This window comes from Oncorhynchus tshawytscha, linkage group LG33 (genome assembly GCF_018296145.1).
Source record: "Oncorhynchus tshawytscha isolate Ot180627B linkage group LG33, Otsh_v2.0, whole genome shotgun sequence".
Lineage (NCBI taxonomy): Eukaryota > Metazoa > Chordata > Actinopteri > Salmoniformes > Salmonidae > Oncorhynchus > Oncorhynchus tshawytscha.
Genome location: NC_056461.1, coordinates 26032669 through 26104757, shown reverse-complemented (window position 1 = coordinate 26104757; position 72089 = coordinate 26032669). Strand labels below are relative to the sequence as shown.

Here is a 72089-nt window from a genome sequence, read left to right as displayed (position 1 = left end):
TATTCTTGATGACAGATTAGTGCTACTGACAGAATACCTATCCATCATGCCATTACTGTGGTTTCAGGCGAGTCATATTTGAGGGGTGGACTACAAAACCTGCCCAAAACCTACCCACAAGGACAGCCCTTATTCCCTGAGCAGCCTACCAGTGAAGAAACCAGAGGTAGTATTCTGGAGGGAATTCTACAGAAGAATGCAAGAGAAAACAGACAGGGAATAAATTGAATCCCATACAGTGCGCAACATGTTCAAATAAATCCCATTTTCTTTGAAATTCAAATGAGCCGATAGTCTTCCAGCCAATAACTAAGACGTGTAGTAATCAAAACCAACTGAACTGCCGTTGGACTGCACTCGGATTGTAGTCCTTTCACACATGTTTTGCCTTTGAAACAGATCATGTATTGCAGTGAACGGCAGGACAGCGAGCCCAAGTCGCCGGCATGAAAGGAAAACAACACCATTGTCACGGAAACCCAGTCGGTGGGAATCGTAATGTGGCTTATATAGCAAGGATTGCTACATTGCCCTCTGCCGAACGGGAAGGCACGTCCCTGTGTTTTGACCTACCAAAGCCCCATCAGATGTCCAGACCGTACATTCCGATGGCCTCACGGCCGCCATCCCATTTCTGACACCAATGTAGTGAACAAAGTGGAAGGGAAGTGAACCTGGGTTGTTAACGTGAAAGGAAAACACCCTGCGCATCGCGCCATTAGAGTTAATCCACTTGGTGGAAACTGTAACGTGGTAGCTCGTATATATTTTTTCCCGCAATAAACTGACCAGGAAAACTTCAACTCTCATATCTCTAAACCCAGTGCAGTTTCACTTAAACACATAACTCCCCCTAAATTGACTAGCAAATTGCCCTGGGCCTCCAGCCCTCTCCCCCCTCCCCTTTTGACCTTCACCCTTACTGCGGTCCCAAACATCCCATATTGATTCTGATAACTATCTGTTTACTCCTCGTAGGCCTCCACTCCCTCCCAGCTGCAGGAGAGGAGCATTGTTTGCCCCGAGGCAATCAGCGGGGCCCAGCTTGTTCCAGACTTTGATCATCGTTCAGTCAGAGGATTAACATATGCACGCTCTCTTCCTCCAGTTTGTCACTGTGCCTGATCATAAATCTATGGGCTCCCCTCTTTCCCTCCAATATGAGATGAGCCCCATGAATCAATGGCCGTAGTTTACGTCTCTTGCTCAACATAGATCCTAATGGTGGATGAATGTCTGTAGGTAAAACTGTGTTCATTCCAACTCCATGACTGATTCAGTATGCCGCCTCTCATCCACATGCATGCCAGGTAGTAGAAAATCAAATCACGGATATGAATATTATCAAAATGTATATGGGGGACGATGAGAGAGAACAATCTGAAATGATTTCTGAGAACACAGCGTACATTCAAAACAGACAAAGCAAAAAGCGAATTAAGTCAATGATTTTCTAAGTGTTCAAGCTGGCTAAAATGGGACTACTATAAAAGACACTGCAGTGCAGGGGTGCATCTGGCTCTCTGTCATGCCAGCCCTAGCTGTGAAGTAAGTGTACTAATTGCAATGATATGGGCCTGCTACAGTCTCCACTGTTTGTCTGCACTAGCTAGAGGAACTAATTTAAGGGCTGGGGAAGAGCTGAGAATGCAGCCTGATAGGCTGAATGGCTGTGGAAGTGGGACACGGTGCCCTAACGGGGCGGGAGGGGGGGGTTCTCCATTGGCCACTTGTGCTGTTGAGCTGGTATACCTACACTCCCAACTAACTGAGCCAATATCACCATGCTTATTATGACCTAATTAGACATTAGCTAATGTGCCTATATGCCCATCATCCTGCCCTAAATACCATAAATTATCTCATGGTCAACCTTTTGGTTATCATGTGAAAAGGCAGTCTCTATAGTCATGGGCAGATTGGCCATCTGGCATTTCGGTCAAATGTGTTAGAAATACCAGGGCCAATTTCCGGTCCCAGTCCGCCCCCGTCTATAGGTCATAACACAATTAACCATGGCTATTGATTCACATGAGCACCACTTCCATTGAGCCTTGCAATGGAGCCTCAAAAAATGCAATGAAATAAGAATTTCCAGGTAGCTGAGCTGCATGCAGTGAATGAAAACACAGTAACGACACGAGCCAAGGTTTGGCTGCAGATTCCAGGTTACAAGCAGCCCAAACTGTACGAGCTCTCATCCTCATCAACCTGCAGGTCTGAACTGAGCAATGAGCAGAGCGACCTGCAAGGTGTTGGAGCCCAGGCCCTAATAAACCTGGAGCGCAGCTTGCCGTAAGGATACATCTTTTCCTGTCATGGAAAAACCAATCCACCCGCCCCGACAGTGATACCATCAGCCGTGCTCTGGGCGGCGTGACACAGGGATGACCCGCTGTTTCCTGCGTGAGGCCGGCTCTACAGACTGATGAGCACAAACATCAAACAGGCCGTGACAGACCTCCCAGCGACGTCTCTCCACTGCCCTGTCTCATGCGCTCCCCTTTTATTTGGGGTTGATGTAGGAGGACGGATCGTCAAATATCGATCATGGTGTGCTCCGTAAAATTCTCTCTGCAGGTTTGAGAGGGGATTATAGATCCAGGCCCAGCTGATGCAGACAGTGGTGTGTGTGTGTGTCTCTCTCAGATGCTGCTACCCAATATGTTCCAATCATCCAGACACAGACACCCCAAAGAGAATGACTAGAGGGAAAGATATCTAAAATAGGCCATGGAAATACTGAGAATAATGCATATGAAATCCAATCATAAAAATTATAATGATTTGGAGCCATCCCTCCAACCATCCTCCTTTCCCTTGCCTGCCTTCTGTTGAAGAGGCTCCAGAATTCCCCATAAGATGCAGCTAGATTCCAACTGTTTGCAATAGGAATGGGCTGTTATTAATTAAGGTTGTGGGTAGAGTTTTTGACAGGGGCTCCAGAGTGCAAAGCGGTGTGATTCTTGGCGCTGACCTAGCCCAGCGGGGGTACTCGCTGCATCTTTGAGGAGGGGGGAAGATAGAGGGTGGCAGAAAGGAGAGAGGCAAAGTCGTGGGGGCTGGCTCCATGCCGGCAACCAGGCCTGCCACGTCTGTGTTCCTGCTTTGAAGTGTCACCTTGAGAGAAGAGCCGATGGCCGGGAAGCAGGGAGGGCGGGAGCCGTGGAAAGGAGTGGCACTGTTGGCATTGCTAGACACGGCGTTTTAATATTACATGGGCTCCCGTCCATCTCTCTACACACACAGAAAATTCCTTCTGCTTGATTTAGTTTGAAAGTAGATCTTTGGGGTTTTTCTCCTCGCCGTGCTGTGGCTCAACACCTGTGCTGGTTCTGTGTCCACCCTGGCCTGAACAAATGTCAAGCTCTCAAAACGGAATATATTTAGTAAGGCATAATATCATTCAGCATAACACCAAATGGTCAATAATGTATGACTAGGTACTTATATTCTGATCAATTTGATGTACAGTATTTCTACAAGAAAGTAGGCTTGAACCAAACATGTAATTATTTAACCAGGAAGGGCTCATTGAGATTTAAAATCTCTTTTTCAAGAGCATCCTGGCCAAGATAGGCAGCACCAAGTCTTTACAAAAATTACAGACAAACAACATGAAAAACTACAAGTAATCTAGTAAAAACCATAGAATTCACAAGAGTAAAACAAAATCAAAAACAGCTAATTAAAAACATTGACAGGTCAGGGAATCAGTCTCAAGATCATTCATCAGTGATTTAAAAATACCAATCGGGACAAGTTCTTCCAGTTTAAAAGTATTTTGTAAAAGGCATTCCAAGACGATGGCGCAGAGCACATAAAAGCCCTTTTACCAAATTCAGTTTGGACATTTGGAACAGTCAGCAGGATAAAGTCCAGCGAACGAAGAGAGTACCCACCACATTTCTGAACAATAAAAATGCCAAAATAAAAGGTAGTAAATCCAAAATGGCTTTGTAAATAAAAGTATACCAGTGACTGTGCCTATGAATTACTAGAGAAGGCCAGCCAACCCTGGTATACAAAGTGCAGTGGTGCGTAAGGGATTTGCAGTTTAAAATAAATCTCAACAGTGCCATGGTAAAGGGTGTCAATTGATCTCAAACACTGAGCGGAAGCATTCATATATAAAATATCCCCATAGTCTAGTAAAGGCATAAATGTAGCTGGTACTAGCCTCCTTCTGGCTTCAACAGAAAAACAGGCCTTATTCCTAAAATAAAATCCCAATTTCAGCTTCAATTTATTTGTTATTTATTCGCATTTTAAAAGAGAGGCCATCATCAATTAAAATTCCAAGATATTTGTATGAGGTTACAACCTCAATCTCCTTGCCCTGACAGGTAGTAATAGGTGAAAGGTTCAGAGGTCTATTTCTTGCTTTAGAAAACACCATTTGTTTAGTTTTGTCAGTATTGAGGATAAGCTTCAATTGACACAAGGTATGTTGAACAGTATAAAAAGCAGTTTGCAAGTTCTGGGAAGCTTTTTAAGTAAGAGCACAACAGTAAATAACAGTATCATCAGCATAAAAATGAAGTTGCGAATTTTGGACATTTTTGTCTAAATCATTTATATAAATAGTGAATAAGAGAGGACCAGGTACAGAGCTTTGGGGCACACCATTAAAGACAGACAATTTAACAGACATAAGCCCATCAAATTGAGTGCACTGAGTTCTATCAGACAGAGAGTTAGCAAACCATGCAACTGCATGCTCTGAAAGACCTACACTCGACAATCTCTGCCTTAGTATAGCATGATCAACTGTATCAAAAGCCTTAGAGAGATCAATAAAGAGTGAGACACAGTGCTGTTTTTTGTCAAGGGCTTCAGTGATATCATTTACAACCTTCATGGCTGCTGTAATTGTGCTATGGTTCTTCCTGAAGCCCAATTGGTACATTAATAAAATAGAGTGAGTAAATAAAAACTAATTTAGCTGTTCACTCACAAGGGTTTCAAGTATTTTCACCAGGGGTGACAGCTTTGAGATTGGCCTATAATTATTTAAAAGAGTTGGATCTCCCCCTTTTAAAAGTGGTAGGACAAATGCTGATTTCCAGATCTTTGGAATTTCATTACATTCCAGGGTTAGATTGAACAGATATGTAAGTGGTTCAGCTATGAAATCAGCTGCCAGATTTAAAAGCAGGGATCCAAAAGATCAAGACCTGCAGGCTTTCTCTGATCTAAGGATTTCAGGGCGTTATGTACCACCTGCACCGAGAATGGCAAAAGCTAAAAGTTTGACCAGCTCTCACTGGTTCATCCACACAGGGTTGTACAGAGACAGAGGACACTGAATCAAACAACCTACCAGAAGATACAAAGTGCTCATTGAAACAATTCAGTTTTGTCATATACAGCAACAGAGTCCTTCAAAACACATGACGGTAATTCAGTAACATTACTGTTACCAGATATAGACTTAATAGCCTTCCAAAACATTCTAGGGTCTGTAACGATTGTCGTCGGGAGAAGGAGAAGAGGACCAGGTGCAGCGTGGTAAGTATTCATAATACATTTGATAAATACGAATACTTGAACAAAAAACAACAACACGACAAATGAACAGTTCTGCAAGGTGCAATACACACAAAACAGAAAACAACTACCCACAACCCATAGTGGGAAAACAGGCTGCATAAGAAATCAGAGACAACGATTGACAGCTGCCTCTGATTGGGAACCATACCAGGCCAAACACATAGAAATCTAACACACAGAACAAAACATAGAATGCCCACCCCAACTCACGCCCTGACCAAACTAACACTAGAGACATAAAAATAGGAACTAAGGTCAGGACGTGACAGGGTCATTCAGGTTATCAGTGGTAACATACATAAAATATTCAGACTTGGCCTTGGTCAAAAATAAGCCAATCAGCATCAGAACATGATTTCCTTGCTTTAGCCCAGGCTAGATTACGGTTGTGAATAATACAAGACAGCTCAGAAGAAAACCATGGATTAACCCGCCCTTTAACCCTGAACCTGCGGAATGGGGCATGTTTGTTTACTATTTGGAAAAACCATCATGAAAGAATTTCCAGGCAGTTTCCACATCAGGGATAAACTCAATCTGCTCCAGTCAAAATAAAACAAATCATGAAAGAAAGCCTGCTCATTAAAACACTTCAAATTTCTCTTAATAAAACGTGGGTTTGTTTTAGAACCTTAGTATTTCCAACAGCAACAACAACACAATGGTCACTTAAATTATTACAAAAAACACCAAATGCAGAATATTTATGTGGAACATTTGTCAATATCAAATAAATCAGGGTAGATTGATCTGGGCATTTAAGATTTGGGTGAGTGGGTGAGTTAATCAACTGGGTAAGATTACAAAACATTTGATAGAATTACAAAACATTTTTAAATCATCAGACAGCCAATCACAGTTATAGAGAGCAGAGGGGGGTCTGTAACAGCCAATCACAGTTATAGAGAGGCCCTTTGAAACCTCAGTATTCAAAACAAGAAATTCCAACTGTTTACAAATAGTTCCAGACTTTTCCACACTTACAGGGAATCTAGTTTTTATATATATATCCACACCCCCACCTTTCTTAACTCGATCAGTGCGATAAATATTGTAACGACTTATACAAATATCCTTATCAAAAACAGACTTGCTGAGCCAGGTTTCAGAAAACACAATTACATCAGCATCAGTTGATTTAGGCCAAATCATAACCCCATCAATTTTTTGACAATAGGCTGCGTACATTTAACTGAAAAATACCAAAACCAGATCTTGATTTAAAATCAGAGGGGGTTTGGAGGCATTGCATATCAGGGCCAGGGTTAGGTTGCACGTTACCTGATATCAACAAAAGAAGAATAACTAGGCACATCTGTTTAATAACCTTGCACGGCTTCTCTTTTTTAAGAGACCTACTGCAAGTGAATTCTAGAAGTGAGTTTCCAGACAATACAAAACATTCATTTGAAACCATTAGACTTTGGTAGTGACACATTCGTACTGTTCACATCATGCCACAAATACATCGGCACTTGGACGAGTGGACCGAGTGAAAAAGAGCTATCTGTTGGTCACAGATACCTTAAAAAAAGGTAGGGGCGTTGATAAAAAAAACAGTCAGTATCTGGTGTGACCAAGCAGCAAGACATCTCCTTCTCATAGAGTTGATCAGGCTGTTGATTGTGGCATGTGGAATGTGGTAATAATCCTCTTCAATGGCTGTATGAAGTTACTGAATATTGGCAGGAACTTGAAGACGCTGTCAGACACGTTGATCCAGAGCATCCCAAACATGCTCAAAGGGTGACATGTCTGGTGAGTATGCAGGCCATGGAAGAACTGGGACATTTTCAGCTTCCATGAATTGTGTACAGATCCTTGCGACGTGGGGTCATGCATTATCATGCTGAAACATGAGGTGATGGCGGCAAATTAATAGCACGACAATGGGCCTCAGGATTTCGTCACGGTATCTCTGTGACATTGAAATTGCCATCGATAAAATGCAATTGTGTTCGTTGTCCGTAGCTTATGCCTGCCCATACCATAACCCCACCGCCACCATGGGGCACTCTGTTCACAACGTTGACAACAGCAAACCGCTCAACCACACAACGCCGCACACGTAGTCTGCGATTGTGAGGCCGGTCAGACCTAATACCAAATACTCTAAAACGACGTTGGAGGCGGCTTATGGTAGATAAATTAACATTCAATTATCTGGCAAAAGCTTTGGTGGACAGTCAGTATGCAGTCAGCATACCAATTGCACATTCCCTCAAAACTTGAGACATTTGTGGCATTGTGTTGTGTAACAAAACTGCACATTTTAGAGTGGCCTTTAATTGTACCCAGCACAAAGTGCACCTGTGTAGTGATCATGCTGTTTAATCAGCTTCTTCATATGCTACATCTGTCGGGTGAATGGATTATCTTGGCAAAGTAAAAATGCTCACTAACAGGGATGTAAACCAATTTCTGCACAAAATTTGAGAGAAATAAGCTTTTTGTGCGTTTATAAAATGTATTTTATTTCAGCTCATGAAACATGGGACCAACACTTTACATGTTGCATTTATATTTTTGTTCAGTGTACTTATTAGTTGGAGATAACTTGAATTAAGGGGTGTACACTCCATTTGATAGTACTGCTATCATAAACTAAATCTATTTCAGTGAAGCTAATTGCTAAGCTAATGTTACTCACTTGCCCATATAATTGCTTTTTTAATGAAAAGTCAGTATCATTAGGGGAAAAACACATTCTATCAAAATCTTTTAGCAATCTTCCCATGTCCCTCCCTCCTGCCAAGACTCAGTGTTGTAGAGCACACCAGAATATCAAGCACTGTGTCAGTCATTTCACTGGCAGTGTGCTACGAGAGAATGAAGAGAGCTTCTCGGGTATGAGGGAAGTGTAACAGAGAATGAGGAAGGAGGTGTTTTGAAGTGAGGAAATAAAATAAAAAATCTTTCTACCCACTTTAAAAACCGTCCCAGTTCACAAATAGCAGTTTTAACTCCCCTGATTAGCTCTGACATCTGCAGCCTTTCATCTTTTCCTCCATCTTGTTTTTTAAAATCACATTAACCCAAACGGGCATCCTTTAATGGCCTCTTTTTTAGGAAAGCTGAAAGAGGAAAGATAATTAAAATAATTAAACCATAGGGATTGGCCTGTGCATGCTCCTCTTCTCTCTCTCTTTCTCTTTTCTTTTCTTCTCTCCTTTTTTAAGTTTTGAATCTGCTTTGCTTACTGATTCGAGAGAGAGAGAGAAAGAGAAAGAGAGAGTGAGACTCACCACCCTCATTTAATTGCATTAACTCTCCTCTCAGAGGTCCAATTTTTTCATCCAAAAACAGCAACCAATATAGTCTGATGTGGAGGTGCATGTCAGCTGTCTAAATGTGATAGTGGGGGAAGGACACATGTTCTAAACAGACTTTATAGTGCATATTTATTTAGTCTATTTTAGGGTGTTTTGCATAAGACCTCGTATTAAAAAAAGGAACAAGTATATTCTTTAATGATTATTTATTCATGGACTTTTAAGCTTTTAATGAGGACAAATGAAGCCGTTTTCCACAGTGTCAGTATGTAGTATGCTTACCAAAAATGTTCTTGTTTTGCATTTTTCATCCAGTGTGTGACCATGTGGAATAAACACAAACATTTAAATAGAACTAGGCTTTTGAAAGGGAGACTTAGATAATCATGATTTTTAACTTGATCCTGCATAAATTCCTTATCTTAAATATTTCTCCTATAAATTCTTATCAAATTCAAATCATGATACTTAACAGCTGCACAGTATTTTCTGCCTCTAAATTAGATTTCAATTCATGTAGATTATTGCAATAATTTAAGGGAACATCTTGAATGAATAAAAACTTTGAGTTTGATGTCCAGTGCAATGGACAGAAAGAACTATTTCAAACTCATTATAATAGTATAGAACGTTGTCAAGTGCCTATAGACTTTCAAACAAAGTCTTACTTGAGGAAAACCTTCTTCTGGGCAACTTCAAAGAGCATTTCCTGGTCATTAAATATGTCATTATGATATTATTAGGAAAAGGAGGACATTAAGTATTGAAAAGTTTCAAACTTTACTGGCCACATGAATGTAACAGATGCTCCAGTTCATTGGAAAGTGTGGATATTATTCAGGAGATAGTTGCTGTAAAAGAGAGAGATGTGTTCGCCTGTATAAAAAAAAAAATGTCTTCTCACTAATTGGTCTTTTGACCAATCAGATCAGCTCTGAAAAAGATCTGATATGAAAAAATACCAACTAGTGGAAAAAATATCAGAATTGGGCTTCCCGTGTAAATGCAACTACGTCTGCTTGATATTTTATACATAAATATCTCCTGTTGCTTAAACTAGCACCCCTGTATTAACCTATTTAGAAACATCTGTAATGTAGTGTATTAATTGAGGTTTGGAAATTAAGGGTGGCAGGTAGCCTAGCGGTTAAGTGCGTTGGGTCAGAAACCGAAAGGTCGCTGGTTACAATCCCCGAGCTGACTAGGGGGAAAAACTGATGATGTACCCATGAGCAAGACACTTAACCCTAATTGCTTTTGAAAGTCATTCTGGATAAGAGTGTCTGCTAAATGACTAAAATGTAACTGTGTAAGAATCAATGTAGCAAAGTAATACTCTGCATTTACAGGTGTATTTCTGAAAATTGTTATGAAATAATTCAAACTTTACTATTTTTGTTTCTCAAAAAAAATATTATCCACAGGGCTTTACTGTTGGTAAGAGATAGACATTCTCCTTAGAGCCCAATTCTAACTTGAACTTTTCCTCATTCAGATCATTTTCACAGGGCTTCATTTCAAGTTGGCAAAAAGAGAAGAAACCCTTTGCTGGAAATACTTTAGATTTTATATTAAAATGTTCATGGAATCTATGAGAACATTGAGGAGCAATTTCACATTTGCACTGACATCGAATTTCTCAAGAAATGTTAAATCACAAATTGCCAAGGATTCCCTCTGTGCCCAATTATCCTGCATCAATTTCCCTGACCCCGTGGAGGACTGGTGAATTAATCATACCATCTTTTTTTTACTCACTCATGAAATACATAGGCACATGTTTGATAAACTAATCATACTTGCTCAGTTATACCCACAATGATTCCTTTCCTTTCACAGACTGATATAGAACCAAGTAGTATTAACCCAGGGAACTAAGCTTTGTCGACGACACACACACACACACAATATCGGCATAAATCGGTCACTATTCATTTTATGGTTTTGCCCAATATATTCATATATGGATTAGAAATGTACTAAATAAAAAGAGTTTCAGGTAATAGGAAGGAGAGGAATTTAGAATTATTTGATGCTTAGGTAATAGTCAGAATGGGCAGACTACACTGAACAAAGATATAAACGCAACAACATGTTGTTCCCATGTTTCATGAGCTGAAATAAAAGATCCCAGAAATGTTCCACATGCACAAAAGCTTATTTCTCTTACATTTTGTGAACAAATTTGTTTACATCCCTGTTATTGAACATTTATACTTTGCCAAGATAATCCATCCACCTGTCAAGTGTGGCATATGAAGAAGCTGATTAAAAAGCATGATCACTACACAGGTGCACCTTGTGCTGGGTACAATTAAAGGCCACTCTAAATGTGCATTTTTGTTACACAACACCATAGATGTCTCAAGTTGAGGGAGTGGGCAATTGGCATGCTGACTGCACGAATGTCCACCAGAGCTGTTGCCAGATAATTGAATGTTAATTCATCTACCATAAGCTGCCTCCAACGTCATTTTAGAGAATTTGGCAGTACTTCCAAACGGCCTCACAACCGCAGACCACGTGTACAGCTTCGTGTGTTCGAGCGGTTTGCTTATGTCAAAGTTGTGAACAGAGTGCCGCATGGTGGCGGTAGGGTTATTGTATGGGCAGGCATAAGCTACGCACAACAAACACAATTGTGTTTTATCAATGGCAATTTGAATGCACAAAAATACCGTGATGAGACCCTGACACTCATTTTTTTTAAAGATATCTGTGCCCAACAAATGCATATCTGTATTCCCAGTCATTTGAAGTCAATAGATTAGGGCCTAATAAATGTATTTCAATTGACTGATTTCTCAAATAAACTGTAACCCAGTAAAAAAATATTTGAAAAGTTGCATGTTGCATTTATATTTTTGATCAGTATATTTCAGCAAGGTTGAAGTGTTATGATTGAGCTAGTTTGATACATGACTATTACATTCTATGCTGTCTTTTTGTACCACTAACCATTTCATATAGTTGAGTAATAATGCAACAGATGACATAATCACACACATCTATATATATATATATATATATATATATATATACACACACACACACACACACACAGATAGTGAGGGAAAAAAGTATTTGATCCACTGCTGATTTTGTACATTTGCCTACTGACCAAGAAATGATCAGTCTATAAAATTAATGGTAGGTTTATTTGAACAGACAGAATAACAAAAGAAAAATGTCAAAAATGTTATAAACTGATTTGCATTTTAATGAGGGAAATAAGTATTTGACCCCTCTGCAACATATGACTTAGTACTTGGTGGCAAAACCCTTGTTGGCAATCAGAGGTCAGACGTTTCTCGTAGTTGGCCACCAGGTTTACACACATCTCAGGAGGGATTTTGTCCCACTCCTCTTTTGCAGATCTTCTCCAAGTCATTAAGGTTTCGAGGCTGACGTTTGGCAACTCGAACCTTCAGCTCCCTCCACAGATTTTCTATGGGATTAAGGTCTGGAGACTGGCTAGGCCACTCCAGGACCTTAATGTGCTTCTTCTTGAGCCACTCCTTTGTTGCCTTGGCCTTGTGTTTGGGGTCATTGTCATGCTGGAATACCCATCCACGACCCATTTTCAATGCCCTGGCTGAGGGAAGGAGGTTCTCACCCAAGATTTGACGGTACATGGCCCCGTCCATTGTCCCTTTGATGCGGTGAAGTTGTCCTGTCCCCTTAGCAGAAAAACACCCCCAAAGCATAATAATGTTTCCACCTCCATGTTTGACGGTGGGGATGATGTTCTTGGGGTCATAGGCAGCATTCCTCCTCCATATGTGCTTTCTTGAGCAAGGGGACCTTGCGGGCGCTGCAGGATTTCAGTCCTTCACGGCGCAGTGTGTTACCAAATGTTTTCTTGGTGACTATAATCCCAGCTCACTTGAGATCATTGACAAGATCCTCCCGTGTAGTTCTGGGCTGATTCCTCACCATTCTCATGATCATTGCAACTCCACGAAGTGAGATCTTGCATGGAGCCCCAGGCCAAAGGAGATTGACAGTTCTTTTGCGTTTTTCATTTGCGAATGGATTTGTGAATCGCTGTTGTCACCTTCTCACCAAGCTGCTTGGCGATGGTCTTGTAGCCCATTCCAGCCTTGTGTAGGTCTACAATCTTGTCCCTGACATCCTTGGAGAGCTCTTTGGTCTTGGCCACGGTGGAGATTTTGGAATTTGATTGCTTCTGTGGACAGGTTTCTTTTATACTGGTAACAAACTGAGATTAGGCCCATTCCCTTTAAGAGTGTGCTCGTATCTCAGCTCGTTACCTGTATAAAATACACCTGGGGGCCAGAAATCTTTCTGATTGAGAGGGGGTCAAATATTTATTTCCCTCATTAAAATGCAAATCAAACATTTTTGACATGTGTTTTTCTGGATTTTTTGTTATTCTGTCTCTCACTGTTACAATAAACCTACCATTAAAATGATAGACTGATCATTTCTTTGTCAGTGGGCAAACGTACAAAAATTAGCAGGGGATCCAATACTTTTTTTCGCCTCACTCATTATATATATATATAAATATACATATTAGTATTTACACAAATACATCCGGTAGCTCCCACTGACAGTATTTGACATTAACAATAATTGTCTATGGACTTGTTCGCTCCAATCTACCAGACTGGTTTACCTGTTGATTGAACCACTGCAGGAAAAGGCTGAGTATTTAGAACAACAGTGCTCTCTGGTGGGGAATGACAGAAAATTGTTTAGGGGTCAGTTTGAGCCTTGAAGTAGAGTTGTGTGACTATAGAAAATCAAATGAAAAACATTCAGAGGATCTGTAGTGCAAAACATTGAAGACGATTTTTATTGTTCACAGTTAAACGCAAGCAACTGCTTTTAAGAACTTTGTTTTTTCAAAATCTCCAGCTCCAAAAGGAATCCCAGGTCAAGCTTTCCATTCAGTTCACGCTTGATTGTACCTTCTATATTGGGTTTGTTGTAGCCCCTACTACTATACTGTTGGCATTAAAGTGGATTGTTGAACATGCTTTAGATAGCAAGGCAGAGTGAATAACAGCTGAAGTTCACAGTGGACAACAGGATTTATGACCATTTAAAACACATGGAAGAACCCAAAAGAAAGAGGCAATTCTAACTGTCATTGGTCTGTAGGACCAACAAGAATCAATTGGCAGAGACTTGTTTTTTTCTTTTCAGACTCACTGTAGCTATGACAAGAGGATGACACATGCAAACCTTTTAATACAGCAATCAGCCCTTTTGAGAGACACCCAGATACCGAACTAGAATAGGAGCACTTGGTGAGGTCAATGAGTAATTTTGAAATGGTTGTATTCTATATCTGGTAAATGTTTGGCACTGTCTTTCTGTACACTTTCGGTTAGTGAACTCAAACAGAAAATACTGCTGCACACAGGTTGATGTACTGCAAATTATTTGTCAGAATTAACATAACAAGTCTGATTTAAAGTCAGGATAAGTGGTTATCAGCAGCAACATTAGTTGCAGAAAGTTACAAGTACTTTAAGTATCATATTTGTCACTACTTATAAAAAAAAAAAACATTTCTAAATGATTGCAACATGACTTAAACATACACTTGCATGCACTCTCCCTCTTCAAACACATACTAAAGGTCATTTCTGTCAGGAACATAATGAAACCAGCATGGAAAAAAAGCAATCCTCCTCCTATATTTTATCTACAATGAAACAGTCAAACTCCCACGTTCCTTCCCAAGCATAGCAGAGGAGTTGGACTCATTGACAACAATCTCATACTTGGCACAGCTACTCCCCAAGCCTTGAGGATCACACCACCCCAACCCACCTCCTTCACACATCATCAGTACTGGTGCTCAAGACAATAGCCAACCAAAACCAGGCTTTCATAACCATCCCTTTCTCACACTCTACAAGACTAACACATACGAATGAAAAGGCCCTCTCATACTTTTCTTAGTGTTTTATACTCGTCTAACTTGTTTTGAACCCAATATGGTGTATTCTTATAACTTCAAACAACAAATTTGGAACTAGGGTCTCTATTTATATGAAATTGTTTCTGGAAAAAATAACTCCCAGCTGTCTAAGTATATAAAATGCCTAAGTATAACTGCAGTCAGACCAGATAGATAATGTGGTCTCTGCTGGTAGATTGTAAAATGATCTTATTTAAACCTTCATTCCCATCTTTACATCTGGGATTAAATCAATCAGTGGTTCAAATCCTGTTGTCCACTTGAGGGAATGGGATAACACTGAATTTAACAGAGCTCTGTCTTCAACTCTTACGGTTCTACTGCTTGTAGCTCTTGCTCCAGACAACCTCTTCTCTCGCAGTTTGGTGTCTCTAACTGTGCTCTTATTGCGTTTCGTTGTAGTCCATGATCCTAAATTGCTGTTGCTGTCTGGGTTGTGCTTCGCTGGCCACTGCCACTGCCCCTCCCCTTGCTCCTCCCATTTCCCTCGTAGGACTCTCCTGCTTGATAGCCCTTTGCCTGGTTTCAGGTGGGTGCTCCTTGGCAGGCACAGTGAGAGGGGCCCCTACTATAGAGGCAGGGACAAGGGTAGGGGTTGGGACAGGGGCAGAGACAGGACATGTCAGAGCATTCCCCAGTGGGGGAAATAAGGGCTCCACACACAGCTCAGTCTTCAGGCCCTGTGAAAGGCCGGCCAGGTGGGGGGGCTCCTCGTCACACTGGCTTTCGCTCTTGTTCCGGAATAGCTCCCGCGCCCTCATGCCCAGGAAGCTGTTGGCGCTGGGGTAGGAGCCAACGGTGAGGGGGACGGCGTCAGGGGGCAGCAGGGTGGCGGCCAGGGGGGCATGGGGACAGGAAAAAGAGGGCTCCACAAGGAGAGGCGGGGGGATGTCCTGGGTGCTGCTGGCAGAGTTGACAGGGGGAGCTTTAGGTGGGTTGTTCGCCTTTGGTTGCCCTGGCAATAAAGTGCTGCCGTTGCCCCGTGGGGACTGATATGGTCTGCTGTCATCAGACCAGTCATTGGTCCCCAATGTGACAGGTCCATCTGGTTCCATGATACTGCCATTACCATAGCGACAGAGGAAAACATGGAGGGTGATTACTTTAATATACATTTGGCTTCCAATGGCACAAATACACATTTCTGCATGTGAATTCACAGCAATAAAATAAGAAAATGTAACTAACAGTTTGACAGCCATCTTACCAAGAGTCTATAGGAGGACCAGGATCGGTACTGCTGCCCCCTGCTGCTGAGGGTGTGGCAAGACAGGCATGACCCTCCATCTCTAGTCTGCTATAGAGGTGCAGCAGCTCCGTTTGCAGGAGCTGCGTCGCTCTCCTCTGGGCCTGGTACCTGCTCTCTGACGCCTGCAGCTCGCCCCTGCACAGACCGATGGATATGTTCATATCACACACTTACTTACAGAGACAAGCTGCTATGCTAACACACACATTTGTACAGAAAAACACAATCCAACTGCTTTGATGCAAATAAGTCTGAGGCCTTTTCCACCTCTAAACCCAGAGCGCACATACTTGGCCTGGCCCTTGACATCCTCCAGGAACTTCTTCTGCTCCACGATGAGGTGTTCCTTCTTGGTGAGCTGAGTCTCCAGCTCGCCCACTCTCTGCTGCGCTGCCTCCAGCTTCTGGCCCTGCTGCAGCAGGCTCTGCCTCAGCCGCTCAACCTCCTTCCCCCAGGACGCCTGCACCATCTGGGCCTCCTGCAGGGATAGAGAGATGGTGGTGGCGACAGGGGACTGTAAACTAGTTTGGTATCTATAAGTTGTTGGTCTTTTCCAAATACATACGTATGGGAACAGGCCTCAGACAACTTTTACTACAATGGAACACAATATGGAAGACAGGTATTCTCTCATGGTGGTTACAGAAAGAGAAATCCATAGCAACTTTTCACTGATTCAGATTCGACACATGCTCTACTATCGAGTCGGTTATTCCCCCCCCGTCGGTGGCCCTTGGCCCCCCCCCTACCTTGGTGTTGTCTGATCCCGTGTGCTGCTGCTGCAGTACATCCAGCTTGTGGGCCTCCCCCAGGAGCAGCAGCTGTTTGTTCAGGAAACTCATCTGCTGCTGGGTGCTCTCACTGGTGCTCAGCTGAAGAACACACATAACCAATCAGAAGGGAGACAAACCCCACAAAGCCCTCTGTTTGGTTGATTTATGGAAACAAAAACACCAAGCTTCTTAGTCCTTTAATCGATGCACATAAAGACTGATACTTTACAGAGCAGAGCAAGTAGAGCTAGGTGAAGTGCCTCACCTTGATGGTCATCTGGTTGAGAAGGTGCCCTGTGTGACACACCTTGTTGTTGGCCCTCTGTAGATCTGCCTCCAGGTCGTTCATCTTCTTCTGATACTCATTCAACAGACTCTGGAGAGGATATTCCAGAGCAGAGATAATTCAACACAGTGCATGGAGGACTTGATATACGGTATTCTGTGTGTGTAAATGTGGTCATGCGTCTACCTGCAGTTCCTGGTTCTTGGTGTAGTAGTCGTCCCGGCCCTGTTGTAGCTGGCGGACCTGGCTGTGTAGTCTGGTGACCACGGTCTCTCGGTCATCCCACAGCTGTCTGCAGCGCTGTTGCTCCACCTGCAGACTCTCCTTCAGAGTCACCACGTCCACACTCTGCAGGTTCAACTGGTCCTTCTGCAGGCAGACACACAAAACAGGGAGCCAGGATGACACACCACTCACTGTTTCTGAAGTAATCTACAATGTCATATGATTTAATAAAACAGGTTTTTTCTCTCCACCATATGCAACACAGAGGAAAACCTACAATACTCTACTGAACCCTCACATGCATGAGTGAGTATAACCAAGTCGGCGAGTGAAAATGGGTCAAGAGCAGGCGCCTGCTTCTTTCGGATTCTTTGAATGATAACCGCTTTGGCAGTCAGGGAGGTTGGAATCTCCAAACAGATTTGCGCTGGTTCTGAGAAGCTACGGGACAAATCCAGGGAAGGGAGGAGCGTTCATTACCATGGCGTTGTTCTGCTCTTCCAGTGCAGTGGCGTTGATGACGCGGCGCAGTAGACGTCGGTTGCGGACGGCGTGCTGCTCCCTCTTGTAGCGCTCGTACAGCAGCTGGCTGTGCAGCAGGAGCAGCTGGCTACGCAACGTGTGCAGCTCGTCCAGCGGAGCAGAGCCTGGGGCAGGGAGGACAGGCACACAGAGGGTTAATGACCAGGAAAATGGTGTGGTCATAGATAGATAAATCAGGATAATAGACTATTTACACAGAGTGTACCAAACATTACGAACACTTCATATTGAGTTGCTCGATTGTATTTCTGAACTTATTTCTGATTATTCCTACTCACAGTTCCATCTCTCCCTCTACTGCTATTATGGGCTAAAAGATCTTGGACATTGATTATTCATCATCTTTTATTAAAGCTGTATGACTAGTGCACTCTATGTAGTCAAACTAACAGAGGAAAGAGGGGACTGAGTAGGTGTACATAAAATAAACTGTCAGATAACATTATTTTAATTTTACACCGAAGCCTCAGTCATTCCGGGAGCTCTTGGTGGAGTCGACTTCACAATCACTTATACATTACTTCTATAAGTTGTATAACCAGGGGATCTTATTCAATTCCAATATTTGGCAAGCGGAGAGGGAGTTTTGGCCCAGACAAGGCTGTTATACAGTGATCAGCAGCTGGAGATGGTTAAGACAGAGCCCCTTGTATCCATCCAGAGAGGATCGGATTCTCATATAGCATCTAGGATCATGTGAACTCTGCTTGTCTTTATTATTGCTATTCTACCTCCAAGGTACTTAATGAGTCCAGGTTTTTTCCAGGATCCAGGAAAAGGGGCTTAGCTGGATGCCATGTTTTTGGAATATTTTATACAAAAATTCTCCATGACTGTCCAGCTTTTACTTTGGTGATTATTAGTTCTCAAAGATGATAGTAGAGAAGAAAAAACATGTCCATATCCTTCATACATACTTTATATCAGGTTTTAGTTGTTTAAGTTTACTGAAAGCATTTCCATCCCGAAAAAGTATAATAAAAATGTTTCAGAAGCCAAGGATTTCAATGGCAGAAAAGTGTGAGCATATTGTCAAATGCCCTCTGTTTCTGCATGATGTAGGAAAACTACATTGTAGTCATTGTATGGTAAACACATCATGAGGCCTAAATAGCCTGAAAGCTTTCAGAGATCCCCTGTTGCACTAGCTAGTCCAGTGTTCCTGCAGTGCTCTGGTGCTGGTTCTATACCTCCAAAATGTGTCCAGTCAGCTGACTTGCTTGGCAAAGGTAATCTGTAAGAGAAAAAAAACAAAACAGGGGCAGCTCAACAGGGGCAGCATTGGGACAGTACATCAGACCCCATATAAAAAGACCCGAATGGTAGATCCCAGCCTTCTCGACCCATCTGGGCTTGGACACACTTGTGTGTGTGTGTGTGTGTGTAGGCCCTCTGTCCCAGTGAATTACATCCCTCAAACAGGGCATGGTCAGCCAATCATCTTTGGGGAAGATACTAAAAAGAGGTGGGGGGGGGACGTGCAAAGCCAGATAGTTCTGCACAGAACGCCAACTCTGCTGACACGGTCTCTGCTGTTGTATTATTGGTTTAGGAGCGAGGACTGTGTGTGTGTGTGTGTGTGTGTGTGTGTGTGTGTGTGTGTGTGTGTGTAGGAGGGGAGTGGAGTGTGTCAGACAAAGCATGTAGTTCTCCACTGAGCATTTCCTGTGGGCTAGGGCAGTGGACTGGAAAGAACCCAGCGAGGTTCACATCACATACACTCAGTCTTCCCCTTGCGTCCAACACATACAGCACACAGAAACCCCATGTTCTTGGACTAGGTACTAAGACAACCCATTAATGGTTTTGATAGACTGATTGGCATAAAGTTGATCAGACAGTTGTGACCGGATAGATAATAAAAGCTGGGCCCCTCACCTCTTGAGCACCTTGTCGTGGGTGTCGCTTCCCTGCTGAACAAGGTGATCTAGCACCTCCAGGGGGGAAGCAGTCACCATCCCCTCGCCCTCCTCCTCCCTGTCCTCCAGTCCCTCCTGCTGCTGGCACATCCTCTCCAGGGCAGCTCTGCCCCGGGCTTCCGACGTCCTCCTCCCAACGAAGAGGGATGCAGCCCGGGGCAGAGCCAGGTCAAATAGGGCCTCGTAGGGCAGGGAGGGGTTCTTCATTGGGCGGCTTGGCGAGAAAAGGCCACTGAACTTGGCCACCTCGTCCTCCAGGGCAGAGAGGCTCTGGTGGAGAGGGTGTTGGATGGGGCTGAAAGGACACACGGGTTCAATAGACCAGGACTGGTCCAGGGCCGAGCCCCTGCTACTATCCCCACCTCCACCAATAGCCCCCTGGGCATTCTCCAGTGCATTGTCTGAGGTTGACACAGCATTGTGGGGGTCCTGGGGCAGCACGGGGCCGCCCAGTGGGGGGTTGGGCAGAGGCTTCTCCTGGGTACCTGTCAGGGTCTCGGTGGTGCGGTAGAACGGGGAGTCAAAGACCCTCAGGCCGGCCAAGTCCCGCATGTCCTCTGTGATTTTCAGGAGCTCCTCTGAGATGACAGCTGGTGAGTTTTTGGAGAAGTAAAACGGGAGACATGAGGCTTGTAGTGGAACAGGCTTTTGAGTCATTGGTGACTATTTCTATGAAATGTACACACACAAAAGTATATGGACACAGCTTCAAATTAGTAGATTCGGCTAGTTCAGCCACACCCGTTACTGACAGGTGTATAAAATCAAGCACACAGGCACGCAATCTCCATAGACCAACATTGGCAATAGAATGGCCTCACTGAAGAGCTTAGTGACTTTCAACATGACACCGTCATAGGATGCCACCTTTCCAACAGGTCAGTTCGTCAAATGTCTGCCCTGCTAGAGCTGCCCCGGTCAACTGTAAGTGCCGTTATTGTGAAGTGGAAACATCTAGAGGCAACAACGGCTCAGCCGCAAATTTGTTGGCCACACAAGCTCACAGAATGGGACCGCCGAGTGCGGAAGCGTGTAAAAATTGTCTGTCCTTGGTTGCAACACACACACCAAGTTCTAAACGGCATCTGGAAGCAACATCAACACAAGAACTGTTCGTTGGGAGCTTCATGAAATGGGTTTCCATGGCCGAGCAGCTGCATACAAGCCTAAGATAACCATGTGCAATGCCAAGCGTCAGCTGGAGTGGTGTAAAGCTTGGACTCTGGAGCAGTGAAAACACGATCTCTGGAGTGTTGAATAACAGTTCACCATCTGGCAGTCCAACAGACGAATCTGGGTTTGGCAGATGCCAGGAGAACGCAACCTTCCCCAATGCATAGTGCCAACTGTCAAGTTTGGTGGAGGAGGAATAATGGTCTGGGGCTGTTTTTCCAGGCCCCTTAGTTCCGTAAAGAAGAATCGTAGCGCTACAGCACACAATGACATTCTAGAAGATTGGACTCTGGAGCAACTTGGCAACTTTCCATATCAATGCCCATGATTTTGGAATGAGATGGCCGACGAGCAGTGTCCACATACTTTTGGTCATGTAGTGTATATGGTTCACTCTCATTCAACTGAAATGTTATGTCAACCTCATTTAGACCAGCTCACTCCCATTCTCAATCCTTGTACTCACTCTCTTCCCTCTCCTTCTCTGTCCTCTGCTGAAGCTCCTGCTCCTTCATAAAGACTGACAGCGTCTTGGAAACGGTCTCACCACCACCATCTAGTATGCAAAAGACAGCCAATAAACATTGTTTTATGTAAAACAGAGAACATGGACTGACAATGTTTAAAAACCAAGGACTTTGCAAAAAGCATACAAATTGTAATATCCATTTCCACATATTTTCATGACGACTGACCTCTGTTGATGACTTCTCCCCCCTTTTCAGGATCTCTGATTGGTTCCTGCCTCACCAGGCTGGGTTTAGCTGCTTCTACAGGGTGACTATCCTGAAAATGAACAGTTGTGTTATTCAGAAGTTTTTATTTAACAAGGAAGTCCTCCCAAGTTCTCTACTTACTACACTACAAAAGGCCAGAATGCCCATTGTGGGAATTGATGTCATACTGTACCTTCTGTGGTGGACTGGTGGTGTTGGAGAGCAGGGGAGCAGGGATAGGGAAATCAGAGGGGGTGTGGGGCGGGGAGGATGTGGCAGGAGTGCTGGAGGCAGGCGTGCCTTTGCCACCTGCTGACAGAACCCAGCAATTAGAAGAAAATACCAACCAAAATGTCATGTAGGATTAACACTAGAACTGTTAAAGCAGTCATTTTCACTGCGCATATATATATATATTTTTTTTAACAGCCATTTTTTAAGTTCCCCTCCATCCTGGACTTTTCCTGAATAAGTCTACATACGGTCAGTGTTAGAATATTAATATTAAAGTTAGAACCAGTTTTAGGAGGGCATGCAATTTTTATTAAATGGTTTTCCCACGTTGACCCTCCCAAAAAAAAAGTTACAAATAAAAATAGGGCCTGCTCAGCTCCTTGTTCCAACAGTTGAAAGTGTCCAGCTGATAGTCGCCCCGTTAACGGCCTCGAAACTGAACAGAAACTATAACGAAAATAATTTCACACATAACAGATGAAAAATATTAAGTCAAGTATGATGGGGGAGAATGGGTGAGTTGATGAGAGAGAGAAAGTGAACAATGCCTAATTATGTAATCACCAATTGTGAATGAAGAACAGGGCGGGCCATTCTATTGTATTGATCCATTGAAATTACACGGAACAAAAATAAAAACGCAACATGTTACAATAAAGACTTCTGAGTTGCAGTTCATATGAAAGGAAATCAGTCAATTGACAAATTCATTGGGCCCTAATCTATGGATTTCACATGAACAAGAAACACAGATATGCATATAAAAAAAAACATATGCATATGTTGTTTTTTTAAAAGTAGGGGCGTAAAAATCAGAAAACCAGTCAGTATTTGGTGTGACCACCATTTGCCTCATGCAGCATGACACATCTCCTTCGCAGAGTTGATCAGGCGGTTGATTGTGGCCTGTGGAATGTTGTCCCACTCCTCTTCAAATAGCTGTGCGAAGTTGCTGGATATTGGAGGGAACAGGAACACGCTGTCGTACACGTCGATCCAGAGCATCCCAAACATGGTCAATGGGTGACATGTCTGGTGAGTATGCCAGGCCATGCAATAACTAACATTTTCAGCTTCCAGGAATTCTATACAGATCCTTGAAATGGGGTTATGCATTATCATGCTGAAACATATGGCGGCAGATGAATGACACAACAATGGGCCTCAGGATCTTGTCACGTGCATTGATTTTTATGCATTTGTTGTCCGTAGCTTATGCCTGCCCAGATCACAACCTCACCATGGGGCACTCGGTTCACAACGTTGACATCAGCAAACCGCTGGCCCACATGATGCCATTCACGCTGCCACAGTTGATAACCGGGATTCATCTGTGAAGAGCATACTTCACCCACGTGCCACCGAAGGTGAGCCTTGGCCCACTGAAGTTGGTTGTGATGCCGAACTGCAGTCAGGTAAAGACCCGGTTAGGATGACGAGCACGCAGATGAGCTTCCCTGAGACGGTTTCTGACAGTTTGTACAGAAATTCTTTGATTGGGCAAACAGTTTCCTCAGCTGTCCTGGTGGCTGGTCTCAGACGATCCACAGGTGAAGAAAGCCGGATGTGAAGGTCCTGGGCTGGCATGGTTATATGTGGCCTGCGCTTGTGAGGCCGGTTGGATATACTTCCAAATTCTCTAAAACAACATTGGGAGGCAGCTTATGGTAAAGAAATTAATATTCAAATCCTTTGGACCGTGCATTTTGGTGTATTTTATTTATAAAAAAATAAGTGCTACCGTGTTCCAACACATATGCTTTCAAGTTGTAACAAAACACAGTCCACAGAAATGTTTTATTGAACACCTGATTAAAACTGTTTAGTTTTTACATAATCCTACTGTATTACTTGAAAAAAAAAAAAAAAAAAAAAAATCTATCAAATCTATTTAAAGCACACATGTGGTAATATAGCCTTGTAGACCATTTAAATCAGTTTAATAGAGAAACTGGTTCCACAACACATTTTTGAAGTGTAAAGAGACATTTCTGGTATCAAATCTGACATTCCCAAGCCACTTCGAGGTAGTGTGGGACACTTCTTCACCACATTACCCCCGCTGACTGGTACAGTGTAAAGGCAATTGCTTTCCAATGCCAGTCTATTTCTATGGTGCAGACACGCATAAAGTGTGAAGGTGGCTAATTTAAGAGTACTGTCTAACAAAACAGAGGGTGTTATTTAATGGAAGCCTCTCCAACATAATCCAGGTAGAGTCTGGAATTCCCCAGGGCAGCTGTCTAGGCCCCTTACTTTTTTCAAACTTAACTAAATACATACCACTGGCATTGAGTAAATCCAGTGTGTCTACGTATGTAGATTACTACACAGCGAGTGAAATCACTGGAACACTTAAGAGCTGCAGTTAGTTTTAGAATGAGTGGCAAGGAATAAGTTAAACCTAAATATAAAAAAAATAAAAGCATTGTATTTGGGACCAATCATTCACTAAACCACAACAATCTTGTAATAAATCATTTGGAAATTGAGCAAGATGAGGTGACTGAACCACTTGGAGTAACCCTGGATTGTGTACTGTCATGGTCAAAACATGTTGATACAACAGTACCTCACCAGATGGTGAGAAGTCTGTCCATATAAAGCCCTGCTCTGCCTTTTTAACGAGGCAGGACCAACAGGCTCTAGTTGTCACACCTGAACTACTGTTCAGTCGTGTGGTCAGGTGCCACAAAGAGGGACCTCGGAATATTACAATTGGCTCAGAACAGGGCAGCATGGCTGGCCCTTAAATGTACACGAAAAGCTAACAATAATATACATTTAAAATCTCTCATGGCTCAACGTGGCAGAGGGATTAACTTCATCACTACTTGTTTTTGTAAGAAGTGTTGACATGCTGAATGCACTGAGGTGTCTGTATAAACTACTAGCACACAGCCATGCATACCCCACAAGACATGCCACCAGAGGTCTCTTCATAATCCCCAAGTCCAGAACAGACTATGGGAGGCACACAGTACTACATAGAGCCATGACTACATGGAACTCTATTCCACATCAGGTAACTGATGCAAGCAGTAGAATTTGATTTTTTTTTAAACATAAAAATATACCTTGTGGAAAAGCGGGGACTGTGGACACACACGGATGTCGTATTGTAAATATGTGATCGTGAAGTATTTCATTTTACCTTTAACTAGATAAGAACAAATTCTTATTTTCAATGACGGCCTAGGAACAGTGGGTTAACTGCGTTGTTCAGGGGCAGAAAGACAGATTTTTACCTCGTCAGCTCTGGGATTCGATCTTGCAACCTTTCGGTTACTAGTCCAATGCTCTAACCACTAGGCTACCTGCCACCCTATAGTAGTGGCCTGAGGGAACACATTAAATGTATTGGGTAAAGTGTTATGAAATGTCGTAATATTTTAAACTTTATAACTGCCTTAACGTTGCAGGATCCCAGGAAGAGTAGGTGCTGCCATGGCAGGAACTAATGGGGATCCTTAATAAACCCCAGGAAGAGTAGGTGCTGCCATGGCAGGAACTAATGGGGATCCATAATAAAACCCAGGAAGAGTAGGTGCTGCCTTGGCAGAAACTAATGGGGATCCTTAATCAATACAAAGTGTAAACAGAAAAGACAGATCGTATGTCATAGTATAAAGCTGTAAAGACGCATGTTGGGATAATTTTCTACAGCATATCATACAAATCAATATTGTTTATTCAATCTATATCAATCCCACAACACTTAATTCAGTCAAGGGAACCATTAGTTATCGACCTGATAAAGATGAGCAAAATAAATAAAAATAAATACTGAGCTATTTTGTATGCAAAAAAAAGGGGGGGGGGAAATTATATTTTATGCTAACACAACTGCTCAGAGAAATATTTTGTAGTCAAAATTATTGGCACCCCTGTTTTCAACACACCCTGCGAGGGTAAGGACAGACCTTTTCTCAAATCTTTTATGAGATTGGAGAACACATTGGGAGGGATATTAGACTATTGGTCCTGCAGGGGCCCTTGTTAAGGTCAACAGCATCATGAACTTTACCAAGTAGCCAAAAAGCTGGTTGCCTCTGCCAGGAAGATGGACACTTGGCTGCAAGTGAATCTTTCAACAACACAATCATCCCAAGCACTAATCAAAATCCAAAGAAATGGGTAATTGTCCATAAAAATAAAAATTTTGCAATGGCCATCTCAGTCTCCGGACTTGACCCCATTGTAAACCTGTGGTTTGAATTGAAGAGGGCAGTCCATAAGAACAGATGAAGGATATCAAGGATCTGGAAAGATTCTGTATGGAGGAATGGTCTAAGATCCCTCCCAATGTGTTCTCATATCTAATAAAACATTTATCGCAAGGGGAGGGTGTTAGTTTACTGAAAGCAGGAGAGGCAATCATTTCAACCCATATATTTTGTATTACTTGTTAAACAAAAAGTGCATACAAAATAGGTCATTATTTGTATTATTTATTTTAGTATTTTTTGCTCCTCTTCATCAAGGGTACAAACAATAATGGACCTGACTATGTTGTAATAGTTGAATGATCCCTTGTCACCTGATGTGCTGTGGACACGGGGGCCTGGGAGGTGAGAGGCACTATGGGAGAGCTCTTGGTTGGGTGACATGCCCCTAGAGGAAGGGGGAGTGGCCATGCCACACTGGGAGGAAGGGCTCCAAAGTTCCTTTACCCCACAGGTGGAGTCAGGTTCAGAGCTAGAGTTCTATAGGAAGACATTCACAATGTTACAGGTTAAGTGATAATTACACATAATTATACTGAAATGTTTGATAAGGACAGATGTAGTATACTATAAAATTGTATCTGTAAATTAGGTTAGTGTTTTCCAGGATCTCAGTTTCCTACCGACGAATCCTCAGACAGACCCAGAGGGCTGAACACCAGAACCCCTTGCGTGGGTGGCTCACAAAGAGAGGGACAGACAGTGTTGCCAGGGCAACCAGCTCCTGTGACAGACCATAGTAGAGTGGCAGGGCGGGGACATGTTTTCTGCTTTCTAAGGCCTGACACCACCGCCCGCGCCAATGATTCAAAGCCCCACCCACCCACCCTGAAGCACTCCCTCCCACCACTCCTCTCTGAAATAAAGGGGGCGATTCATAGGCCCGGAGAGGGGGGTGCAGTGGAATCAGGGACAATCGACTAACCAGCATCTGACACAGCCAATATATCAAGTGTAAACAAACTCGGCAAACCAAGAAGTGAATTAGAGAAGAAGCAGCAGATAGCAATGGCTACCCACTCAGGCTGACAGTCTCCAACAAATCCTGTTTCCATCTAGGGACTAATCTGGACACAATTACTATAGGTCAGTGCAGTGAAATGTTGTGCAACATAAATGCTGTGTGACTGTGTTACCTGACTTCTGGAGGTCTGGGGGCTGCGATACAAGGACTGTGCCCCTGGGAGAGGGGCCAGGGACAGGGGAGGTGGCAGTGGCTGGCGGGGGGTAGAGAAAGGGGTTGAAGAGGAGCTTCCTGTGGGGAGGAGAGGAAAATAATCAAATCAGTCTGACTCACTGACTACCATATCCATGTGTTAAATCTTCCATTCATTCACCATTATTATCAACAACACCATCACCTCATGACAAGTCATAATTACACTCCAACTAACGCGTCTGGAAGCCAAACAACATTAGACACATTTCAGATGATTAATAGTCTGAGCATTCACGTGACTCAGAAAAACAGAACACATTTTAGACATGAACAATGAACAGTGAGAGCACCAATCAAACTTATGACATTCCTATCCACCAATGGGAGGTGAGGGAGGGGGGTTCTCACCGTAGCTGTTGTGGAAGTCTGTGTAGGGGCTGGAGATGGACTCTTGTGGCCGAAGCTCCGGGTGGGGGTAGAAGTTCCCGGGCATGGTCGCATAGCCCTCCTCACACGACGCCTCCTTGGGGTCCAGAGACACTTTGGCACACTCTATAACGATGTCATGAATCTCAAACTTTTTCCACCTGCAGAGGTCCAGCATGGTCAATCACATTGAGGAAAACTATGTAATAATATTAATCTCTAATTTGTCAGCAGATAAGCTCTTTTCTTGGTTGACAGAATATGGTGCAAAAACAAGTGAGTGAAGCTGGAGAGCTGTGATTGACTGACCTGGTGGGATCAAGCTCATGGTCTTTAGTTCCAGTCACTAGTTCTGGATGTATACGGACATGTTCCAGCATTGGCTACAAAAAAAATACATAAAAAAAAAAAATATTGGGGAAAGCACAAAGGATCAGATCAATTTCTAAGGGTAGAACATCTTCCTGAAGCCAAAATCAATAGAATAAAAATCTAAATTAAATATTGCTCAAAATCTCAACTCTTTCACCTTCACCACTTCCTCAAAGGTGTCCACGTTCTCCTTCATGTTGTAGTGGGAGCGCAGGTAGGACACAAAGTTGCAGGGGTACATGCCGTAGAGACGGTGGAAGAGCGAGTAGATACTGGCGTGTAGGTGGATGAGATACACCTCGGAGATGTGCCCTGGGGGAAGCAAGAGTAACATGATGTCAGGTCAGAGGCAGTGTGAACAAAAACAGTCCATCTAAAACCATGCCTGGCTCTCAACCATTTCCAATATTTTTATGGTCTTCTATCTTAATAAAATAGCTCCTCTGAGTCTTTTCTCAGGGATTACCTGGGTTCTTCAGGTTCCAGGAAGCTAGGCGACCAAAGATGTCAAAGAACTCATACAGGTGTTGTTTGCCAGCGTGGGGGATCATGGGGAGCAGAGTGATCAACACCAGGACTCCAGTTATGAGGACCACCACGTCTAAATCAGTCTGTACAGAACGGGAAGAAAAACATTCAACATTAGCATACATATGAAAGATGTCCAGGACACTCGATTTAATAAGCTTGTGCTTCCAAGTATATATATTTTTTTTAAACAAAAGCTTTCTATATAGGAGACCTCTGTGCCCAATGGCCCATCTTTCCCTCTTACCTTGAGGCATTTAAGCAGTGAGAGAAGCAGCGGGTAGCGGGAGATCTTGTGGATCCAGGACGGCTGCTTGCGGACCACATGGCCTAGCAGGGTGAGGGTAGGCAGCCGGCAGGCCTGTTTGGTCATACACTCGTTCATCTTGTCCAGTAGGTGCTGTGGTGGGTAAATTAAAAACATTGAGCTATAAGACAATCATATGTATTCATTGTTTCACAATGCATGAGTTTAAGTTATTGAATTAACATCTGATGAAAAATGGGGTTACAGTCTCTTGCAATATAAGGTGATGGTGGGGTTTGGCAGATCTCACCTTATCATGTGGCTCTCTGACTGAGGAGAGAATATGAATGGCCTGGGCCGAATTAGTCTCCAGGAAGTAGTCCACCAGTCCATTCAGCAGCATGGCCCCTCGCTCTGCAGAGAGGAGGGAATAATTAACATAGTCCCAACATCCACATTATGGCTGCATAATTGAAATGACCAGAGCCCTCTAATACAATCAGAGTACAGGATAAAAGGTTGACTGACCAAGTCAGACTGACCAAAACAACTTATTAAAAAGCCAAGTTCTCACCAGTGCTGAGATGCTCATTGATAAGGCCTTTAATCTCCTCCAGTTGGTGGATGTCAGAGGACTCCAGGAGAGGGAGGAGGTCCCCTACGTTGGGCTGCTCTCTCGCCATGGTGACAGTGGTGGAGGGGGAGGTGGTGGTAGGAGGGGGTGTCTCTCACAGTGTCCTGCCTGGAGGGCTCCCTGAGCCTCCGGCCAATACAGTCTCCAGGCACCACTACAGGACAGGGCAAGCAACAGGACAGGGTTAAACCTGACTCAACACAAGTCAGAGAACTTCAGTGATATGGAGGTTATTAGATACAACTTCACACTGCCGGGATTCTAGAAAAGCATCAATTGTATTAACATATGATTATGACCCTTGTAAAGCCTAATCTAAAAAAAGTCACAGCGCACAGACAAAACTAAGGAAAATAGCAATGTTATTAATGACACCTACTGTAGCTAGATACATAATGGTATTATTAGGCTTGTTACAATGAATCTCCTAATTGCTAAGGGTATATACATAAAAGATAAGGCCACTGATAGGTACAGTGTGCTTTTGATATTGCCATGAGAAATCTAGCACAATAGTTTCAAAGCAGTGAAACACTGACAAATTCTAATAAATTTCTCGGACCCCACTTGGCCCAACGGAACAGACAAAAACACAATCTTAGTCATCTCTGTGCCCACAACTTAAACAACCATGCTTAATACAAGAGTCAGAGAAAATAATCTCCTCTCCAGCTAACAGCGGTTTGTCATAATATTCTGAGCGTTCACAGAATCGCTCTCCGTCTCAGTGACTCAACCTTTCAAAGGAAAGAGGCCAAAGGAGGCATCCAAATCTCCAGCTGACAAGTGGGCATAAATAATTATGATAGGAAGGTCAATATCACCCAGATGTCAATCACCCATGGTCCCTGGTGGGTAGGACAGTTGGGCCAGTAAGGTTGCTGGATCAAATCCCCAAGCTGACAAGGTACAAATCTGTCATTCTGCCCCTGAGCAAGGCAGTTAACCCACTGTTCCCCGGGCGCTGAAGATGTGGATGTCAATTAAGGCAGCCACCGCACCTAATATTTAGAGGGGTTGGGTTAAATGCGGAAGACACAATTCAGTTGTACAAATGACTAGGTATCCCCTTCTTCCTATTTGTGGGAGAAAAACAGCAAGCATGTTATTGTTTTCTTAAATCCTAATCCCATTCCAATGCCTAGCCTATTTCTGACACTCCATCTTGAAACTAGGCTACTCCGTTTGAATCTTTATGGTGTCAGTGTGTGGCCCTGCTGAGATGAAAGGTTGACAGGCAGGCACAACTGTTAGCCTATAGACTACTCTGTTACTGAGGCTCTCCCCCACTAGTCTCCCAAGGTATCAATTAGCTCCTTGGTCTTAGCATTGGTCTAGGGTTTTAATATTTGTTTTACTTTATTTAACTAGGCAAGTCAATTAAGAACAAATTATTATTTATGTTGGCCTACACCGGCCAACTGTGCACCGCCCTATGGGACTCCCAATCACAGCCGGTTGTGATAAAGCCTGGATTTGAACCAGGGTGTCTGTAGTGACGCCTCTAGCACGGAGATGCAGTGCCTTAGACCACTGCGCCACACGGGAGCCTAACGGGTGTGTTGAATTGAATTAGGGTGTTTTCAGTCAGTGGCACAACCAGGAACAACCCTCGGAGTGACCTCAAGCAGCAGCAGCTCTGGAGAACACAAAGAGCCTTTATGCAGCCCCATGCACTTCCATGTAAACACTGGAAATTACATTTGGCTGTGTGCAAGCCGTTAAGCACCACCCTCATTCTCTCACAAATCATTTCACAAACAAAATCCATTTGAAGCCTTAGGCTAGATCTATGGACTCAACTGGACTAGGATTTTATAATAATTCTGTTATTGATCCCTAGTCCTAACCACAATCTGCAACAATGGACCTGATTTTTTAAAATTTCACCTTTATTTACCCAGGTGGGAGAGTTGAGAACAAGTTCTCATTTACAACTGCGACCTGGCCAAGATAAAGCAAAGCAGTGTGACAAAAACAACAGAGTTACACATGGAATAAACAAACGTACAGTCAATAACACAATAGAAAAACCTCTATACAGTGTTTGCAAATGAAGTAAGGAGGTAAAGCAATAAATAGGCCATAGTGGCAAAGTAATTACAATTTACACTGGAGTAATATGTGCAGATGAGGATGTGCAAGTAGATATACTGGTGTGCAAAAGAGCAGAAAAACTAAAACAAATATGGGGATGAGGTAGGTAGTTGGTTGAATGGGCTATTTACAGATTCGCTGCAGCTGTACACAGCCATCGTTAAGCTGCTCAGGTCGCAGTGGTGGGTGGTATATGGGGCTTTGGTGACAAAATGGATGGCACAGTGATAGCCTACATCCAATTTGCTGAGTAGAGTGTTGGAGGCTATTTTGTAAATGACGTCGCCGAAGTCAAGGATCGGTAGAATAGTCAGTTTTACGAGGGTGTGTTTGGCAGCATGAGTGAAGGAGGCTTTGTTGCGGAATAGGAAGCCGATTCTGTTTAATTTTGGATAGGACATGCTTAATGTGAGTCTGGAAGGAGAGTTTACCGTCTAACCAGTCACCTAGGTATTTGTCCACATATTCTAAGTCAGAACCGTCCAGAGTAGTGATGCTAGTCGGGCGGGTGCAGGCAGTGATCGGTTGAAGAGGATGCATTTCATTTTACTAGCATTTAAGAGCAGTTGGAGGCCCTCGGAAGGAATGTTGAATGGCATTGTAGCTCGTTTGGAGGTTTGTTAACAGTGTCCAAAGAAGGGCCAGATGTATATAGACTAGATGTCGACCGATTATGATTTTTCAACGCCGACACCGATTATTGGAGGACCAAAAAAGCCGATACCGATTAATCGGCCAATGTTTTTTTATTTGTAATAATGACATTTACAACAATACTGAATGAACACTTAATTTTAACTTAATATAATACATCAATAACATCAATTTAGCCTCAAATAAATAATGGTTTAAATAATGCAAAAACAAAGTGTTGGAGAAGAAATTAAAAGTGCAATATGTGCTATGTAAGAAAGCTAATGTTTCAGTTTCTTGCTCAGAACATATGAAAGCTGGTGGTTCCTTTTAACATGAGTCTTCAATATTCCCAGGTAAGAAGTTTTAGGTTGTAGTTATTATAGGACTACTTCCCTCTATACCATTTGTATTTCATTAACCTTTGACTATTGGATGTTCTTATAGGCACTTTAGTATTGCCAGTGTAACAGTATAGCTTCCATCCCTCTCCTCGCTCTTCCCTGGGCTCGAACCAGGAACACAACAGCCACCCTCGAAGCAGCGTTACTCATGCAGAGCAAGGGGAACAACAACTCCAAGTCTAAGAGCGAGTGACGTTTGAAATGCTATTAGCGTGCACCACGGTAACTAGCTAGCCATTTCACATCGGTTACACCAGCCTCATCTCGGGAGTTGATAGGCTTGAAGTCATAAGCAGCGCAATGCTTGACGCACAACGAAGAGCTGCTGGCAAAATGCACAAAAGTGCTGTTTGAGTGAATGCTTACGAGCCTGTGGCTGCCTACCACCGCTCAGTCAGATACTTGTATGCTCAGTCAGATTATATGCAATGCAGGACACGCTAGATAAACTAGTAATATCGTCAACCATGTGTAGTTAACTAGTGATTATGATTGATTTTTATAAGATAAGTTTAATGCTAGCTAGCAACTTACCTTGGCTTACTGCATTCGCGTAACAGGCAGTCTCCTTGTGGAGTGCAACAAGAGGCAGGTGGTTATAGCATTGGACTAGTTAACTGTAAGGTTACAAGATTGGATCCCCCGAGCTGACAAGGTGAAAATCTATCGTTCTGCCCCTGAACGAGGCAGTTAGCCCACCGTTCCGAGGCAGTCATTGAAAACAAGAATGTGTTCTTAACTGATTTGCCTAGTTAAATAATGATTAAATAAGTGTAAAAAAAACAAACCGGCCAAATCGGTGTCCAAAAATACAGATTTCCGATTGTTATGAACACTTCAGCACCTAATTAATAGGCCATTTCGATTAAATCGGTCAACCTCGAATACAGAATGGTGTCGTCTGCGTAGAGGTGGATCAAGGAATCACCCGCAGCAAGAGCGACATCATTGATGTATACAGAGAAGAGTCGGCCTGAGAATTGAACCCTGTGGCACCCCCATAGAGACTGCCAGAGGTCCAGACAACAGGCCCATCGATTTGACACACTGAACTCTATTTGAGAAGTAGTTAGTGAACCAGACGAGGCAGTCATTAGAGAAACCACGGTTGTTGAGTCTGCCAATAAGAATACGGGGATTGACCGAGTCGAAAGCCTTGGCCAGGTCGATGAAGACGGCTGCACAGTACTATCTTTCATCGATGGCAGTCATGATATCGGGTAGGACCTTGAGAGTGGCTGAGGTGCACCCGTGAAGATCAAAAACTGGATTTGCATAGCAGAGAAGGTACAGTGGGATTTGAAATGATCAATGATCTGTTCACTTGGCTTTCGAAGAATTCAGAAAAGGCAGGGCAGAGGGGGATGACTGCGGCCGCTTTCCAATCTTGAGGAGTCTCAGACGATACGAAAGAAAGGATGAACAGACTAGTAATAGGAGTTGCAACAATGGCAGCGGATAATTTTAGGAAGAGAGGGTCCAGGTTGTCTAGCCCAGCTGATTTGTACGGGTCCAGGCTTTGCAGCTTTCTTAGAACATCAGCTGTCTGGATTTGGGTGAAGGAGAAGCAGGGGGGGCTTGGGCCAGTTTATGCAGGGGGTGGAATTTAAAGTGTCCCAAAACTTTTTGTAATTAGTGCTGCAGGATGCAAATTTCTGTTTGAAAAAGCTAGCCTTTGCTTTCTTAACTGACTGTGTATATTGGTTCCTGACTTCCCTGAAAATTTGCATTGCGCAGGAACTATTCGATGCTTGTGCTCAGGAAGGAGGATAATGAGTTAGTCTATTGCACTAAATAGCCAACTGCAAAGGAACACCCTATCTAGCCTAGTAATGCAACTTGTATCATAATTTAGTGTATAGTAGCTACATTCCAAATACACTGATATTCCTTTTTATTTACGGTTGCATATGATGAATTACCTATGGCCATCTAGTTATACAACAGAATATGCCTACAAGTAGGAATGTGCTGTAATATCAAATGCAATGAGATATAACGTTAGCTAGCTAAATTAGTACCTATGACGCCTACGCCCCAAGCTTTTCTCAAAATGTGATACTGAAAGCAGCTGCAAGATTGCAAGAAGTTGCAGCTGAATACAACAAATATATCTAGCTAGGGAACGTTACATCATTCACCTGTAACGGGCCATGTAAAAATCAATCTGCAGTCAAAAGCAAACTAGCCAAGAATTCTCAACTACAGTATCGAGGAGTTAAGTATTATTGGCTAAACGCTAGCTAGTTGCGTCGCCAGCAAGCAGACTACTGTAGCTAGCTAACGTTATCTGGAATGACCACTTACTGTCGTAAACAACTTAGGGGGAACAATGGGCAGGGCTCGGTTTATTGTATCCGAGTATCTTACATTAGTTCATCTTGGCAAGCTGAAAACTATTTCAACAGATGCATGGTCATGAAAGTAGCTAACTAGCTACGACTCAAACCATTATTGTCATCGTCTACAGAAATAGAATTAACGTTAGCTGACAATCCAAAAAAAGTCATTATAAACAGCTACGGCGAAGGGAAACAAAACATGCATTTGACAGTCATGAAAGAACATCAGAAACACATAATACCCACGCCTTATATTAATGACATTTTAACATCTGAAATTCACCATTATATATTTAAGTACCTCAATACATGGAGCTGTTTACCTGTCAGAGTCGCTGCACTCCACAGGGCGCCGCCATCTTGAACACCTCACAGCCCCTTCCTCTGCAAGCAGCCTCCGCTGACTCGCACGCAAAGTAATCCCTGAGACATTCAGTCTCTGTAGTTGCACACTGCCTAGTCTATTTATCTAAATAACGCTACAGCTACGCTTATTCAAATTGTTCAATTCTGCTGTAATCATATTTTAGTGCACCAAACGACTAATTTCCTCACTCTACGAGAAATGAAGCATTGTTTTTCTCAGGTGGAGGGATGAGTTTATATGTAATGCGTTTTCGCGTGACTCAGGTAGTGAGCGCATGCGCTCAACAGAATGGACACATTAGGCGTTATCTGTAGCACTATATTGAATAACTCCAATATCATATCCCATACTCACCTCACAAATTGAAATCTGCAACACAGAAATATTTTCTAAATGTTAGCTGATGGTGTTATTAGCCTACATAGGCATATTTATACAGATCAAACATTACCCAACATAAACCAAGCATTCCACTCAAAGCAGTTTTAACTACTTTTTGGGGCCCATTATTAGGATTTCCTTGACTACAGTTACTACAGATATGATTAAGAAAGACTTGTGAACATCAATCTAATTCAGGAGTTCCCAACCTATTTCACACAGGGTCCCCTATTTCACAACCAAAAAAATAGCTGGAAAGAGAGAAGACATGGTTTTATGTTCAACTAGGCAAGTCAGTTAAGAACAAATTCTTATTTACAATGACAGCCTACCAGGGAACAGTAGGTTACTGCCTTGTTCAGGGGGAAAAGGGCAGATTTTTATCTTGTCAGCTCTGGGATTCAATCCAGGAACCTTTTGGTTACTGGCACAACGCTCTAACCACTAGGCTACCTGCCGCCCGTAAACCATGCCTCCCTTCTTTCTATTAGCTTTTTATAGACACTTCATTTTATTAACTAAATTGTGTCCTGAAAAGTGCAAAGTAGGCAAGGGATAAAATACACAGTCCTGTTTACCTATTAGAGTTTCTGCAGTCCACACGTGTTATGGAACGAACAATGGCATTATGAGATGACAGGTAGCCTAGCAGTTAGAGCGTTGGGCCAGTGATCGAAAGGGCGCTAGTTTGCAATATCTTAGCCGACAAGGTGAAAAATCTTTTGAGCTGCTCTTGGCCCTTTGAGCAACGCACTTAATCCAAATTGCTTCAGGTAGACTCTGGCTTTGACCCCACTGGGATATGTATAATACATATATGTGTGATGTAGGAAAAACTTAAGCAACCACAAACATTTTGGCTTGTAACTGTTGGGCAAATAACCAAAAGGTTGCTGGTTCAAAACCTGGTGCTGACAAGATGAAAAAAATATGTCACTGTGCCCTTGAGCAAGGCATTAAACCCCAATTGCTCCAGGGGTGGTGGACAATGGGGACCCTGGCTGTGACCCCACTCTCTTTTGGTATCTCTGGGGGAGTTGGGATATGCAAGAAAGACATTATCCACTACACAATTATGTGTAACAAGACAAATGTAAGCACCCCCCAAATTATTATCATCATTTTAGGTACATTTCTATTGTGGGGCCGTAATTGGATGACTTTTATTCTGATTACTTTTATTTTGATAGCGGATGCTGTTGAACCGGGACTGACCACAGGCACAACAGTCTCTTGCCCTGACTCCCTGCATTTTACACACATGCACTCCGTCACATAAGCACGAACACACACACACCACATGAATGCTGCAACTGGACACCTATTTATTTTACAACACTATGTCTATTTAATATTGCACAATCTATTACACAATTCCCTGGCACGTGTAAATATCTTACTTCAATTTGTTTGAGTGCCTTCTTGTATTATATTTGAGCTAATTTTAATCCTATTTCTATCCATTGAGCTTTAATTTTTTGTACTCTTTTATTCACTTAATTAGTCTACTATTCTACTGTTGTTGCATTGTCAAGAGGTAAAGATGCAAGTAAGCATTTCGTTGCACTGTGTATTCTACATATATCATATATGATTAATAATCAATCTTGAACTTGAACTGTTGCTTTGGCTATACAATCGCAGGGGTTGCTGGGATAGCCCTTCAGTCTAGAGTTTGGTGCCATAGCTCTGCTGATTTTATTTCTCCTTATATTTAATTTGTCCCCTGAAGTTGAGTGGTTGCTCTAATCAAACCATGATCTATATCGGAGTGCCTGCATTCGGAGTGCATTTACCCTGCCTGGGCTTATATCGGGTGGCAGCTGGCTGTTCTTTCAAGAATGAAAGCTAACAAACTATCACCACTGGTGATCTAGACGCTAGACTAGAGTCTTGTGAAGACCCTATAGAGTTAGATAGAGGACTTTAGATGAATAAAACCTATTCTGGCATGAACGGTCGCCATTGAGGGCTTCAAGAATTTTAAAGTAGTCAAGTGGGTGGGACTTCCTTTGGGTTAAGGCAGGATCACATGATTCCATCCGGGTCATTAGGAGGGATCAGCCAATTAATTATACTAGTCAGCAAACACTAGGCACTCTTTTAGTTTATTTGCCAAATCAGAAGTAGTAGAAAATTGACTAATTCGACAAGGAGATTCCCTCAATGGCGCTCCCCGTACGCTCACAGACGCCATAGTGGGACAAAAACAAACATGATATCTGTGTAATTCTCTGTGAGGCTCCTGCATGAGAAAAATGTATTGACCAGAAACTGCCACGTGATGTCGCAAGTGTGCCTCTGCACTTCATTGCGGTGTGAGTTCATGCACTTAAATACTCGTCTTGGCAAGATTCAGTATATTAGTGTCGTTTACAAAGATTACATCCATTGTTTTACTGTTATTGTAACACAAAATAACTTCATTGTATTTGTTTTATTCAAAATAATATTTTCATTATTTTCAACGCACTGATCCATTAAGATACATATTTATGACAGTTTGGATAGAGTAGACCTACTGTCTGACAAAAGTTATGAGAAACAAATCTAAGCTGTCAGTAACTGATGGACAGGTACACAAAATACAGTCCAGTGCAAACAAGACTGTGTAAACATGAATAATCGGAGACTGGTTTGGTGTGTGTATCTATGGAGGAGCTGGTGTCTAGTTTTGCTTATTTAAATCTTAAATCACCCAAGACAATGTATTGGCAATTTTATTTACACAACACAGAGAATGTAACGACTACTGTAAATCTTGTAAATCAAATATTGCAAGTTGTAGGCTAATGTGTTAAACTTTTGGATTGGATTTATTTTTATTTCTCTAATCGATTTTAATAGCTGTAAAGTATTCTGTAATTGGTGAAATTACCTTTGTTCCTTCCAATTTGAAAACCATTATATGCCAAACAAAATATAATCACGTGGGAGACATGATGTTCAATAATTATTTAAATTTATTTGTTAACTGTTTGAAACTTAAAATCGTTTGTAACAGTTTGAGGAGCTGTGTCTACGTTCATATATGTTTTTCTACGCAAATTTCCACCTGTGAGTTGGCGCTCTCATTGGTTGAAACCACAGTCAGATTCCACCACAACACTAGCTGATTGAAAATCAGGGAGGGGAGCAAAAGAAAAGAGCAAAAAGTGCGATGTCTTACAGTGGTTTGGATTCTGAGTTTTGCGAAAGGATTTTAGGAAATATTTACAGTATATATACAGTAATACGACCACTATCCTACCTAGCCTACTTGTTATGAACTAACGGTAAGTGCAGCAAGTGCATATTATTATAACGATTTTTTTCCTGTCGCATAATTTATGTAAATGTGTATTGATAATTCGAAAAAATAAAATTACGATAGATTAATTTAGGTTATAAATAAATGAATGCATTTTACAATTAGCCTATCCAAGTCAGTAATGTAATATTATTATTTTAAACATCACAAGCCTATCTATCATATGCTTTTATTTCAGTCTTTTACAGCGTTATTTCATGATAAGCATACATACATAAATAGGTAACTCAAATACTGATTGATCATTCTGTTGTATTGGATTTGACAGCATATTTATTTGTGGCATATTCTGGGAATTAGTTGGTATGGCTTGGTTATTTTAAATGTACAATTCATGTAGGACTACAGTTTATTTAGCCTACATTTAAAACATTCGTGTCAGCATAAAGTCAAACAACCTACCTAAACATATAATAATTTATTTAGCCCATTGTTTCCCTCGCTCAAACTCGCTCTTTCAAAATGTTTATATCAGCCCACCTAAAAATGTTGAAAGTTCAGACTCGTAAACTGCATTATAACATGTTAGGCCTAGGCCTTCATAATACCTCAAATATTTGGAGTTGCCTATAAGCATTTGCCATAATTATTTTTTCCAACAGCGTTGTCATGCCACGATCCTTTTTGGTGAAAAACAAGAGGTGCACATCTTACAATGTGCACCAATCTCACGAAGATGAAGCCGAACCGAGGGACCCGGCATTTACAGGTTAGTTAGAATGCCAAGATTATCATGGAGACACATCAATACCTTTACACGTGTATTATGAGAAGTGTATAATGATTTGCTAGTTATTTCATGCATTGCCACAGTTTATAATTCATCAATTGACAATGACAAGTTTACATTTCCTTTACTCACATGTGCATCACAGACGTCAGTATTTTTTTTAAGTATCTGCACCACTATAGGCTATTGCAAAAAAATGAAAAACAAATTACATTTATTTGACTTGAGGAAAGTGAATCCATAATTATGAGTTGCAGCATGCAGTGGGACTTTTATAACTCTGTTTCATTAACATCATCATAGAAAATACATCAAATTGAGGACAGAGGCAACACCTGTTGAACTATTTATTAGACGAAGTATCGTCCAAAGCAAGGGAAATATGCTCCGACTTTTATTGAATGGTCGGATTTGTCAATGCGTTCACAATTCGCTGAATTCTTTGAATTCATTGGAATTCGCCTATTGAAACTGAGCGGTTAGGGCTGGTTTCACGGATATGCAAAATATACATTTTTCTGAAGAATAGCCGTCAGAGTTTGCACTGTACATGTAACTGCCAAAATAAAGGAAACACAACATACAGCGTTTTAACAGTGCGTTGGGCCACCACGAACCGCCAGAACAGCTTCAATGCGCCTTGGCATAGATTGTACACGTGTCTGGATCTCTATTGGAGGGATGCGACACCATTCTTTCACGAGAAATACCATCATTTTGTGTTTTGTTTGTTGGTCTGTCTCAGGCGCCACTTCAGAATCTCCCATGGTGTTCCATTAGCTTGAGATCTGGCAACACACACACACACTTTAAACACTTTGAGACCCCTGTTTCAAAGTCACTTGCCGTGTCGGAATACCCATACTAGTGTACTATACTGAAGAAAAATATAAACGCAACATTTTCAAATGTTTTACTGAGTTACAGTTCATATAAGGAAATCAGTTCATTGAAATACATTTATTAGGCCCTAGTCTATGGATTTCACATGACTGGGCAGGGGTGTGGGCCTGGGAGGGCATAGGCCCATCCACTTGACAGCCGGGCCCACCCACTGGGGAGCCAGGCCCCACCAATCAGAATGGGACCAACACTTTACATGCTGCATTTATATTTTAGTTCAGTGTACATACTTAAACTGCATACTCATTTCGGAGTTTGATCTAATTTAATTCACTTGTCTTTTCCAACTCAACAGTTTCACAACAGCTGATAATCAGATAAATTGATGCACTGTACCAAAGTGAACGAATGGCGGGAGTCAACGCAATCGTGCATTAGATGATGCATTGGGAATACTATTTTCTAAATTTCGCACACTATAAAATTATTTTATTTTGCATACTATTTAGTATGCTAGTATGGTTATTAGGACATGGCCACTGAGATGTCTTCTTCTAGCCATGATTGCCAACATAATGGGAAACTGGGAATTTTTATACATGAACCTAAGCATAATGGGAAACTGCGTATTTGTATACATGAACCTAAGCATAATGGGATGTTTTAATTGCTCAATTAACTCCGGAACCACAGCCACATCTGTGTGGAAGAACCTGCTTTTAATATACCTTCTATCCATCATTTACTCAAGTGTTTCCTTTATTTTCGCAGTTACCTGTACATTTATGTACATTTTCACAGATAAACGTTTTTCATATAAAACATTTTATTTTATTACTTTTTAACTCTCCATTGTTGGAAAAGGGCTCCATACATGTTGTATTCGGTCCATGTGACAAAAAAAAACATTCTATTTGATTTGATCTTGTCAGAACCAAAGAGTCCAGAGTCTCCAGTCAGTCCTCAGTCACTGGGTCAGCCCACTCATCCCGACCCCTATTCTTACATGAAAAATGAACAGGAGCCTGAATGGCCAGTCCCCTTTCACCCTGACCCAACAGGACAACCTGTTACCCGTGCTCCTCCACCATACTACTTATCAGGTGAGAGACCCTCCAACTGGGCTGGGATGTTGTGAAGAGACAAAAATCGTTGGGAATATAATATAATAGAACCTTATTGGTCCTAAATGGGACAACATATGATTCAGAATGTTTTTTCAGAGGAAGTGTTCATTGAGTCAATTTTCTTATTACTTCTACCCTCAGAGGCTCACATGGCAGAGCTCCCTGCATACTACAAGCCCTCCTACACCTGGGACTCTGTACCTGCGCCCTATGACCTTTGTCCGATGGGCTTCCCCCCCTCCCTCCTGCAGCACTCCAGCAGCCTGTTTGGGGTTAAAGTCAGCCAAAGCCCTGAACCCCAGCAACCTCTGGACTGCAGCACACACTACTACCCCACCTCGGGAACTTATCACTGCATCACCTGTGACAAGGTACATATGCAGGAGTGGTGTTATAGCTTTCTCTTTACACTGTGTAACTGACAATAACTAATGGGCCTATACAGAATTAGACTGCCAGAACACTTGTTTAAAAGACTACACATTGACATTGTGACTTCATGGTAAGCTCCTCCTAGCCCTGTCCTCCTCTGCCACGGCAGGTGTTCTCAACCCCTCATGGTTTGGAGGTGCATGTCAGACGCTCCCACAGCGGGACCAGACCATTCGGCTGCAGCATCTGCAGGAAAACCTTTGGTCATGCTGTCAGTCTGGAGCAACACATGAACGTTCACTCACAGGTACCCACAATGCACAGTGTCCTGTTGGAGATGGTTAAGGAGACAAGACAGACAACCAGAGATGTGTACTCTGGCACATTGTCCAAATTTCCCTAAGTTATGTGTATACTTCCATAGAAAAGTACTTTCATGACAATGATATTTTAGATGAGATGATAAATTAAGTACATGTTTCCTTAAACAAAGAAAAGAAGTTTTGAATGCAAGATGTGTGGAAAGACATTCAAGCGCTCCTCCACCCTCTCCACCCATCTACTCATCCACTCCGACACCAGGCCCTACCCTTGTCAGTACTGTGGAAAGAGGTTCCACCAGAAGTCAGACATGAAGAAACACACCTACATCCACACAGGTGAGGAGAGAAGAGCATCCACAGAGCATCAATGTTAGGGATCCAACCACTGATTTGATTGTACTGTAATTTCTCAGAAAACTAAAAAGCAATGTTAGTGATTGCCTCACACTGTATTTCTCTGCTTTCTAGGTGCTGTTAACATGAATTGTTTCCTAGAGTAATATAACTGCCGATGAATCAGAAAAATAAACTTAAACAAATGTCCATCTGATTTGCATATCTGGTTTTCCTACTTTTCCAAGGCCTCTGTGAAAGGAGCTCTGTGCAGGTGGAATATGTCTCCAATGAATGTTTGACAAATCTTAACAATGGCACGATTCTTTCCTCCCAGTCACTGATACTGACTTTACAGCACAGATGTATGCATAACATGTTATCTGTTTTCAGACTTTTTATACTACATGTACAGCAAGAGCATCAATACAAAATGAAACTGTGATATTTGATTCTGATAGATTTGATAATGCCACTGTTTAAACATGTCTTTGTATGTGTCTATTTAGGTGAGAAGCCCCACAAATGCCAGGTGTGTGGCAAGGCATTTAGCCAGAGCTCCAACCTCATCACACACAGTCGTAAACACACAGGCTTTAAGTCCTTTGGCTGTGAGATCTGTGCCAAGGGCTTCCAACGCAAGGTGGACCTCCGCAGACACCATGAGAGCCAGCATGGCCTGAAGTGACCAGGTTGAGAACAATGGATAGAGAAGAAGAGGAGAGAGTGCCTTAGCAAAACAACATAGCAAAGAAAGGGAAAGAAAGACCAAACATGTGCCTTAGTGGTGAGCATCATGGTGCATCATGACACAAAATGGCCACTACGGACACAATCATTTTGTTTTACACATATCGTATTGAATCTTATCCTTCTTGTGAAAAGGCATTTTTAAGTCAATCAGCCAGCAGCTAACCAGCATACATTAAGGCAAATTATGAAGATATGTTTTTCATAAAGTATTTGCTATCACTTAAGGAGGAACAGCCCTTTGGAATAAAATATAATTCAACTGATATCCTTTGGGTGCATTATGATGTTGTATACTTATGACAAAGGCCTTTAAAGTCAAAATGTGAAGAGAGATGGGTCTCATGAGTTTGTTGCATAATGTATTTAAGAAAAAGCTTTATATGTTCACAAAGAGTGCGTTTGCCATTCATACTATAGTTATAAATGAATCTTGTGTCAAATAAAAGGAAGCAATGGTATGAATGAACAAATGCTCTCCAAATAACGCTGAGAGTTTATTGTAATCCTCGTAATCACTGTGGTTTGCGGAGAAAAGACAACTCGCACTCCGCCCATATTTAACATAATCATGCATTCACTGTCGTGTGACAAGTTGACGAACATTGTGAAGGAAAGGAAAAAAACAGTCAAAAGGTCAAATGCAAGCAGCATGTCCGCTTAGTAAGATGAGATGGCTCACGGTTAAAGCCTTTATGTGTGACCGTTTACTCATGGCGCAGATTGCATGCAGACTGTCTTCCAACTGGCTCTGTAGCGGTCCTCTGCAAGGCTGAGCTCATGTTGTCTGGGGCTGAAATCTCTAGCATGACCAGTCAGAGATCATTCCAATCTATACCTGGAAAACCATGCAAATCTCAAGTCCACCGGGTTTTCAAATGTCACACAGAGGAATGGACTGTCCATGCATGTCATCATGCTCACCAAAGAGCGGAGAGGGAGGATCAATCCCCCTAATCCTTCCAAAATCTCAATCACTAATATACAAACTGCTGAGGCCTTCCCCATGTATGATGCAGTTCTTCACACCCGTAAGCAAAGGTCTGCACATTCAACTTCATCTCTAGTTAGTCACACTGTTGTTTTTCAAGTGGGAAGAAGTGTATTCCCTCTGTGTTATGATATTGGGATATACGGTATGACAACAGACAGACAGAGGATGGAGTACTCAAACAGCCTGTCCCCATACTGTACCACACCCATCCATTCTGACAGGTTTGCTTTGACATACACATTGCACTTCTCATGAAGACACAACACCTTCCTCAAACACCAAATCCAGTTAGGCCATTTAAGCTGTTACAGTCAAATCAGACCATTTCTTAGTCAAATCTGTCATCAAATACTGTATACGTAGCTGGCCAAGTACAACTATGGGTTAAATCAGGTTTTGAGGTTTTAGACCTACCACTGTCCACAACTGTTTGCTAATTTCTAACAAAAATATATTAAATTCCCACTTTATGCTGCAGGGTAGTGGAATTCCATGAACTTTCAATAAATTCCCTGGTGTTCCGGAAATCCTGTTTGGAGGGTTCCAGATTTGCCTAAAAAACTGATTTCAACCACCAAATTAACACTCACAGAGAAATTGTCACGAAAGTAATTTCAGTGGGTGAAAAATACAACACCCATACATGGTCACAGCAGCAGTATGAGTTTGTTACAGAAATCAGTGTCTAGGTGCGGAATGAAACATACAGCCTGTCCACTGTCTGGTACAGTTGGTAAACAAATCTGTGGTGCCATGCAAATTAGTGTTTATATTAACCCAGGCAACAGGGTCCGTTGTGCTCAGGAGAAACAGTTATAGTTGCATCCTGGTGTGAGGGTACAGAGCAAATCAAAACACTGTACAGGCAGCCAATGGCAGAGAGAGGAGCAGGACGAGCAGGCCTAAACAAACAGGACATGGGTCCTGCATTGGAGGGGTGGAGCCCAGACTGTAGCCTGGGGGGAAACTGGGAAAGTTAGGGGACCAGGTCCACCCACACACACCTGAGCTGAACTTCCCTTTTCAACATTCGCATACAGGTGTGTGTGAGTGCTTTTTATCATTTAGTACAACACAACGCAGGGTTTTAATTAAAACAACACAATATAGTAACGTCTCAACAGCATATATTAATTATTGTATGCTTTTATGCTCTCTCTCTCCTCCCCCTCTTCATTTGCATCTCCTGTGCCGGCCTGGGGCACAGTGGCATCCTAATCCTTCAAAGCACTAAACTGTACGTTTCTCTGGAACTTCAATGTAAAACTGTCCACTCTAAGTAAAGCTAAAATGAACATCTTTAAACACTTCCAGCTCAACAACAAACTTAAGCTAAATCAAGACAAATTATTTTCCCCTCGTTTGAGTTGTTTGTTTTTTTAAACTAAAAGATAATGAAACAAAAGGTGAAATCAACAAAGCAAACGGCTTTCTTTTCAATTGTGCAGCACTAATTCGTCTAACGGCCCATGCCTACTGCCTTGCCAGCAAGCTTATGGAGGAATCAGATACCAGAAACCGACTTAACACTGACAAACACATTAACAGAAAACAAGAAAAAAAGTCCAAATCTGTTCCACCCAGCCAAGACCCTGTAAAACACAAGAAAATAATGGCACACATCTGCACACACTCTTAACCTAACCACACACACACACACACACACACACAGGTAGATAGCCAGAAGATGAATTAAATTTGTCTTGCAAATGAGTATGCAAAATATCCCTGGTCTGTGCCCTGGTAAAGGGTTGGAAGGTGGAAAGGTGTGCCAGCCCGAGGCTAAAAGCTAGGGCAGACATGTTGAAGAACGGATATCTTCCATGGGCTGCTCCATCTTAAAAAATATGTACTATTTTATGTTCTACTTTAATTAGCATACACTGAGTATTTACTCTGTTTCAAGCAATGGAAGCCATAACATCGATGTACAGTCATATAGTATTATATTTACAGTTAGCAATGCTTGACATAGAAAGTCCATGGAAAGTATGAATTGACAATATATATATATTTTTAAAGTTACACATCCCTAGCTACATGAACTGCCCCACTCCAAATCAACTGAAGGACAAAGAACCCTATCATCCATGTTTATGACCTCAGAGCCAGGTACTGGATGATATGAGATAGAGAAGAGACAGAGAAGGAGAGGAGTGACCAGGCCAAGTCTAACACACGCAGATTACCAAAGAAGAGAAGATAAAAGGCAATCATTATTTAAATTCAGGGAGTGGATTATTTGTTTGTGTAAAGCATCAAATTAAGGTAAAGTCATGCTCTTCTCCAGAACCCAGCTGGGAAAGCTGAAGAGGTAAAACATTGAAGAGGCATGAAGCTTGATTTTATCTACTTTTGCTAATACAACATTCATATCATCCTTTTGCTAAATTTATTTGACTTTTACATGTTTATGTTTAGCCTTGACTCTCAATGCTATTGTACTAATGAACTAAAGAAGAAGCCAAACTGAGGCAGCATTCTTCCATTTGCCTACACACAGAAAGTAGGTCTCTGATCACATGAGAGTGGGAGCCTGGTGATACCATTTGAATGACAGTTATCAGGGGGAAGAGTGCAGTGGATCAGAATGACAATAATGGCAGCAGCCATCTTCGCTGCAGCTCTGAGGCAGTTCATCATCCAAAAATGGCTTTGCCTTTCCAACCGCCACACAATCAGCTGCAAGGCATGGGCTTCTGACAGCACATGATGCATTGAGAGAGAGAAGAGGAGAGAGGGAAGGGAGAGAAGATGAAAAAGGAGTGAGGACTGAGCAGGGTCAACAAGGAAAGAGTGAAAATGTAAAAGAGATAGAGAAAGAGGTGGAAAGAGAGAGGGTGAAATCTGGGGCTATGCAGCAGGCCTTACTGGGCAATGGTGGGTGTGTGATAGTCTTATCATGGCTGCCCCACACTGTAACGGTCGGAAACATGCCAGTGGCTCGACAGGGAGGAGTGCAGTCCCTCCACAGAGATAGCACCCAACACAGCCGTAATCTGGGAGACACAGGAGCACGGACCAATAGACAGAGGTGCTAGATCCCACTCCGTGTGACACCCCGGCTCCACCACGCCACATGACAAATTGTTTCTCCCAGCATGACCTCTTCTACCGTCTCATCTCACGCAAAGCACAGAACTTCATAATACGTCCTGACGCAGGAAGCACAAATGCCTTATCTGGCTCTACTCTAGACAAGCATGGCACTAGGGTTCTTATTCAAACAGCTGTTACACACCAAAATTATCTCCATTTCAGGGGATGGAGTGAAATATAGTTATTTGTAATATAGACTGTGACTGTGTTGGAATGACTCTGAAGTGGTAAAACTGAAACAGGACGTCAAAACAAAAGTTTGACTATCTATCAGAAGGACACCAGCCATCATCAAGCCTACAAAAAAAACAAGAAGCCAATGGAAAACATATACTGTTTATCTTGAGGCACATCATGGCACAGAAGTCAGATTTTAAAAAAGTAAACAGAAATGTCTATCACTAAATAGAACATTGCTAAATTGTAGGCCTTTCCAACATATTCTAACACAACTTGCTTTGCTGATCTAATATTACTTCTCTGTATAATCAGATTCTCTCTTTCTGGTGGAGGATGTTATGAGATTATACAGATTACACCACACTTGAGGGAGGAGGACATGAAACAAATGCACAAACCACTGTTTCAAAGTTTCTAACAGCAAGACCAGATCACTCCTTTTCTAAATAACAAGGAAATTCTGGGGGCAGGATCCCAAATTGGAGTTTAGCGTAAAGTAAACTTTTAAAATGGTGATACAACTGATATAGCATTTCAAGTTGGCAAGAGAAAATGTATCAATAGGGTGAGGAAAATTACAAGTGGCTTTATCAATCTCAGACAATATCCAAACATTTCAATTTTATGTGTAAGACCGAAGTATACATTAAAGGGAGATTTCAGGATTTTGACAGTGAGGCCCTTTATCTACTTCCCCAGAGTCAAATGAACTTGTGGATACCATTTTTACATCAGTGTCGTAAACGGAACCTTATTTGTCTTTTTACCAAAGTACAGTACTTGATTTGCGTGGGAGCACACCGGAAGTGAGTACCAGATGGCCCACCTAAACAACGAAAAAAGTCACTAAATGGCAAAGTTGGGTTGGAGCTCGTAAAATATCGCCTTTCTCTGTCGGCGCCATCTTCTGTCCGAGGAATCGTGCAGTATGACTAACAAAAGCGATAAAACATCAAAATGTGTATGAAGTCTTTAGCGCATATATATTAAAAGCATAATAACTGTTTATAAAGTGGTGGAAATGTCCGTTCGACTTGTAGCTAGTGTAACGCAATTAAGAACGTGCCATAAACTCACTCCACAGCTAACGTTAGCTTGAAATGTCCTGGATGGAGCCATCCAGTTGATAGCTTTCAGGTGGTTCAACCTGTTGGAATGTCAAGTAGAGCATCACTGGTTTAAGCCCAGTATGGGGAAGTTGGTAGGTGAAGGAAAGTTAGCAGCACGAGAGAGGCCACAAGGACACACCTGATGCTTAAACCAAAACCTGACCTTAACTTAATTGTATGGCCTTTTTTCTTGCAGTACAGACTGACAATCGTTACACTAGTCTGTCTCTCTCCTGCCCCCTTCTGGCTTGAAATTGCTTAGACTTCAGATCTAGTTTGAGGGTCTGTGCTATCAGGATACTTAGGCTGTTCCAAGGATCACGCATAATACTGACCGTAGTGAGAATTATTAGACCTGGCTGAATATAGCCTAAGAGGTTTATAGCGATAAACTAAATATTGGAGCTGACATCAAACATGCTTCTTCCATAGCCGATATTCGTCAAGTCTAATCATTCTCTCTGGTCGGAACTATAAACACGTCCAATTGTTTCCACCCGTAAGGATTTATTGGTCGAAATGTTTGAGCTTTTTACGAATCAGAAAACCACACTTCAATCTGTAAATTGTTTAGCTAATTAGTCAACTTAAAGGCATTCAAATAACGCAATCAACTCAAACTGTGACAGTTATTTATCCAAAGGTGAGATGGCAGCATCGGGGTTGGACGATTTGAATTTTACAATGAAAGAGATAACTGGCTCCGGCAGCACAAGTGATGAGACGTTCACTGCCAGTGTTGTGCCTGAGAGTTCGTCGACTCTTTCCCTATCAGAGGACAATAAACTCGTCTGTGTGGAATATCCAGGTATTATCTCCAATGTGGACAAGATGCTGGAAAGTATTGGGGGTATACAAGGGATGTCCAAGGTGAGCAAGCAATTCTAGCTAGCTACACACGCCGATCAGCGCATGCGCGACTTGTCACTCGCTTGCTACGTTACTCTTGCAATGTTTATGCATATATATGTATGTATGTGTGTGTGTGTATATAGCTAGCGACATATTTTAATGAGACATTTTAGAATTCACACCATATTAGTTTACTGTAGGTAACCGGTGTTAGCTATTTCAGACATACCTGCTCACATGTTGTTCCCATAATCACCACCACTATTTGTGTTGTTCATAATAATGATGATGAACTAAAAAGGAAGTGCTTCTCCACAGACCTATGCTGACCCCAGCAGACGGTTGGAACTTCGCTTTCGTCCCCAGGACCCGTTCTGTCACCCTGTCTGTGGAAACCGTTACCCCTCCACCAACCTGCTGCTGCGCATGAAAAGGAGGGTGCGTAAAGGCAACCCCAAGGAAGCCCAAATCAGCATGGACATCCTGGGTGTCATTGGGACAACATACAAATTCCAAGGTTCAACTTCTTAAACTTCAAACACTTGAGTGTCTGTGACCCCTTTATATCACTTTATGATTCCTTCCCATTGCCTCCCTACTCTGCTCTGTGCTGTTATTACTCTTAATTGTGTATTTGTTGATGTAAGTTGTACACTAAGTGTACAAAACATTAAGAACACCTGCTCTTTCCATGGCAGACTGACCAGGTGAATCCAGGCTAAAGCTATGATCCCTTATTGGTGTCACTTGTTAAATCCACTTCAGTGAGTGTAGATGAAGAGGAGGAGATGGATTAAAGAAGGGTTTTTAAGCCTTGATGGTTTGTGTCAAGAACTGCAACACTGCTGGGTTTTTCACTCTCAACAGCTTCCTGTGTGTATCAAGAATGGTCCACCACCCAAAGGATTTCGAGCCAACTTGACACAACTGTGGGTAGCATTGGACTAAAACCTGGGCCAGCATCCCTGTAGAATGCTTACGACAAATTTAGTTTGGGGGGGGGTGTTGCGCTGCTAAATATTAGGAAGGTGTTCTTAATGTTTTGTACACTCAGTGTATATTGTGATTTGTTGCAGGGATGGCAGACTTCCAGTATCTTGCGGTGCATTCAGCAAAGGACGGCTCACACACATCCCTCTACGATAAGATCATCTTGCGTAAACCAGAGAATAATGAGTTCTTTGAGCAGCCTGTGCCCCTCTTCCTTCCTCCACCCATCTTCTCTCGCCTGGACAGTGCTGTGGACTATAACTACCGACCTGAAATCCAACACAAGTAAGCAGCATTGGAGCAGTGTTACACTACACAGTTTCACCCTCATCAGAGGTAGTGTGTTCAGCTCAGAAACGAATATGCCAATGGAAGTCAACATGTGTGTCAGCAATTCTGCATAAGAATTCCCAACAACAACTTTACAAAATGGTGTGTTCCACAACAGGAGCAAGACAGGAAGCCCCTTATTTAGTTACAAAGATGCAGGTGCTAATAGATTTGGCCATTGGCCAACCCGTAGGGGTTATTAGCTAAACCATTGTGGTCTTGTGTCTTCCGTGCAGAGAAGGCCATTGTCCTCCAACAGTCTCCAGGGATAATCTGATTGGTTTGAGTCGAGCCCGTCGGCCTCATAATGCCATCTTCCTCACTTTTAATGACCAGAACATCCCCACTGAGCCCCTGGAGGCTGCCAAGGTCAACTGGAAGAGAGTGTGTGTTCACCCCAGTGACATAAAGGCAGAGGAACAACTGAAGGAGGTTAGTATACTTTACATTGGGCCACTGAGGTTTATTCACAAGCCATTGTGAAGACTGCATGAAGTCAAAAGCAGGGGGGCATGTTTGAAACTATTTTTTAAAATGATGTTAATCACATATGCATAGGAACATAGCTTTTTTTCCAGTTTGAGCCTTAGTTTTTTTTATTCTACTGCTATTTCAAGACAGAAGTCTTTACTTAAGTGTTATTAGCCTGTAGGGTAGTTTGTATTTGGTCTCTCTGATTTAGATGCAATTACAATGGACACTCTCAGACCTTGATGACGATACCCAGTGTGCTAGTGGAGGGTGAACACAGTTAACCCAGTTTTTTTGTTGTTGTTGCCCAACAGTTTACCCACCTTTTTGTTGAGAAATACAGTACCAGTCAAAAGTTTGGACACACCTACTGATTCAAGGGTTTTTCTTTATTTTTTACTGTTTTCTACATTGTAGAATAATAGTGAAGACAAACAATGTAATTTTTTATTTAACTAGGCAAGTCAGTTAAGAACACATTCTTATTTTCAATGACGGCCTAGGAACAGTGGGTTAACTGCCTGTTCAGGGGCAGAACAACAGATTTGTACCTTGTCAGCTCGGGGGTTTGAACTTGCAACCTTCCGGTTACTAGTCCAACGCTCTTAACAACTAGGCTATCCTGCCGCCCCTAATAACACATATGGAATCATGTAGTAACCAAGAAAGTGTTAAACAAATCAAAATGTATTTTATCTTTGAGATTATTCAAAGTAGCCACCCGTTGCCTTGATGACAGCTTTGCATCTCTCAACCAGCTTCATGAGGTATTCACCTGGAATCCATTTCAATTAACAGGTGTGCCTTATGTTAATTTGTGCAATTTCTTTCCTTAATGCGCTTGAGCCAATTAGTTGTGTTGTGACAAGGTAGGGTTGGTATACAGAAGATAGCCCTATTTGGTGAAAGACCATGTCCATATTATGGCAAGAACAGCTCAAATAAGCAAAGAGAAATAACAGTCCATCATCAAGAACATTGAGTTACTTCAAGTGCAGTCGCAAACACCATCAAGCACTATGATGAAACTGGCTCTCATGAGGACCGCCACAGGAAAGGAAGACCCAGAGTTACCTCTGCTGCAGAGGATAAGTTCATTAAAGTTACCAGCCTCTGAAATTTCAGCCCAAGTAAATGCTTCATAGAGTTCAAGTAACAGACACATCTCAATATTAACTGTTCAGAGGAGACTGCGTGAATCAGGCCTTTGTGGTCTAATTGCTGCAAAGAAACCACTGCTAAAGGACACCAATAATAAGAGACTTGCTTGGGCCAGGTAATAAGAGCAATGGTCATTAGACCAGTGGAAATCTGTCCTTTGGTCTGATTTTTGGTTCAAACCATCGTGTCTTTGTGAGACACAGAGTAGGTGAACGGATGATCCCCGCATGTGTAGTTTTGATGCTTCACTATTCTACAATGTAGAAAATACTAAAAATAAAGAAACCCTTGAATGAGTAGGTGTGTCAACTTTTGACTGGTACTGTACATTGAAAGTATAGGGAGCGTTACTTTTTTCACCGCGACCGGTGATCAGAGTTTACCCGCTTATTTTTACAACTACATCACTGGCATTACCTGTCTACCTATTTTTATTTTTTTTACATCACCATGTATAAAGGATGTTCCTATGGTATTTTTCTATGGAAATTGTACATATCAGAAATGTTTAGTCTATTGCTTTGATATCTCACCTGTGTTAACTTTTCCCAAACCACACTGTGTGTAGATGTTTGAGAGCCGGCCCATCTGGTCCGGGTACGCGGTCAAGGCCAACCTGGACCTCCACCCTGATAAACTGAAGCTGCTGCTCCCTATCATGGCCTACTATATGGTGAGGAGACCTAGACCAGCCAATGGAAAAAGCGATAGAAAACATATCTACAAAAATAGTATATGTCTGCTATCTAACTGTCACCATGGATACTACAGCCCAAGCTCAAGGTCACATACCTGTATACCATTCATCAGGATGCCAATTGTTTGACTGTCTGCGTATTCTCTGACACCTAACTAATCTATATGGTGAGCAGACCCAGACCAGCAGGGGGTCAATAAAGGGAAATGGGGCATCTCTCTATTTACATGCCATATCCTATTCAATTCACTTGACTTGATATGAACCTCTTGAGAGAAGTAGAAGTGGATGGTGGCAAGAGAGAAAGAAGACGCAAACATGAAAATCTATTTGGTCAATAGAATATTAAATTAAAGTGTAGTGGGAAAAACAGGAGTCCTCGCAATATAATCATTGAGTGAGTCAACAGAACAGCCCATTGTTCTTATTTGCCATACAAATTCTATTGAAATCTGATATGTGTATCCTCTAGGTGACAGGCCCCTGGAGGAGCCTCTGGGTGAGATTTGGCTATGACCCTTGCAAGACACCAGAGGCCAAGAAATACCAGGTGCTGGATTTCAGGATCCGCTGCAGTACCAAGCACGGTGAGGAGTGGGGGCAGGGTGGAGGTTTGGTTCAATCTAATCTGGAGGGACAATTTAATTCCACAGCCTTTGTTAATCATGCGTTGTTTTATGAGACTGTGTTTTCCCCCCTGTGACTGTCTTTAGGATATACTATAAATGACATGCCAGTGAAGGCCAAGAGGAGCACTTTCAACTATACCCTGCCAATCACACTTAACAAAGCAGGTGGGTAACTGGGCATATGTCTGGTTTGTGTGTCTGTGCTTGCATGCGTGTGTGTGTGTGTCCGTGTGTATTAGTGAGAATTGTCTCACTAATGTCCCTCTTTGTTGTTCAGTGCCCCAGGCTGCTAATGTGACAGATTTACCTCCTGAGGGCCCTGCTGGTGGACGTAGTGCAAATATAACCAAATACCAGCTGAAGGTAAGAGACTATAGACTTCCCCACAACTTACTCACTCTATAAATATTATACTGAACTAACAAGAATGTCACAGTAATAAGACCTCAGATACCAACCTCCTTTTTCCCTGTCTCCTGTTTGTCCAGGATTCCTCATACATATTCCGAGATGGGACCCTGCCCCCCCACAGGCAGATGTTCTACCAGCTCTGTGATCTGGATGTGGAGAGGTAAAATTTAACATGGTATACGGGTGATTCCATTAGAGATTGGCCCAAATATATTTGTTTTGGATCTTCCTGGAATAAAATCCATAGAAAGGTCCTTTGGGGGAAGGATGTTTGGCAAACCTTTAAAAAAAAATCTGTATCCAGAATAATTATGTTTACATTTTAGCCTTACCAAGTCTTCTTTAAGACACTACAACAATGAGTCAGTAGATGCTACAAAGTCAGACATAGTGTCATTTTAAACAGTACTGTGTGCTCTGAAATATGACTAGTGTTGAGATTAATAATACCATTTCTGTACATTAATTTATGGTTCTTTAAAAATATAAACCTACATTTGTTAAGTACCCTTTTTGATCATTATTTGGCATATTGTTTTATACAATATACTCTACAAGTACATAACATTTCCAGAGTTGGTGCTCTTCTACTTTTGAAGTTCTGATACATTTTATGAGCAACACCAATATATTGAATGGGAAAATGGATTCAAAGGAACTCCTTCTGCTGGTGACTTACTAAATATGCAATCCTAATGGAGGGCTGTGATTGGCCTTTAATTTCAATAATTAAATGGGTTTGAGCACACGGTAAGGTTTCACATGACACCAAGAATGGCTTTTTAGCATCTATAGAGTCATTGTTGTAGTGTCTAAAATAAGGTGTGTGTGTGTAAGGCCAAAATGTGAAAAATTTAACTAACTTTATTAATTATTCTAAGGTATGCCAAACATCCTTCCCCCAAGGGACCTTTCTTTGGATTTATTTAATAATACAGTCTAAACATAACTACAGTGCCTTCAGAAAGTAATCATACCCCTTGAATTATTCCACATTTTGTTGTTTTACAGCCTGAATTCAAAATGAATTAAATGTATTATTTTTCTCACCCATGTACACACAATACCCCATACTGACAGTCATACATTTTTTTTGTTGTTGAAAAATACAGAAATATCTCATTTACATAAGTATTACTTCTACTTTGTAGAAGCTTCTTTGGCATTGATTACAGCTGTGAGTCTTTCTGGGTAAGTCTCTAAGTGCTTTCCACACCTGGATTGTGCAACATTTCCCAATTGTATTTTTTTCAAAATTCTTCAAGCTCTGTGAAATTGGTTGTTGATCATTGCTAGATAAACATTTTCAGGTGTTGTCATAGATTTTCAAGTCGATTTAAGTAAAAACTGTAACTCGGCCGCACCATTCACATTCTTCTTAGGAAGCAACTCCAGTGTAGATTTGGCGTTGTGTTTTAGGTTATTGCCCTGTTGAAAGGTGATTTCATTTCCCAGTGACTGTTGGTTAAGCAGACTGAAGCAGGGTTTCCTCTAGGTATTTGCCTGTGCTTAGCTCCATTCTTTCTTTTTCCAGGAATAACTCTGCAGTCCTTAACAATTACAAGCATACCCACAACATGATGCAACAGCCACTATGCTTGAAAATATGGAGAGTGGTACTCTGTAATGTATTGGATTTGTCCCAAACATAACACTTTGTATTCAGAACAAAAAGTTAATTATTTTGCAGTATTCCTTTAGTGCCATGTTGCAAACAAGATGCAAGGTTTGATTTTTATTTGATTTTGTTCTGTACATGCCTCCTCCTTTTCACTCTGTCAATTAGGTTAGAATTGTAGAGTAACAACAATGTTGATCCATCTTCAGTTTTCCCGGAACACAGCCATTAAACCCTGTAACTGTTTTAAAGTCACCATTGGCCACATGGTCAAATCCCTAAGCGGTTTCCTTCCCCTCTGGCATTGTCTGCTTTTTTTTTTTTACCCATCTACCAATAGGTGCCCTTCCTTGAGAGGCTTTGGAAAACCTCCCTGATCTTTGTGGTTGAATCTGTTTGAAATTTAGTGCTCGACTGAGGGACCTTACAATTATCTGTATGTTTTAAAAAAAATGTAACCTTTATTTAACTAGGCAAGTCAGTTAAGAACACGTTTTTATTTACAATGACGGCCTACCCCGGCCAAACCCTAACCCGGATGACGCTGGGCCAATTGTGTGTCCCCCTATGGGGCTCCCAATCACTGCCAGTTGTGATACAGCCTGGAATCGAACCAGGGTCTGTAGTGAAACTTCTGCACTAAGATGCAGTGCCTTAGACCGCTGCGCCACTCGGGAGTGTGTGGGGTACAGAGATGAGGTAGTCATTAAAAAATCATGTTGAACACTATTACTGCACACAGTGAGTCCATGCTACTTATGTGACTTGTTAACCAACTGTTTACTCCTGAACTTATTTAGGCTTGCCATAACAAAGGGGTTGAATACTTATTGACTCAAGACATTTCAACTTTTCGTTAGGTAAACATTTTTGAAAAACATAGTTCCACTTTGACATTATGGGTTTTGGTGTGTAGGCCAGTGACAAAAAACATCTTAAGTTTAATCAATTTTAAATTCTAGCTGTAACAACAAAATGTGGAAAAAGTCAAGGGGTGAGAATACTTTCTGAAGGCACTGTATATTTGGACTAATCTCCTTTGGAAATGCAGTGGCAAAGGTCTCTGCATGTTGTCTGTTTGTGTCTAATGTTATGACCCTGCTCCTGGCTCAGCATAAGGAACGTGATCAGTCGGAACGATGGCCAGGAGGAGGAGTGTGACGAGAGGGATGGCTGGTGTCTGTCCCACACCTCTGATGACCTCCGAGATATCATGTCCTCCATGATCAAGCAGGTTATCCGTGCCAAGAGGTCAGGTGAGACCTCTCTCTCTAACACTGGTGCAGCATTCACCTATGATCGACCTGGCAGAGTTTGACTTCATGGTGTTTAGGGGGGTTTGAGTGTGTGTGTTGAATTGCAGTTCTTTCATAAGAGTTGAAGGAGAACCCCCTGGTCAGGGATAGAACTGTTACTAAACACAACAAGTGATGACTACAGTCCTTCCCACAGGTCAAGCTGCTTTTTATTAATGTCCAGATGTTGTGCATGAAAAAATAGTTGCTATGCCTATACTTTTTACATATAATTTCCAACATTTGGTAGGCAATTTTGTTATTCGAAATGTCCAAAGAACCTCAGTTTGACTGGTTTTAAGGAAATGAAAGGCTGGGAAAATGATCCAACTTGTTTCTGGTAATATTGCAGTTCTTCTTGGATGCATATTTTATGTGGTTGGTTGGAATACTGTCAGCTTTTTATATTGCTGAAAAAGATAGCATTTCTACACTCCTGTTCCCGAGACTAAATTGACATTTGGTTTATGAATTTACTGCAAGAAATGCATAATTCAGCAGGAGTTAATATTATATTATGCTTCATGTGAGAGGTTATAGGCCTACAGTTGATGTCTATTTCACTTATCTGACCAGGGGGTTCGGCCACACCTTCAGCGACCCTTCTTCCGCTATCCCTGATGTGAAGTGAACTAGTGTGGTCCAAGATCAACCATGCTGCTGGCCCAGTCACCATGAGAATACTTTCCTCTAGCTCTGGACACAACAGTCTGTCTGAGGTTGTGGTTACTTCCCCACTGCCGGTGTGCAAGTGTGGGAACAATGGGTGCATCTATACTGAAGAAAAATATAAACGCAACGGGCAACTTCAAACAGTTTCAAATCAGTCAAATGAAATACATTCATTAGACCCTAATCGATGGATTTCACATAACTGGGAATACATAAACTCATCAAAAAAAGGAACATCCCTTTTTCAGGACCCTGTCCTTCAAAGATAATTTGTAAAAATCCAAATAACTTCACAGATCTTCATTGTAAAGGGTTTAAACACTTTCCCCATGCCTGGTCAATGAAACAATTAATGAACATGCATCTGTGGAACGGTCATTAAGATACTAACAGTTTATAGACGGTAGGCAATTAAGGTCACAGTTATGAAAACTTAGGACACTAAAGAGACCTTTCTACTGACTCTGAAAAACACCAAAAGAAAGATGCCCAGGGTCCCTGCTCATCTGCATGAACGTGCCTTAGGCATGCTGCAAGGAGGCATGAGGACTGCAGATGTGGCCAGAGCAATAAATTGCAATGTCCGTCCTGTGAGATGCCTAAGACAGCGCTACATAATGGACAGCTGATCGTCCTCGCAGTGGCAGACCACGTGTAACAACACCTATACAGGATTGGTACATCTGAACTTCACACCTGCGGGACAGGAACAGGATGGCAACAACAACTGCCCGAGTTACACCAGGAACGCACAATCCCTCCATCAGTGCTCAGACTGTCCGCAATAGGCTGAAGAGGCTGGCCTTAGGGCTTGTAGACCTGTTGTCTGGTGAGGACCTGCCTTACATCACCGGCAACAACGTCACCTATGGTCACAACCACACTGTCGCTGGACCGGACAGGACTGGCAAAAAGTGCTCTTCACTGATGAGTCACGGTTTTGTCTCACCAGGGGTGATGATCAAATTCGTGTTTATCGTCGAAAGAATGATTGTTACAACGAGGCCTGTACTCTGGAGCGGGATCAATTTGGAGGTGGAGGGTCCGTCATGGTCTGAGGCGGTGTGTCACAGCATCATCGGACTGAGCTTGTTGTCATTGCAGGCAATCTCAACGCTGTTCGTTACAGGGATGACATCCTCCTCCCTCATGTGGTACCCTTCCTGCAGGCTCATCCTGACATGACCCTCCAGCATGACAATGCCACCAGCCATACTGCTCGTTCTGTGCGTGATTTCCTGCAAGACATGAATGTCAGTGTTCTGCCATGGCCAGCGAAGAGCTCAGATCTCAATCCCATTGAGCACGGCCGGGACCTGTTGGATTGGAGGGTGAGGGCTAGGACCATTCCCCCCCCCAGAAATGTCCGGGAACCTGCAGGTGCCTTGGTGGAAGAGTGGGGTAACATCTCACAGCAAGAACTGGCAAATCTGGTGCAGTCCATGAGGAGGAGATGCACTGCAGTACTTAATGCAGCTGGTGGCCACACCAGATACTGACTGTTACTTTTGAACCCCCCCCTTTGTTCAGGGACACATTATTCCATTTGTATTAGTCACATGTCTGTGGAACTTGTTCAGTATGTCTCAGTTCCAGAAAGCTGATGTTCTGAAAGAGCTGCAAAACCTGGACCCCTACAAATCAGCCGGGCTAGACAATCTGGACCCTTTCTAACATTATCTGTTGAAATTGTTGCAACCCCTATTACTAGCCTGTTCAACCTCTCTTTCGTATCATCTGAGATCCCCAAAGATTGGAAAGCTGCCGCGGTCATACCCCTCTTCAAAGGGGGAGACACTTTAGACCCAAACTGCTACAGACCTATATCTATCCTACCCTGCCTTTCTAATAGAGGTCAACCAATTAATCGGAATGGCAGATTAATTAGGGCCGATTTCAAGTTTTCATAACAATTGGAAATCTGTATTTTTGGGGCGCCAATTTACATTTTTATATATATATATATATATATATATACCTTTTATTTAACTAGGCAAGTCTGTTAAGAACACGTTCTTATTTTCAATGACTGCCTAGGAACGGTGGGTTAACTGCCTTGTTCAGCTCGGGGGATCCAATCTTGCAACCTTAGTTAACTAGTCCAACGCAATAACGACCTGCCTCTCTCTCGTTGAGACTTCCTCTTACGCGAATGCAGTAAGCCAAGGTAAGTTGCTAGCTAGCATTAAACTTATCTTATAAAAAACAATCATAATCACTAGTTAACTACACATGGTTGATATTACTAGATATTATCTAGCGTGTCCTGCGTTGCATATAATCTGACTGAGCATACAAGCATGCAAGTATCTGACTGTGCGGTGGTAGGCAGAAGCAGGCGCGTGAGGCTGGTGTAACCGAAGTGAAATGACTAGCAAGTTAGCGTGCGCTAATAGCGTTTCAAACGTCACTCGCTCTGAGCCTTCTAGTAGTTGTTCCCCTTGCTCAACAATGGGTAACGCTGCTTCAATGGTGACTGTTGTGTTGCTGCTTCGAGCCCAGGGAGGAGCGAGGAGAGGGACGGAAGCTATACTGTTACACTGGCAATACTAAAGTGCCTATAAGAACATCCAATAGTCAAAGGTTAATGAAATACAAATGGTATAGAAGGAAATAGTCCTATAATAACTACAACCTAAAACTTCTTACCTGGGAATATTGAAGACTCATGTTAAAAGGAACCACAAGCTTTCATATGTTCTGAGCAAGGAACTGAAACGTTAGCACATATTGCACTTTTACTTCTCCAACTGTGTTTTTGCATTATTTAAACCAAATTGAACATGTTTCATTATTTATGTATTATGTTAAGTTAAAATAAGTGTTCATTCAGTATTGTTGTAAATGTTATTATTACAAATACATTGTTTAAAAAAATTGGCTGATTTTAATCGGTATCGGGTTTTTTGGCCCTCCAATAATCGGTATCGGCGTTGAAAAATCATAATCGGTCAACCTCTACTTTCTAAAGTCCTCGAAAGCCAAGACAAACAGATCACCGACCATTTAGAATTCCACCGTACCTTCTCCGCTATGCAATCTGGTTTCAGAGCTGGTCACGGGTGCACCTCAGCAACGCTCAAGGTACAAAACGATATCATAACCGTCATCGATGAGAGACAATACTGTATAGCCGTATTCATCGACCTGGCCAAGGCTTTCGACTGTAAATCACCACATTCTTATCGGCAGACTAAACAGCCTTGGTTTCTAAAATGACTGCCTCGCCTGGTTCACCAACTACTTCTCAGAGTTCAGTGTGTCAAATCGGAGGGCCTGTTGTCCGGACCTCTGGCAGACTCTCTTCTCTGAATACATCAATGATGTCGCTCTTGCTGCTGGTGATTCTCTGATCCACCTCTACGCAGACGACACCATTCTGTATGCTTCTTCTTTGGACACTGTGTTAACTAACCTCCAGATGAGCTTCAATGCCATACAACTCTCCTTCCGTGGCCTCCAACTGCTCTTAGATGCAAGTAAAGCTAAATGTATGCTCTTCACCTGCCCGCCTGCCCCACATCACTACTCTGGACGGTTCTGACTTAGAATATGTGGACAACTACAAATACCTAGGTGACTGGTTAGACTGTAAACTCTCCTTCCAGACTCACATTAAGCATGTCCAATCCAAAATGAAATCTAGAATCAGTTTCCTATTTCGCAAACAGCATCCTTCACTCATGCTGCCAAACATACCCTCGTAAAACTGACTATCCTACCGATTCTTGACTTCGGCGATAACATTTACAAAATAGCCTCCAACACTCTACTCAGCAAACTGGATGCAGTTTATCACAGTGCCATCCGTTTTGTCACCAAAGCCCCATATACCACCCACCACTGCGACCTGTACACTCTCGTTGGCTGGCCCTCGCTTCATATTCGTCGCCAAACCCACTGGCTTCAGGTCATCATCTATAAGTCTTTGCTCACTGGTCACCATAGCAGCACCCATCCATAGCAAACGCTCCCGCAGGTATATTTCACTAGTCACCCCCAAAGCCAATTCCTCCTTCGGCCACATTTCCTTCCAGTTCTCTGCTGCCAATGACTGGAAAGAACTGCAGAAATCACTGATGCTGGAGACTCATATCTCCCTCACTAGCTTTAAGCACCAGCTGTCAGAGCACCTCACTGCACCTGTACATAGCCTATCTGTAAATAGCCCATCCAACTACCCCATCCCCGTACTGTTATCTTTGATTTATTTTTGCTCCGTTGCACTCCAGTATCTCTACTTGTACACTCATCTTCTGCACATCGAGCACTCCAGTGTTTAATTACTGTATTATAATTATTTTGCCACTACGGCCTATTTATTGCCTTACCTCTGTTATCCTACCTCAGTTGCACACACTGTATATAGACTTTTTCTACTGTATTATTGACTTTGTTTGTTTCCTGTGTAACTCTGTTTGTGTTGCTTTGCTTTATCTTGGCCAGGTCACAGTTGTAAATGAGAACTTGTTCTCAACTAGCCTACCTGGTTAAATAAAAAAGTTGTTGAGTCTTCTGTTCATACAAATATTTACACATGTTAAGTTTGCTGAAAATAAACACAGTTGACAGTGGAATGACGTTTCTATTTTTGCTGAATTTGTGTGCATCTGTTGGTCATAGATACCTTAGGGGCATGGATCAGACAACCAGTTTGTATCTGATGTGACCACCATTTGCCTCATGCAGTACGACACATCTCCTTTGCATAGAGTTGATCAGGCTGTTGATTGTGGCCTGTACCATGTTGTCCCACTCCTCTTCAATGGCTGTACGAAGTTGCTGGATATTGACGGGAACTGGAACACGCTGTCGTACACGTCTCAAACATGCTCAATGGGGAACATGTCTGAGTATGCAGGTCATGGAAGAACTGGGATATTTTCAGCTTCCAGGAATTGTGTACAGTTCCTTGCGACATGGGTCTGTGCATTATCATGCTGAAACACGCAGTGATGGCGGCGGATAAGTGGCACGATAATGGGCTTCAGGATCTCGTTATGGTTGCTGTGTATTCAAATTGCCATTGCTAAAATGCAGTTGTGTTCATTGTCCGTAGCTTAGGCCGAGCCTATACCATTACTTCACCGCCACCATGGGGCACTCTGTTCACAATGTTGACATCAGCAAAATACTCGCCCACTTGACGCCATACACGTGGTCTGCTGTTGTGAGGCCAGTTGGACGTACTGCAAAATCTCTAAAATGACATTGTAGAGAAATGAATATTACAATTTCTGGCAACAGCTCTGGTGGACATTCCTGCAGTCAGCATGCCGATTTCACACACCCTCAACTTGAGACATCTGTGGCGTTATGTGACACATGGCACATTTCCGAGTGGCCTTTTGTCCCCAGCACAAGGTGCACCTGTGTAATGATTGTGCTGTTTTAATCAGCTTCTTGACATGCCACACCTGTCAGGTAGATGGATTAACTTGGCAATAGAGAAATGTTAACAGATATTTAAACAAATTTGTGCACAGCATTTGAGAGTAATAACTTTTTGTACCTATGGAACATTTCTGGGATCTTTTATTTCAGCTCATGAAACATGGGTCCAACAGTTTACATGTTGCTTTTTATATTTTTGTTCAGTATAGCATGTTAGATAACGTGTGCATAAATTAATTGTCCATTAAATAAGTGAGTTTGTGTGTATCATTTGACTTGTTTCTGTAAGATTTTAATCAATTATGGGGTTATTGAATGTTTTAGTCCATCATACAGTATATCTGTGCTTTCTGCAGCTCCATACTCTTCTGGGCCTGAGAGTTCTATTCCCAGGCGAAAGACTCCAGAAAGTGGAGAGGATGATGAAGAGGAGAATGAGGAAGATGAGTTTCATCCCTCAGAGGGGAGTGACAATGAGATGCAGACGGAGATGCTGGATTATATGTGAGGATGGACACGGTCTATCCCTGCCCTGAGAAATGGACTGGAATTGTACAAACTTGCTTCGTTCTCTATACAAACATACTTTTTTGTGTATTTGCAAATTAGTGTGAATAAATGTGTTTAAGTTGAGTGATCTTTCCTTATTGTCCACAATGGAAAAATGTATTCAGGAGAAGTGTATCAGTTATCAGTAAGCTATTAGTTGGTGAGTTTCTGGCTGTACACATAACAATAACCAATGGAAAAAGTGACAAGAAACACTTTCAACACACCTCCAAAAATAGCATGTGTCTGTGTCTAACTGTGTCACCATGCATACTGCTGCCCATACCCACGGTCACATACCTGTACACCATCCACCCAGGATGCCATTTGTTTTGCTGCCTGTCTGCATATTCTCTTGACACCTAACTAATCTCTAAACTGTATAGATTAAGTTACATGAGCTGCAAAATATGTAGTAACGAGATGAGCTCTGATTTGTATTTATTATGGAGTCCTGGGGTCCAGCAAAATTGTCAGTTATACAATTTTTAAAACATTACAATACATTGACAACACATTGTGTGCCCTTAGGCCACTGTGTATCTTCACGGTCCCCGCTGTTCCGTAATGTGTATTTTTATTTTAAAATCATTTTACTGCTTGCATGAGTTATTTGATGTGGGAGAGTTTCATGTAGTCATGACTCTATGTAGCGCTGTGCGCCTCCCATAGTCTTTTCTGGCCTTGGGGACAATGAAAAGACCTATGGAGGCATTTCTTGTGGGGTATGCATGGGTGTCTGAACAGTGTGCCAGTAGTTCAAACAGACAGCTTGGTGCATTCAACATGTCAATACCACTCACAAATACAAGTAGTGATGAAGTCAATCTCCACTTTGAGCAAGGAGAGATTGACATGCATATTATTATTGTTAGCTCTCTGTGTACATCCAAGGACCAGTCATGCTACCTTGTTCTGAGCCAAGTCCCTCTTTGTGGCACCATGACCACACAATTGAACAGTAGTCCAGGTGCAACAAAACTAGGGCCTGTAGTGCCTTGTTGATAGTGTTGTAAAAAAAACAGACAAGTGCTATATTATGGACAGGCTTCTCCACATCTTAACTACTATTGTATCAATATGTTTCGATAATAACAGTGTTATAATAATAATAATCCAGGGTTACTCCAAGCAGTTTAGTCACCTCAACTTGCTCAATTTCCACATTATTCATTACAAGATTTAGTTGAGATTAGGGTTTAGTGAATAATTTGTCCCATATACAATGCTTTTAGTTTTTTGAAATATTTAGGACGAACGTATACCTTGCCACCCATTCTGAAACTAACTGCAGCTCTTTGTTAAACGTTGCAGTCATTTCAGTTGCTGTAGTAGCTGACGTGTACAGTGTTGAGTCATCCGGTAGACCCACTATACTGTGGATAAGGAGTTACCTTTCTAAGAGAACACAGAGGGTGTTCTTTAATGGAAGCCTCTCCCAACATAATCCAGGTAGAATCAGGAATTCCCCAGGGCAGCTGTAAAGGCCCCTTTACTTTTTTCAATCTTTACTAACGACATGCCACTGGCTTTGAGTAAAGCCAATATTGCTATGTATGGAGATGACTCAACACTATACACGTCAGCTACTGCAGCAACTGAAATGACTGTAACATTTCACAAAGAGCTGCAGTTTGTTAAGGAATGGCTGGCAAGGAATAAGTTAGTCCTAAATACATTTTTCCAATAATAGACTATGATCGATAATGTCAAAAGCCGCACTGAAGTCTAATAAAACAGCCCCCACAATATTTTTTTGCATCAATTTCTCTCAGTCAATCATCAGTCATTTGTTTAGGTGCTGTGCTTGTTGAATGTACTTCCCTACAAGCGTGCTGAAAGTCTGTTGTCAATTTGTTTACAGTAAAATAGCATTGTATCTGGTCAAACACAATTATTTCCAAAAGTTTGCTCAGGGTTGATAACAGGCTGATTGGTTGGGAATATGAGCCAGTAAAAGGGGGCTTTACTATTCTTAGGTAGCGTAATAACTTTTGCTTCTTCCAGGCCTGAGGGCACACACTTTCTAGTAGGCTTAAATTGAAGATATTGTCCACTATTATCCTCAGTAATTTTCCATTTAAATTGTCAGACCCAGGTGGCTTGTCATTGTTGATAGACAACAATAATATTTTCACCTCTTCCTTTTTATGGAATTGAAAATTGCAATGCTTGTCTTTCATAATTTGGTCAAATATACTTGGATGTATAGTGTCATCGTTTTGTTGCTGGCATGTCATGCCTAACTTTGCTAACCTTGACAATGAAAAAAACATTAAAGTAGTTGGCAATATCAGTGGGTTTTGTCATAAATGAGCCACCTGATTCAATGAATGATGGCACAGAGTTTGCCTTTATGCCCAAAATGTAATTAAAGGTGTTCCAAAGCTTTTTACTATCATTCGTTATATAATTTATATCTGTTTCATCGTATAGTTTCTTCTTTTTATTCAGTTTAGTCACATAATTTCTCAATTTGCAGTACCTTTGAAAATCGGTTGTGCAGCCAGCCTTACAGTGCATTCGGGAAGTTTTCGGACCATATTTGCCACATTTTGTTACCTTACAGCCTTATTCTAAAATTGTTTACATACATTTTCCCCTCATCAATCTACACACAATATACCATAATGACAAATAGAACACTTTAAAAACATTTTTTACAAGTTTTAGGTAATTTATTAAAAATAAAAAACAGATACCTTATTTAGATAATTATTCTTGTGCATCCTGTTTCCATTGGTTATCCTTGATATGTTTCTACAACTTGATTGGAGTCCACCAGTGGTAAATTCAATTAATTGGACATGATTTGGAAAGGCACACACCTGTCTATATAAGGTCCCACAGTTGACAGTACATGTCAGAGCAAAAACCAAGCCATGAGGTCGAACGAATTGTCCCTAGAGCTCCAAGACAGGAGTGTCGTGGCACAGAGGGTATTAAAACATTTCTGCAGCATTGAAGGTCCCTAAGAACACAGTGGCCACCATCATTCTTAAATGGAAGAAGTTTGGAACCACCAAGACTCTTCCTAGTGCTGGCTGCATGGCCAAACTGAGCAATTAGGGGAGAAGGGCCTTTGTCAGGGACCTCCAGAGTTACTCTGTGGAGATGGGAGAACCTTCCAGAAGGACAACCATCTCTTCAGCACTCCATCAATTAGGCCTTTATGGTAGAGTGGGCAGACGGAAGCCACTCTTCAGTAAAAGGCACATACAGCTTGCTTTTAGTTTGCAAAAGGGCACCCTAAATGACTCTCAGACCATGATAAACAAGATTCTCTGGTCTGATGAAACCAAGATTGAACTTTTTGGCCTTCATGCCAAGGGTCACATCTGGAGAAAACCTGGCACCATCCCTACGGTGAAGCATGGTGGTGGCAGAATCATGTTTTTTTTTCTTCAGTGGCAGGGACTGGGAGACCAGTCAAGGGAAAGATGAACGGAGCACTGTACAGAGAGATCCTTTGATGAAAATCTGCTCCAGAGCGCTCAGGACCTCAGACTGGGGCAAAGGTTCACTTTCCAGCAAGACAACGACCCTAAGCACACAGCCATGACAATGCAGGAGTGGCTTCGGCACAAGTCTCTGAATGTCCTTGAATGGTCCAGCCAGAGCCCGGACTTGAGCCTGGTCGAACATTTCTGGAGTGATCTGAAAATAGCTGTGTAGTGACACTCCCCATCCAACCTGACAGAGCTTGAGAGGATTTGCAGAGAAGAATGGGAGAAACTCACCAAATACAGGTCTGCTAAGCTTGTACTGTCATACCCAAGAAGACTCGATGCTGTAATCGCTGCCAAAGGTGATTCAACAAAGTACCGAGTAAAGGGTCTGAGTACTTATGTAAATGTGATATTTCAGTTGTTTAATTTGAATACATTTCCAAACATTTCTTAACCTGTTTTTGCTTTGTCGTTATGGGGTATTGTGTGTAGATTGGGGGGGGGACAATGTAATCCATTTCAGAATAAGGCTGTAACGTAACACAATGTGGAAATAATCAAGGGGTCTGAATACTTTCCGAATGCACTGTATTTGCAATACCTTTTGCCTCATCCATCTCAACCATTACATTTTTCAATTCCTCATCAATCCAAGTGGATTCAAAAGTTTTTTTTGTCATTTTCTTAATACAGTAGGTTCATGTTTTAGTAACTAATAAGCAATTTCATAAATGTGTCTGGTTGCTCCTCATTACACACCACAGACCAGCAAATAGTATTTACATCATCAACATAAGAATCGCTACAAAACTTATTTAACGACCTCTTATACACTATATTAGGCCCAGCCTTTTGAAATGTGGTTTTCCTAGATATGGCTACTATATTGTGATCACTACATCCAATTGATATGTTTCTGCCATTTCTGCAGTATTAGTAAACGTGATCAATACATGTTGATGATTTCATTCCTGTGCTGTTTGTAACTACCCTGGGAGGTTGACTGAATCTCTAGAGAGTTGAAAACAGCAGGTCTGGGACCGGTAGCACGTCCGGTGAACCGGTCAGGATATTTTAAATTATTTTTTTAACAATTAATTGACCAACATTGGGTTCAATTATTTGAATTCCATTTCATTTTTTTTTTCTGTGAGCTCAATGTGTAGTTTCTCTAGATATAAATCAGATCAAGCCCAACCTGTGCAATATAGTAGGGAGTTGTAGTTTCCAACAGGCCAATATTCTACATAGTTTAGCGAGAGAAAAAAACATGGTTATTAACTACAATGACCATAAGTAGTTGTGCTCTTACCTGTCCTGTATGTGTGGAGGCAGACACACAATAGACAGCAGTTGCTTCGTGAATTCTCTACCTGAAAATACATGATCTAAGTGATTGATAGTTTTTATTCAGCAGTCATAAAAGTATGCCTTATTTACTTTGGAAAAACAACTAAAACAGTGATTTTTGTCAGACAGCATAGGCAGCAAAAAAACGTAGGAGGTATTTTAACCCAAGTTACTCTACAATTGACCCCTGTTTAGACCCACTCTCCCCTATGCACTCACAACCATGCTGCTGCTGACAACTCCTACTTTAAGATGGTGCAGTTCCAGCATATTTATGAGTTGAGAAATAAATCAAGTAGGAATGGAAAGCTGGTATCCCCCTCCTTTCAACAAAGGCCGTTAAAACTGCTGTTTTTTCCTCCGCTATTTCAAGAATTTTGTTGTGCATTGACTGCTTGTAAGAATGCATGTCTCCCTCCCTGTGGCACTCCTGAATGCGCCTCGAGAGGAATATTTATCTTGCATAAAACACACAACAACAAGCTGACTAGGTAAGCTCCAAAAGTATTGGGAGAGTGACAACTTTTTTCATTGTTTTGGCTCTGGATTTGAAATGATCCCATATTCCTAGTACCCAATGATTATGTAAAGCTTTTTGGATGCATTTACTGTTTATTTTGGTTGTGTTTCATATTATTTTGTTCCCAATAGAAATTAATGGTAAATAATGTGTTGTGTAATTTTGGAGTCACTTTTATTCAAGTTAAGAATGTAATATGTTTCTAAACACTTCTACATTAATGTGGATGCTGCCATAATTACAGATAATACTGAGTAAATAAGAGCTGTTCTAGCATCTTCAATGTGCACCTCTTGCAGAAATATTTTTTTATGTTCCATATTTACTTTGCTGCGGCGGCAATCATTTTCCCGTGGTGCAATGCCACAATGCCACATATAAATGCCTGCAGCAGAAACACTGGGCAGCAGCTCTATAGAAATGAGATGATGACTTGGAATGAAAAAATATTAATACAATTCAATTAAATGTAATATACACAACTGAAATATGTTATTAAAGTGAAGTAATTTAAAGTAATGTGAATAAATGATTGTTAACTCACATAATGCATAGTGCTTTTAATATATATTTTTTAAAGGATTGAAATCGAAAACCGTGCTAACTTTTTCTTAATCAGAGAACTGGAAGGAAAGGCGGCCAAAGGAAGTGTTGGCTTTGGGGATGACCAGTGCAATATACCTGCTGGAGTGCGTGTTACGGGTGGGTGTGGCTATGGTGACCAGTGAGCTGAGATAAGGCGGGGCTTTACCTAGCAAAGACTTATAGATGACCTGGAGCCAGTGGATTTGGAGACCGCTTATGCCTGGAGCCGGCCCTGACACGCAGAATCTGCCCACGGGAAAATAGTAGGTAGAGTACTGCTGCTTGCTCACAGAGCTGTCTTCCATGTCAGGTAACTATGGTTTGTGGGACCAGCACGCTGCCATTGCTTGGGTAAACAGGAACATCCGTGCCTTCGGAGGAGACCCCAACAACCTCACCATCTTCGGGGAGTCTGCCGGCGCTGTTAGCTCCAGCTTCCAGGTGTGGGACTAAAAAAGGAGAGTAACCGTTCTAATACAGAGCTCTCAGGGCAAAGATAGTGATGTCAAAATACAAAGAAAGTCTAGTAGAATTATGTTTCTTCAGTCTCAATGTTATAAACTCTTCAATAAAATGTCATGATTATTCAGTGTCTTCCTGCCATAAAGCATACGTTAATTGTCAAAGTGTCTAGTTTCTGTTAACTGTTGTGTCTATGAAGTTAGTTGGTAGGGGGGTGATACATTTAACAATGAGAACAGTGAGATTTATTTTGGACCATGATGTCCTGTACGCTACATAGTCAGCTGTTTGTCACAAGTTCCTGAGACCTCAGAGAACTCTGTGTCCTGTGTCTAAAAAGGTTGATGGAAAACACTTGTATTTCAGACCTTGTTAACGTTGAACTTTTTAGATAGTTTAAAATCATTAAGCAGGGTTCTCCTGTTATGATTGTAAGCAAAGATAGGTACAGATATGCCATTCGGCTTGGGTCCTCTGTCCACAGTAGGTTAGCAAATGATAATGTACTAACTCGAGTTTAAATGTACTTTACCTCCACACAGACACTCTCTCCCCATAACAAAAGGCTGATCCTCAGGGCAATCTCCCAGAGTGGTGTTGCGTTTCAGATTATTTTGTGTCCAATAGAAATTAATGGTAAATAATGTATTGTGTAATTTTGGAGTCACTTTTATTCAAGTTAAAAAATAGAATATGTTTCTTAACACTGTTAAAGGGATGTCTCATCCCCCTTTCTGTCTCTTTAGGTTGCTGAGAAGGTGGGCTGCCCCAAGGATGATCAGATGATGGCCTGCCTGAAACTTATTGACGCTAATGTTCTCACGCTGGCCGGTACCACGGCCCTGGGTGGTTCTCCCTCCAGTGAGTATTCACTGAGATTAATGTACAGGGCTGTGGCACGCTGTGAGAAAGACACTGAGGAGGATGTGATTTGCATGCGTTGATGCCTGTAATGATACCTGTATAGATGACAATTACACAGTAATTTGGTGATGGCCATGTCCTGCCGATAGCATCAAGAGGTATGTCTGTCTCTCTAGCCCCCATGGTAGACAACCTGGTCCTCTCCCCTGTGATCGATGGGGACTTCCTGCCAGATCACCCAGGCAACCTTTTCCACAATGCCGCTGACAGCGACCACCTCGCTGGGGTCAACAGCATGGATGCCCACCCCTTCACTGGCCCGGACATTATTTACCTGGGAGGAAGAGGGCTGATTGGTTACCTGGGAGGAAGATGGCACTCTGTTCGGTGTTGGCCATGTGCATGGTGTAGCTTAAATGGAACTGCAGATTTTACAGAACCAACTGAGTCCAACAAGTAGTAGTAGAATCAAATAATAAAGGACAGGGTTATCAGTTCAGCCAGGTCCCTAACACAGTGAGATTCAGAAGGGGTTGATATATCTGTTGGGCCTTATCTCTAGGGTATCCAATCAAAAATGCATATTTTGACCAATGGGTCAAATAATGTGTCAATTTTGTAGAAACTCCTCTAAGAAAACCAATGGTCGAAACCATCATCCGTTCAAAAGTCATTGACGTTTTTAGCCTTGTAGGATGGCCAAAATTAGGATGACTAAATCAATGGAGGAAAGAGAAAAAAAGTGTTCAAAAATAAGGAATATTGCACAGCATCAGCATCAGCTAGGCTGGATGCTATTGTATGAATGAAGGCTACCTGACAGGGTCACTTTCCCGGTTAACTCGTCATATTTCTTCACGAATCCCGTAGGACATAAAACAATATAGAGATTCACTACATGA

The 72089-nt window shown here is 42.0% G+C and overlaps 3 protein-coding genes and 1 pseudogene across 7 annotated transcripts; 3 read left to right on the top strand and 1 right to left on the bottom strand.

The window, feature by feature from the left end:
- Positions 1-13619: 13619 nt before the first annotated feature.
- On the bottom strand, positions 13620-35573 carry LOC112230526 (hamartin-like). The gene is made up of 22 exons (XM_042311263.1): positions 35294-35573; positions 29435-29648; positions 29171-29274; positions 28861-29013; positions 28552-28696; positions 28243-28397; positions 28023-28096; positions 27696-27874; positions 27265-27383; positions 26443-26608; positions 21862-21977; positions 21648-21738; positions 21419-21508; positions 19739-20369; positions 19051-19094; positions 17798-17964; positions 17279-17461; positions 17072-17182; positions 16783-16905; positions 16324-16511; positions 15992-16168; positions 13620-15843 (listed from the first exon to the last, which is right to left on the bottom strand). Exons 2-22 carry the CDS (start codon positions 29541-29543, stop codon positions 15168-15170), a joined length of 3801 nt encoding a protein of 1266 aa, XP_042167197.1. The 5' UTR covers positions 29544-29648; positions 35294-35573; the 3' UTR covers positions 13620-15167.
- A 3232-nt stretch (positions 35574-38805) lies between these two features.
- On the top strand, positions 38806-43840 carry LOC112233461 (zinc finger protein Gfi-1b-like). Of its 2 annotated transcripts, XM_024401103.2 has the most exons (7): positions 38806-38993; positions 39631-39737; positions 41534-41704; positions 41870-42099; positions 42270-42407; positions 42594-42759; positions 43266-43840. In XM_024401103.2, exons 2-7 carry the CDS (start codon positions 39638-39640, stop codon positions 43442-43444), a joined length of 984 nt encoding a protein of 327 aa, XP_024256871.1. In that variant the 5' UTR covers positions 38806-38993; positions 39631-39637; the 3' UTR covers positions 43445-43840. The 2 variants fall into 2 exon arrangements, with proteins under 2 accessions (XP_024256871.1, XP_024256872.1); XM_024401104.2 differs by lacking the exon at positions 38806-38993 and having other exon boundaries at positions 41623-41704.
- Positions 43841-49049: 5209 nt separating this feature from the next.
- LOC112233463 (general transcription factor 3C polypeptide 5-like) lies at positions 49050-64041 on the top strand. 4 transcript variants are annotated; one of them, XM_024401107.2, is made up of 11 exons: positions 49050-49758; positions 50059-50257; positions 50817-51015; positions 51297-51492; positions 53261-53365; positions 53862-53976; positions 54103-54183; positions 54296-54381; positions 54507-54589; positions 57161-57303; positions 57919-58234. In XM_024401107.2, the coding sequence occupies exons 1-11, from the start codon at positions 49537-49539 to the stop codon at positions 57966-57968; spliced, it is 1479 nt and encodes a 492-aa protein (XP_024256875.1). In that variant the 5' UTR covers positions 49050-49536; the 3' UTR covers positions 57969-58234. The 4 variants fall into 4 exon arrangements, with proteins under 4 accessions (XP_024256875.1, XP_024256876.1, XP_024256874.1 ...); XM_024401108.2 differs by lacking the exon at positions 57919-58234 and adding an exon at positions 63765-63926 and having other exon boundaries at positions 49053-49758; positions 57161-57298; XM_024401106.2 differs by lacking the exon at positions 57919-58234 and adding an exon at positions 63765-64041 and having other exon boundaries at positions 49055-49758.
- A 6062-nt stretch (positions 64042-70103) lies between these two features.
- Positions 70104-72089, top strand: part of LOC112233452 — a 25986-nt pseudogene continuing 24000 nt past the window's right edge.

Bases quoted from the DNA above. Each gene is read 5' to 3' on its own strand.
- LOC112233461 (XM_024401103.2), top strand. From the start codon at position 39,638: ATGCCACGATCCTTTTTGGTGAAAAACAAGAGGTGCACATCTTACAAT. The intron at 39,738-41,533 runs GTTAGTTAGAAT...TGATCTTGTCAG, and splicing joins GAGGGACCCGGCATTTACAG to AACCAAAGAGTCCAGAGTCT. The intron at 41,705-41,869 runs GTGAGAGACCCT...TTCTACCCTCAG, and splicing joins TCCACCATACTACTTATCAG to AGGCTCACATGGCAGAGCTC.
- LOC112233463 (XM_024401106.2), top strand. From the start codon at position 49,537: ATGGCAGCATCGGGGTTGGACGATTTGAATTTTACAATGAAAGAGATA. The intron at 51,016-51,296 runs GTAAGCAGCATT...TCTTCCGTGCAG, and splicing joins CGACCTGAAATCCAACACAA to AGAAGGCCATTGTCCTCCAA. The intron at 53,977-54,102 runs GTGAGGAGTGGG...GACTGTCTTTAG, and splicing joins CCGCTGCAGTACCAAGCACG to GATATACTATAAATGACATG.
- LOC112230526 (XM_042311263.1), bottom strand. From the start codon at position 29,543: ATGGCGAGAGAGCAGCCCAACGTAGGGGACCTCCTCCCTCTCCTGGAG. The intron at 28,097-28,242 runs GTGAAAGAGTTG...TTTTTTTTGTAG, and splicing joins CCTTTGAGGAAGTGGTGAAG to CCAATGCTGGAACATGTCCG. The intron at 21,739-21,861 runs GTACAGTATGAC...GTTCATTTTCAG, and splicing joins CCACCAGTCCACCACAGAAG to GATAGTCACCCTGTAGAAGC.